Here is a 72,089-nt window from a genome sequence, read left to right as displayed (position 1 = left end):
GGAAAATCCACCTGCAAAGTATAGTGACCGAGAGTGATTTTCTTCACCATTTTCGAAAGAATATGAATCGACACAGGATTTCAGAGAGATTTAGTGAGAGAAATGCAAAGAAAGCTAGGGTTCTTAGGGATTTTGAAGGATTGAAAACTTTCAAATTAATGCAGTAATGTCCTTATATAGATGAAAGAGGGAAATACAGAATAACCGTCTATTTTAGGGGTATGGCCCATTAATAAATGTTAGACGTCCTTTTTCAAGAAGTCATCATTAAAAATGAGAGTATATCAGTCATTTTCTCTAACTTGAAAGACACGTGTCTTCATGTTATTAAGAGATGACTATTTGATGTTTTGAGCGGGAAAAACAGATAGCTCTCAACGTGGGACAGCTGTCCTTGATCAGTCTAATCGGCACGTAGTTAGACGTTTTTCTTACTCCACAAATTCATATAACACAACGTCTATTAGATGGATGAGTCTATTAGACGCATATGTCTAATTCTGTGTTTATAAAAATCCGTCTAATGTTTATTAGATGTGTACGTCTAATTCCGCATAAACACCACGTGTTAGACGTGTGTTTATTAAACGTGAGCATCCTTTTGCTCATGACGTAAAAACATCTAACGTCTATTAGACGTGTCCGTCTAATCGCGTAGGTATAACACCTCAAAATATAGACTTAGATGTATAGATTATAAGCAAAAATACGTCTAAGTACATACTGTTTCTTTTAGACACCCTTGTCTAATTAGACCGATAAAGGATATTCGTCTAGAGAGTATCTTTACTTCCAAAGAAATTTTTCCCTCTCATTATGAATATAGACATTTAGAGTTTAATAAACAATTTTTGTGGTCCAAAGATCAAAAACATTTTTCACAAATAAACACATTTATTCTTCCAGAATGGCGGATGCCATTGTTGATCTTCCAAGTTGTGTACTCAGAAGAGTACTCTTCTAGCTTCCTTCCTAAGATCCTCCTGCATCACCTCTGTCTCCTGAGTTCCTTCTTCATCTTCTCTAGCCATGAAGCAAGCCACGTCTTCTTCGTCACTTTCACTGGATGAAAAGTACGAGCCACAACTGCTTCCTCTATTCTTTCCGTCACCAGCCATAAGAGCCTTAAGCTCTTTTCCATCATCTTTGGCATCTTCACGCTTTGGCTTCCGGAATTCCGATGCATAATGACCTTTAATAACACAATTAAAACAAGTAACATTAGCTTTAGATTTTCTATTATCATTAGAATTTGAAGAGTTTGAGTTAGAGTTGCTTTTCTTCATGAAGTCGCCAAACTTCTTCACAAAGAGAGACATGGCATCGCTGCTCAACTGTTGAGCTGTCATCTTCACGTCCGGAGCAGTTGGTGGCTCTTCAGCAGTCACCAGCGCATTGGCAATGATAACGGACGTGGGTTAATCTTCTTCCATCCTACAGTTCAGCTCGAACTCATAGGCCTTGAGGTCAGCAAAGAGATCAAAGAGAGAGATCTTGTTAAGATCTTTGAATTCTCTCATCGCCATAGTCTTTATGTCCCATTCTCTTGGAAGAGCACGCATGACCTTGATAGCAAGCTCCCTATTGCTATAGGTCTTGCCTAGGATGGACAGAGAGGAGACGATCTTGCTGAATCTGGTGTCGCAATCGTTCATTGTTTCACCAGGACACATTTTGAAGTTGTCGAACTGTTGAGTGACAACCATGATCTTGTTTTCCTTGGTTTGCTCGTTGCCCTCACACAATTGAGTGAGTCTGTCCCAGACCTCTTTGGTAGTGTCACATTCGATGATGTAGTTGAACATACTGTCATCGAGAGATCTGTACAGAACATCAAGAGCCATGTTGTTGAGGTTGTTCTGCCTCTTTTCATCAGCGGTCCAGTCAACCTTCTCCTAATCAATCTTGATAGGACCTTCTGTGACAACGCTCCACATGTCATCATGAAGAGAAGAGAGATGAGCAAGAACTCTTTTCTTCCAAACAATGTAGTTTTCACGAGAAAAGGTTGGAATGGCTGTAGCACTGGCATCTTTGGGTATGTTTGACATATTTCAGGAAAGGCTTGAGAATAGAAACAGGCTTTGTACCAATTGATACGATCAACTTTATCGATAGAGACTGGGCTCTGGCTAAGGATGAAGGCTTATGAAAAATGGTTTGAAAGAAATCCTGTTAGGGATTTAATTCGCTTTCTATTCTACGCAAACTTGTGTAAACACTTGAAACAGATTCAAGGCGGAATTGTTTGCTTGGGTTTGAAGCACAAGATGAAATATGAAAAGATGACAGAAATGAAGAACACAACAGTTTGTTTATGGATGTTCGGATAAACTCTCATACGTCACCCCTTCTTCCAACCACCGGAAAGATTCACTATAATATGGTTCGAATCAAATACAGTTTACACACACACTTAGCTCACTATTGAACATAACACTTTCTGTTCAATTACAAGATGAAGAATATCACTCAGCTAAAGGTGTTTTGATTCTAGCTCTCTCTCTCGATTCACACACAGTACAATCAGAAAGAAGCTTCACAGAATAAGTTCAGTAAGCAAGATGATTGAGTAGTTTCTCTCTCTGCAAAATCAGATTGCTTGTTAGTTCGACTTGTTAATGTAGATTGTCCGTTGTCCTTGAGATTTATTAAATACTGAGCAGGAGCTAACGGTCGAATCTTCAAGAATGATATGTGGCACTCTTCCATTGGAAAGCCTCCATTGTACAAAGCAGGTTCTGAGCACAAGGATCGTGGCCGTACATCACTAGTAGTGCGCCGAATATTCCATCAGGGATGTACCTGCAAAACAAGTAAATGTGAGGAAAATTCTCTTACGTGGCATTCCTTGATTGGATGCATATAGCTGTTGTACTAATCTTCACTAGAAAGTGGAGCAAAAGTAGAGTACAGCTATAGCACGTGGGTAGGTGAAATGCTAGATTCAAGCGTACTGCTTAAACTGAGCATTAGACGTATTTCAGTTAGACGGATTGTGAAAATTAGTCTAATGAAATAAGTCATCTCCTTCTAATAGAAAAACGTCTATTAGACTGCCTGGTCTAATAGAATTAGACTCGCGTCTAATTATCCAATAACCATTAGACTGCACGTCTAACTCCACTAAATTAGACTGCACGTCTAATTCCGGTTCTACCTCAAACTTGTCTGAAGGAGTTAGACGCACGTCTAACTTTCACTTAATTAGACTACACGTCTAATTATCCAATAACCATTAGACTGCACGTCTAACTCCACTGAGTTAGACTGCACGTCTAATTCCGGTTCTACCTCAGACTTGTCTGAAGGAGTTAGACGCATGTCTAACTTTCACTTAATTAGACTACACGTCTAATTATTCAATAACCATTAGACTGCACGTCTAACTCCATTGAGTTAGACTGCACGTCTAATTCCGGTTCTACCTCAGACTTGTCTGAAGGAGTTAGACGCACGTTTAACTTTCACATTCTATTAGATTGCACGTCTAACTCCACTGAGTTAGACTGCACGTCTAATTCCGCATAAATTAGACTACCCGTCTAATTACAAATATATTAGACTACACGTCTAACTCCGATGAGTTAGACTGTACGTCTAATTCCGAATATCAATTAGACTACCCATCTACTTACAAACATATTAGACTTACGTCTAATTCTGTGCATTCATTAGACTACACGTCTAACTCCGATGAGTTAGACTGTACGTCTAATTCCGTGCATTCATTAGACTACACGTCTAACTACGATGAGTTAGACTGTACGTCTAATTCTATGCATTAGACTTACGTCTAATTCCATGTATTTATTAGACTTACGTCTAATTACACGTCTATTAGACTACACGTCTAACTCCGATGAGTTAGACTGTAAGTCTAATTTTATGCAATAAAAGTCAAAATCCGTCTAATGACCCTCATTAGATCCAAGTATTATGACATATTATTTCAATACACCTGTATCAAAACTCATAAGTTATTTCATCATCAAAATCTCAGTGGTTAAATTATTTCAGCACTTAGTCAAAATAATTTGACCCAAGTAAACAGTGAGCTAAGTGTGTTATTTTCAACAGTGAGCTAAGTGTGCAAACTGTATTTGATTCGAATCATATTATAGTGAATCCTTCCGGTAGTTGGAAGAAGGGGTGACGTAGGAGAGTTTGCTCCGAACATCAATAAACAAACTTTTGTGTTGTTCTTTTCTGTCATTTTCTCATTTTCATCTTAAGCTTCAAACCTAAGTAAACATTTCCGCACTTGATTTTGTTTCAAATGTTTACAAGGGTTTGCGTAGAATAGAAAGTGAATTAAATCCCTAACAAGATTTCTTTCAAACCGTTTTTCATAAGCCTTCATCAATCGTCAGACCCCCGTTTCTATTGATTATGCCGATCCTATCACGGTCAGACTGCTATAATTGACCGTGCCGGTGTTGCTGATGAGGCAGATAAGTCGGTCGAAATTAATGAAGAAGAAATCTTGGCCGAACAACCACCGGTGCATGAGAGTGATCATACCGGGAGAGGCTCAATCTTTCCGGTCAATGAGAAAATTATATCAACCGGAACCGAGCAAAATCTGATTCTTGAGGAGGCGACTAACAATGTAATTCCGGAAGTTGAAATTCCGGACTCTCACATGGCCAATGATGAAGTTGATAATGTTATAGACAATGTCCTCAAGATAATTGAAGACAGGGCGTATAATCTAGCCGATTCTTACTATGAATGGGCGAGACTAAGGACATAAGTTAATTTAAGGACATGCTACTAGAATGTCCTGAAGCAGACAAGTGGTCGACGATGCTATCTTTGGAAGCAATGGTACTTAATCTCGCTAAAACATCCTCTGTATCAATTGCCATGACAAGACCGAAGTGGGTCGAGGCAAATGCCAAGTTAAACATATTGACCTCGACCATTGCCAACATACACCGGAGATATCGTGTTCTAGGAGATGTAACCGAAGTGGAAAAAATTGGGCTGGAAAAATTGAGAACGGTTAAAATAGAACTCCTAACCGAAATCTCAAAGTATGAAAATGCAACACATGAGAATGCTGCAATGTTTACTCAACAACTCCAAGCCATTGAAAATGACAGACCTAATACGGTTGTACGTGAAAACGCCGATGCGGCTCGAAATATTCAACAGGGACTAATTCTTGAGGAGGCAAATGAAAATAAAAAGTCAACTTTCTTCCAATTGCCAAAAAGACAAGGGCTCAAATGAACAAACGAAAAAGGGATCAAGTAGCAGCGGTAATAGCTCGTACCGAACAAGAAAATGTTCAACCGGCTGTTAATCCTACCGTTGGATCAGAAAATCCGATTCCTGACGAAGAAGACGCTCAACCTTTGAATCCAAGAAAGCGCCGGTCTATAGTCTCAACCACACCGATCTCGGCAGTTCCTCTTCAATCTATTCGTTCTAACGCTCGGTTAGACAAAGGAACTCATGCAGACTCGGTTGATAATTTCGTTTAGAGTCAAAGAACTCATGCCTTCAATATTCCTATCACATCGATCAGACCCCAACGGTCGAGTGGATTATCTAGTCAACCAGCAAGCGGTTCCTGAACAAATGCAGATCCAACTACACCAGAAATGGAAATCTTAAATCGCTACTGCACCGAACAGAATGAAGGTGGACACTAAAACTTTAAACTTTTATATATACATATGACTTATGAATACTTTGGGAAGTTATGAATTATTTTGTAAATTTTCAATTATTCGGTTTAAGTTTCAAATTACAGGGTTTGGATACTTTTAACTTAAAAATATTAAAAAGGGAGAAATTGTTAAACATACAAAATTTTGCTCAAAACTCTATCTTCAAATCAAACTGTTTTCTAACCGGCCAAAACAAATAAGTTCTTTAAACCGTCCAACGATTACAGAGTTTTGAATGTTTAACTTAAAAAATCAAAAAGGGAGAAATTGTTAGCTAAATTAGATAGTTAATTAATAAGTAATTAACTATCTAAGGAACTTAATTAAATTCAACTTTGTGTACAGGTACAAAGAGCGGTCATATTTTTGGCCGGTCAAATTTATATCTCTAAAGCAGCACAATCCGGAATCAACTTAATTAACTTATCTTATCAGTAGATTGGTCCGGCTTAAACTTCAGAATCGGTGAACCTGTTATCAAAAATCGGTTTTCCTCTCCTCAGCGGTATGATCAATCAACCGACTCTCTAGCAACAAACCGATATATATTCGGTTGATTCAAACTTCCGGATAATCATAAGCCAAAGTACATCTCCAACGGGCAGATTTAAATCAAGACAAAATCAATGATATGGAAATGTTGGCAATTGACAGTTCGGTGCGAACATATATTCTTTGGGAATGTGCAAAGGAATATCTTTAAAGGATCAGAATGTGTCATTTCCCTTATGATACATGTCTGTTGTTAGTCTAAAGGCAGCAGGTAATTGTCAGATGTACAGTTACCTAGGTTGGTATAAAGCTCAAAGCAACTTTCATGGAGCAAGTAACCGTCAAGAGTACAACTGTCAAGAGTACAGTTGTGAGTGAACAGTTACCTAGTTTGGGCCGGAGAATTAACTTAATTAACTTATCTTATCAGTAGACCAGTCCGGCTTAAACTTCAGAATCGGTGAACCTGTTATCAGAAATCGGTTTTTCTCTCTTTAGTGGTAGGATCAATCAACCGACTCTCTAGTAACAAACCGATATGTGTTCGGTATAGTTAAACTTCCGGATAATCATAAGCCAAAGTACATCTCCAACGGGCAGATTTATATTAAGACAAAATCAAAGATATGGAAATGTTAGCAATTGATAGTTCGATGCGAACAGATATTCTTTGGGAATGTGCAGAGGAAGATCTTCAAAGGATCAGAATGTTTCATTTCCCTTCTGATACAAGTCTGTTGTTAGTCTGCAGGCAATAGGTAATTGTCATATTTACAGTTACCTATGTTGATATAAAGCTCAGAAGCAGCTTTCAAGGAGCAGGTAACTGTCAAGAGTACAAACGTCAAGAGTACAGTTGTCAAGTAAACAATTACCTTGTTTGGGTCGGCGCTGCATTATACCTTGGGAAGCTTCAACCACATTAAATGATATGCGACAACTTTTGACCAATTGCACCAACCGCATTAAATGCAAATCAGAAAGAGAAATATGATCGTTGATATATTTCCAATATAAAAGGAGGAAGCTGAAGAGCTGAAGGATCAATTGATCTAACTTTGAAAAACAACCTCGTCAACAACCTTTGATCGAACCTTTCAAAGAAACTTTAATTATGAGATCTTTATCTTTCAAAAGAATAGCAATCATTAAGTTGTATTTGTGAATCAAGTGTATTACAATTATGTGTGAGAGTTGTAAAGTGAATATCGAGTAGTAAATATGTCTCGATCGTGTGTTGTATTGTGTTTACATATTCCTAGTGAATATCCTTCTCATTATTTTAGAAGAAGAGGTGACGTAGAAGTTTTATCCCCGAACATCAATAAAATTCTTATCTTGTATTCTTTATCATTTCCGATCATTTTATTATCTGAACCGATTTCTTTTTACTTCAACCGATCCTTCTTCATTTTTCTCTTTATCCAATTTGTGTGTGTTACTTCAGGCTGAAACAAGCTCCTTCCGCTCTTAAACCCGGATCAAGAGCTTGTAATAGACTGTGTAGTGTTGAAACCGGTGTTAATTCCTAACCGTTGAGAGTGTGTAAGCGTTCTTCTTTAGCCGGACCCCGGTCCCCTATCGGCGATCCCGATCCCAACAAGTGACGTAGGAGTTTTATCTCCGAATATCCATAAAACTCCCTATGTTCTTTACTTTCTTCCATTTACCTTCCATCGGTTCAAAGCTTCAAATCCGACTAACACTTCCGCACTTGAATCCATTTCAAGAATTCGAAGGATTTGTGAAGAATAGTAACATATATAAATCCCTCATAGGATTATTATCAAATCGTTTATCATGAGTTGTTATTAATAGTCAGACCCTAGTCTCTATTGTTAACACCTATCCTATTAGAAGATATGAGTAAAATTACAAGCACAAGGAGTGTGGGAAGTCGTGATGCTCGAAGATGTCGACAAATGGATGGATAGAATGGCTCTCGCCACCATCTATCAAGCACTCCCTAAGAACGTCCTTCTCATGGTGGATGAGAAGGATTCTGCCAAGCTAGCGTGGGAGACGCTAAAGACAATGCATGTTGTAGTGGAGAGAGTCAAAGAGGTAAAAGTGCAAACCTTGAAGACACAATTTGAGGCGATTCGTATGAAGAATGGGGAATCGGTGGATGATTTCTCCATGAAATTGACATCCATGGTGACTGGTATCCGCTCGTTAGGAGAGAAGGTGAAGGAGAACTTCGTCGTCAAGAAGTTCCTTAGAGCCTTACCACAAACATACATGCAGATCGTTACAACGATCGAGCAATTCGGTGACCTCAAGAATATGATTGTCGAGGAGATCATCGGTCGTCTCAAAGTCCACGAGGAGAGACTTCACGGATACGAAGACCAAGAGAAGGAGCATCTATTGCTCACGCATGATGAATGGATGTCACGAATGAAGAAAAATGGAGAAGCCGGTTTTTCTTCTAGATCGTCGAGTCGTAGCGACAATGGTGGAGATAACCGAGGTCGTGGAAAAGCTTGAGGTGGAGGTCGTGGAGAAAGCTCATTTCGACGAGAAGACACCAAGCCCCGCAAAGACAAGAGCACATTGAAGTGTTACGCTTGTCAAAAGTATGGGCACTACGCGTCTGAGTGCCTTAACCAAATGCCCAACGATGAAGCAAACCTCACTAGCTCCCATGATGAGGAGCCAACATTAATGTTTGCCAAGGAAGTGATGAACACTTTGCCCAAAGATGAGGAAACAAATCTCAAAGAGCTCGAGCAAGAATCGTCCAAAGAGGAACCATATGTGGTGGTGCTCAATGAAGAGAAAGTCATGGCGAACCTCCTCGCAAGTGGCGATGAGTATAATTACACCGACGTGTGGTACCTTGACGATGGAGCAAACAATCATATGACAGGTCATCAAGAGAAGTTCAATGAACTCGACGAGAAAATCATTGGAAATGTGAAGTTTGGAGACGGCTCACTCGTCGAGATCATGGGTCGAGGATCCATCTTGTTCGAATGCAAGAACGAAGATCAACGTATAATGACTGAGGTATATTTTATTCCAAAATTGAAAAGTAATATTATAAGTCTCGGTTAGATGACAGAAAAAGGCAACACGATTATCTTTAGCTAGATCGCTCCTAAAGATGTTCGACCAAAATGGTGTTCTATTGATGAAGGTGGAGAAATAAAAAAATCGGTTATACAAGATATCTCTTGAGACGAGATAACCCGTTTCTCTATTAACATCGCTAGTATACCTAGATTGGTTATGGCACGCGAGACTTCGGCACGTAAAATTTTATGCGCTCAAGATGATGGGGGAGAAGGAGATGACTATAGGTCTCCCAAGATCACACACCCCAACCAAGTATATGAGAGTTGCATGATTGCAAAGAAAACAAGGCTACCATTTCCCGCCCAAGCAAACTTACGTGCCGAGCATCCCCCAGAACTTGTGCACGCGGATCTTTGTGGTCCGATCACCCATCCATCACTCGCCGGTAACAAGTATTTTCTTCTACTTGTTGATGATTATAATCGTTGGATGTGGGTGTACATGATTAGGGAAAAAGGAGAAGCTTTTTGAAGCATTCGAGAGGTTCAAGAGGCTCGTTGCGTACAAGTCCGAGCACAAACTGAAAACTTTGCGTACTGATCGAGGTGGAGAGTTCACATCACATAAATTTGTGGAGTACTGCAATGAGGAAGGAGTTGAACGTCACCTCACGGCACCATACACTCCACAAAAAAACGGCGTGGTGGAAAGAAGAAATCGTATTGTGATGGGTGTTGCTAGGAGCTTACTCAAGAGCATGAATGTATCGACAAACCTCTGGGGAGAGGTAGTACGACATGCAGTTTATCTTTTGAACTGTTTGCCGATAAATGTGCTAGGAACTTGCACTCCTTACCAGGCAAGGACCGGTAAGCGACCTCATCTAGACCACTTGAGAGTATTTGGGTGTACTGGACATGCTAAGACAGCGGGACCACATCTTAAGAAGCTTGATGATCGAAGTCAAGCCATGGTGTACCTTGGTATCAAAGACGGAAGCAAGGCGCACAAGTTTCTTGATCTAGCTTGTGGGAAAATCTGTGTGAGCAGAGATGCTGTATTCGAAAAAGAAGTGGGAGTGGTGCAACGACGACAACGAGCTCATACAAAATTTCTTAGAGTTCATAATCCTAAGAGATGACGACAGCCTAGAGGAGTAGAAAACACAACAGGTACACCGAACTCCCATTGTGATCAAGAGAGCTCGAGTGAGTCCACAACCAAAGCTAGCCCCATCAAACTCCGTTCCCTCGCCGATGTCTATGCGGAGGTACCACTAGTAGAGATGGATCTTGATGAATTGTTGTTGCTCACCACCGACGAGCAGACAACATATCACGAGGCTGTAGTTGAAGAGCCGTGGAATGAGGCCATGAACAAAGAGCTCGAGTCTATTATGAAGAACAAGACATGGGAGCTCATCAATTTACCATTCGGTCACAAGACCATGGGGTTAAAGTGGGTTTTCAAGTTGAAAAGAGACAGTGAAGGCAACATCCTCAAGCAAAAAGAGAGATTGGTAGCAAAAGGCTATGTGCAGAAGCAAGGCATTGACTTTGAGGAGACATTTGCATCGGTGGCGCAACTTGACACATTTTGGCTAATTCTTTCCATCGCAGCTCACCATGGATGGGAGATTCACCACTTGGATGTCAAACTAGCATTTCTCAATGGTGACATCGAAGAAGAAGTCTATGTTGCCCAACCTAAAGGCTTCATCATCAAGAATAAATAGCACAAGGTGTACAAGTTATACAAGGCTCTTTACGGACTACGTCAAGCACCAAGGGCGTGGAACACTTGCCTCAACAAGAGAATGATGATTATCGGTTTCGTGAAGTGTTCTCAAGAGAAGGCTGTGTACACGAAAAACCATGGAGAAGAAGTACTCATTGTTGACGTATACGTCGACGACTTGATTGTGACAGGATCAAGCATCAAGGGTGTTGAGGAGTTCAAAAAACAGATGATGAAGGAGTTCGAGATGAGTGATCTCGGGCTACTCTCGTACTATCTTGGTATCGATGTAGATCAGAAGAAATATAGCATCGAGGTGAAGCATGAAGCTTATGCAAAGAAAGTGTTGAAATAGTTTGCAATGGAGGATTGTAACTCGAGCAAGTACCCTATGGAAGCAAAGTTGCAGCTCGTAAAGGATGTGGAAGGAGGCATAGTGGATCTGAAGGAGTATAGGCGTATCATTGGGTGTCTTAGGTACTTGACGCACATTCGAACCAATATCTCCTATGCAGTTGGCATAGTGAGGCGATACATGGAGAAGCCTACCACTCTACACCAACAGGCAATAAAAAACATTCTTCGTTACGTGAAGAGAACGAATAGTTATGGGATTTAGTTAAGAAGATGACGAAAACTTGAAGAACTCGTTGGTTTTACTGACAACGATCTAGCCGGTGACACAGACAACAGAAAAAGTACTAGAGGGATGGTGTTTATCTCAACGGAAATCTGATCACCTAGCAATCTCAAAAGCAGCGAACTATTGGTTTTTCTTCATGTGAGACGGAGTTTATGGCAGCTACTGCAACGTCGTACCAAGGACTTTGACTGAGAAACTTGTGGAGCGAGATGTTCGGATGCGAGCCGAGGCTGATAACCCTCTATGTCGACAACAAGTCCGCAATATCATTAATGAAGAACCCGGTGTTTCATGGATATTGTAAACACATCGACACTTGGTTCTACTTCACCCGTGAATGCGTCGAGAATTAACAGATCGTTGTAGAGTTCGTAGGCACTATAGAGAAACGTGCAGACATTCTCACTAAGGCACTAGCAACAGTCAAATTTGCAGAGATGCGAGAGTTACTCGGCGTGAAGAATCTCGAACCAAATCAAGCTTACATGGGAGATTGTAAGTTTAAGTATTGATTGTTAGAAAATTGAAAGTTGTAGGCCTTTATTGTCTTTTATACAATTAGAGTTTATTTAATTATTAATGGGCTTGGACCTATATGTATAAGTAATTTAGGGTTTTTAGGCTAATTACTCCTATATAACGGTTGTTTGTAAATGTTGAATATACAACACATAAGATTTTCAAGACTTTTTCATTTTTAACAAACATCTATTTTCCAGAGTTTCATATCTTCATAATTGTTCTTAGAAAGATTCAATAGTCAAAGACAACATACATTTTTACATTATACATTATCTCTCTATTGTTTCAATTTGATTTTTAATCATTTCTAATTGTTCACATATTCGTATCTCACATGAAGTCCCATTAAAAACTAAAATAATTTCAATTCTTTGACATCTTGCATCTTCTGTTTTTAAACAAAATAACTATTATTGTTTAGAATCCATCATTGATATTTACACATGCGAAGAGGTTTTCGGCCCATAAATTTATCCCAAAATAGTAGACTTTATAATAATATTATTCAAGATCTAAATCACCTTGTTGAAAAAAGTTAATGTCCTTTTTGTAAGCCATATCCTCTTGGTCCGTTATTGCCTTCATATTGAGAATTGACTTCACGCCATAAATCGAGGCTTGTTTTTTTATATTTAAACCTCCTTGCAATTTTTGGTTCAATCGCATTCATAATCCATGCTCTTATAAGAGCACCAATGATCCCTCATTGATCACCTTCGTCCTTCTCCTTTGACTACGGTCTATAAAAGACCAATCTTGATTTTGGAATCAAAAGAATGTTTCTTTTACAGTAAGAATAGTCGTCGTGATGTTAAGACCATGTTGATCAGCCGAATGAATAATAAGTGGAACATTATTGTACTTCCTTTTAGTTAACATATGATTCACGACTAGAATTTGTGTTTGAATTGGAATTTTGGCTGGATTTGTTGGAATCAAAATATGAACAGTAAGAAACGAAGTTAAGTGTGTAGGAATCGTATTAGGATAAGATTGGGGTTAGAGCTTACTAGCGAATCTGATGAACTAAGCGCCATTTCTAGAAAGATCCTCAAATTAATCTGTTAGATATTCTTGTCTTGAAATTACAGAAAATATTTAAATACGATATTACAACAATAATGAACTATAATATACAGAAAATGAAATCACCAATTTAGAGGTTTGATTCGAGGCATGTGTTAAAAATATTTCCCTTAAAACAGTTCCAATGTCTGCCTTTGTGCTAGACTTTATTGTAGATGACTATCTCTATGGTACACTGAATCTAGTAGTGATTCAGTACTAGAAATTACTACACATCGAACTTAATAAAGTACCTGAATCGATCACCGGGTTTCATTAGAAATGCAACGAGTCAAAAATTCAAAGAACACTCATATGAGTGAAAAACTTGGAAAATACTTAGTTGAGTGAAAAACTCGAAGACACTCAAGAAAACAAAGAAAAACCGTTTTGAATTCTAAAAAGATAATAAAATGAGTGAAGAAGATATATGATGATGTAATATTGTACCTCTAAGATTGGTTTGGGATAGAATGCCTATTTATATTGTTTAAATAATAAATAAATTGTTAAATAAATCACCAATAGATCCTACGGTTGACATTGTTTGCCTATTTTTTTGTCTCAATATTTCTTCTTAATTAAGGGTACTTGTTTGCCAAAACTAATTAAGAGATTTTTTTGCAATACTCACATCCCATAGTTTTTCAATTGTTAATAATAATATTAAATTATCAAAACAATTGAAAATAATAAACTCATGTAAGTTACACTTGAAATTAACAATATTTTATTAATTTGGTCATGAAGGTGTTTTAAATCAATTAATTTAAATTAATTAATTCAAATTATACATTTGGATCAAATTTCACACTTAAATTCACGTTTGAATTTCATGTGAATTTCATTTGATTTATTACCCACATTCTAATTTCTATTGATTAAAGGAATTTATATAATTATTTTAAAAATTCCAATAATCCCATATTGAATTGAAACTAATTTCATTAATTAAATGAAAATAAGAATTTGGATAAAAAAATTAAATCTAAATAAAGATATATTATAACAAACTTAAAAGTGAATTTTAGTTAAATATAATGCAATAGTCTAGGAATGACAGTCGTTGGATAAATTATAACCCGTTGGATTGATAAATGATTTTATTGTGATTGTTATCCAACTATATATATTCCCTCATGTTCAGGCTCTTCACATATCTCTTATTTATCTCTTTAGAACTCAAACAATATTTTATTTGTTTCTTGAGTGTTCTTTCAGTTCTTTATTCAATTGAGTGTTCTTCGAGTTCTCCACTCATTATATTTCTATTTAAACCCGACGATCGATTTAATTACTTTGTTTAGTTCGCTACGTAGTGATTTTAGTGCTGAATCACTACTATTCGTTGTACTCTAAGAGACAATCATCTACGATAACTTCCAACAAAAGAGGAAATGGTGGAACTATTTTAAGGGAAATGTGATAAACACATACCTTGAATCAACACTCTTATTCTATGATATCGTTCTTCATATATATTGTATTTTATTTCATTTGTTTGTAACATTATATGTATATATATTTTATGTTATTCAAGACAAAATATGTAACAATCTTAAAACAGTTTCGTGTGTTAAGTTATTTAGTATCTTGTGTCGTCGAAAACCTTTATCTTTAAATTTCAGAAATATGGGTGGTGATGTTGCAAAAGAGATGATGAATATTGCTTCAAGGATAAAGTTGATTCGGAATCCTTCAAAAGTGGTCATTCTTTTTGGTTGAATAACGCTAATGATTTTATATATATATATATATATATATATATATATATATATATATATATATATATATATATATATATATATATATATATATATATATATATATATATATATGAAATTTAATAAAAAAAATAAACTGAAAGAATCAGTTTTGACTTCTATAAATTAATAAGTCATTTATGTTTAGTAATTGTTTATGACAAAAATGAATTGGTACAATTTTAATTAAAAATTAACCATTTAATAGATACATATATACATGTATGTGTATTATAATTCTCCATGAACACATATTAAGTTGTTACTTGATTTATTTGCTTTTTTAAGTTGAATAAGAAAACAAATATGAGTTGTTATCCGTTACGTTTCTAGATTGTAATCAACTATTTTGGAGAAGTTGAAGCTGAAACACATTAAACTACAATTAATATAGGGGATTCAAAGAGGAATATAACATATATTCCAAAGAAAATATTGACATTGTTTGATCATAGCCAGACCAATTGTTAATTGTATTGTGAAATAAACTAATTAAGCATGTATGCTGAATTGATTTAGTTTGCTTGAAATTAAAGGCCATAAAGACATGTTTAAATTGATAAAAATATGTGGTAAACATGCTACATCATTGGATATAAACGTGCAACAGAAAATAAATGTCAAGTGACTTCGACCAAAGATGTTTGAAATATTATAATTTCTTTGTAGAAATTATAAGATATGATGATGAATATTTATTTGATTAAATATTTTATTTTTTTATATAGAAATAATATGTTGAAACAAATATTTTAATTGATTCAATATTATAGTTTCTTATATATAAATTATGTGAAGAATAGTTTATATATGTAGTCATTATAATTTATTATATTATGTATTATTGATTTATTCAATTAAATATTCTCAATAATAGTTATCTTATTAATTTAATGATAAGTATAATAAAAAAAAATTGTGTGGTAATCTCTTAATTAAAAAAAACATTAGATTTAATTCACATAGATGTGTGTATTAAAATGTACTAACACAAATATGGGGGTAATATTTTTACTGATAATAACACAAAGTATTATTATTCATATTATGATAAATAAAATGATTTTCTATTGTTAAACAAATATGTTCTCTATAAAAGATAAAGTTGCGTAATTTAACGTAACAAGAAAATGTCTTGGTTATATTTCTTAGTTGGTTCTTAATTTCATATTTCAAATTTGAGGATTTGAAATCAAGAAACGCATCTTTTTTAAACATTATTTCCATAAAAACCGAAGAACAGATATTTTCAAAACAGATTTTATGAAATAAATAAGGAAACTTGACTTGTAAAGTTTTTATATGACTTGTAACAAGGTCTACAATAATAGTATGAAAATTTTAATCATATTTTAATTTTAACTGAAAAATCAATGAATGTGACAATTGTGTATATCATGAAGACAATGAAAGTGGTTATTTCAGTACATGTCTTTATACGATCTTTTATCATTTAAAATTACGATAAAAGTGATTAAATTCACTAAGGATGTGAATTGCACTAAACGAGATAATATGAAAGACTTTAAATCTATAAATAAATAAGTTTACACTTAAAATTGCAATTATATGCGTGGAAATGTTCTAACAAAATTACGATTATAGATTAAATGATATAATCTATATTCATAATATTTTTAACACGTGTCAAAAAAATTATTTTGTGAAATACTTAATCTTTTACACGAATGCATAATAGTTCAAACACACTTTTGTATACTAGTTAGCCAAGTAAATAATATTTTTCACAAAAGAATACTTAAATGATAAATATGTATGAATGAATGATCATGCTCATTAGAATATATTCCAAGATTGTCTAAAAACATATTTCTAGTTATTGTGATAGTAATATAAAATTGGACAAATTTAGAGTAAATGACAAGTCTAGCATACACGTCTTAAACATAATATTATTAGATTATTGTAATCACTAAAAATCAACACTCCAATTTATAATATTAAAATAATTAATTTTAAATACATAAAGTCAAAATAATTAACCTCATGACCAAAAACTTATTTAAAACAATTAATTAGGATTAATTAATGTGTTAATTAATCAAATTAGTTAAGGATTAGGGCCAAAATTAAAAAAAAAATACTTGGAATAAATGTTGTACCCATAATGTCTCAAAATAATTTTAAAAAAATTAAAGGACAAAAATAAATAATTTACACTGAATTTTATATCCAAATCATTTAAAAGAATTATTTATTTAAATCCTAAAAATATAAAAAATAAATTTGGTAAAACATTTTCCATATTTATTTTAATATTTTGTATATTTAAAAAAGATCAAATTCAAAGCCAAAAGAGTGAAAGAAAAATCAATTTCAAATAAACTATTAAGGTTTTAAATAAAAAAATGTATATATATAATCGGGTGTAGCCGAAACTAAAAGAAAAAGCTACAGTTGCAACCGGAAATGTTGAATTTGCATTGGATTTTCATCCAACGCCCAGGAGCGTTCCACCTAGCCGATTGTAGCCGAGGAAGCGCACGCACGCGGAGCATCCAATCAAGAGACGTCCGTTAGCTAGAATGGTAACAGACCGCCCAAGACGCCAATGGTGTCAAGACGGAACACCAAAAATAGACGAAACGACGTCGTTTTGGCTCCGGTTGACTTCTTCATCGCAACGCCGTGAGGATAAACATGAAGAACACAAATTGATTTTGGCTTTTTAAAACTCATATGTTTGTTGATGGGTTTGACCCATTCAAAAGCCAAAATGAACACGCTAAGTTCGTGATCATTCCCCTTATGCTTGTAGGCCTCATCACGACCTACTCAGGCAAGTGGAGGGAAGAACAACCAAAATACCATTAATGGATTTTGGCTGATTCAAGCCACTAGGCTTACTGAATCGACTTAGGAGTAGTATAAATAACATCCCCCAAGTTATTCCGGAGAGAACCAACTAACACATCTCCCTTAAATCGAAGAGATTCGAAATTCGCCATTAAAGCTTCAAAGCTTTGGATTTTTTAAAATTTATTTTTAAGGCTTGGAAGCTCGGATCTGTGCATCTAGAAAGTTTCTATAAGGATCAAAGAGTGTTCTTCAATCTTTGGTAATGTTATAATCATCCTCTAATTCAAATTTATATTTTGAAATTGAAATTTTTATATTTCAAACTATAATAGCTTGTAGGCTTGATGTTTATGTGATTTGATGACTGAATATTGATCCTAAGATCATTAAGAAATTATCTGAATAGGATAAAACCGATCAATCGATCTAATAAACAAAAACCCAATTAAAATTTTCAAAATAAAAAAAAACTTGTTTATTGTTCTAGGGTTAAATTCAATAGAATCACATCCTATAAAGCTTCCTAACATGATTGTAATGATGTTGGGAAGCGTTTTGGGTCATGTTTGATCCATCCCGATCATTTTTGATTAAAAACAAAATTTTCAAATAAAACGAAATTTTGATGTTTTTGAATTGGTCAAAATGAATAGTTAGTGTTCTTGTTTTGGTACCAATCAAATATATAAGATATAAGGAAGTTATTGCATAACTCCTTCACTTTATAAAAACTTTAAAAATCAAAAACCCAATTTTTGATCATAACTTGTTTTGAACAAATTAATCATCCAGATCGATTGATATATTTAGATGATGATCAATCTATTCTTAGGAGCTTTGTAAAGCTACACAAGCTCTTGGATCAAAAAAATGGAGCTAAAAAACTATTTTTTAAATGTTGTTCTTGGTGTTCTTAGACCATGTTTTGTAGGACCGAGGACCTCGAATCCTCGGTCTTGTCCAAAAGGCAGGACCAACAAAATCAACCTAGGACCAAGACCAATGATCGATGTTCTTGAGTTAGGACTGAGTCCTAGGACTGGTGTTCTTGAGCTAGGACTGAGAAATTTGATCAAGGAATTTCACTTAGGACCGAGAAATCTGACTTGGGATCTAGAGTTCCAACCTTAGAACCGAGTTTCCCAAACCCAAGACCGAGGATCTTAGCCTAGAGCTAGCCCACACCGAGAGGTTTTTGCACCTTGACCGAGAAACCTAGTCCTAGGCCAGTCCAAGACCGGTAGGTTTTTCACTACTGGACTGGTAATTTCAGTCAAGGATTGAGTGTTCTTGGCACCCTATCCTAGGGAATCCCGTCCTCTAACTGAGTATCCCGAACCCCGTTTAAGAGCTTCCTTGGCCTAGATCGAGTCTCTCCGGTCCCCGACCGATAAAAACGAACATAGCCATTAGGATTCCTATCCTAGGCCCGTTTGGTTCCACTTTCCAAAATTCAAAATTATTTTTGTAATTTTGGAACCCCAACCCATTTTTAAATTATCCTGAGAGGTTAGAAAATAGTTTCAAAATATCTTTGAGATGTTTCTCAAATAATTATTTTGACTCCATTTAGTGTTTATTTCTAAACCCTAACATCCTTAAAAATGACTAATATTCTTTAGGTATTTCCACCATAGTTACCAAACGTAACATGTACCAACAATTAAATATTATTTTTTCAATATTTTAAATAACGCTAAAACCTAGAAACATGATTAGGACCGGAAGAATAATTGGTTAAAAAACTCAAAACGTTTTACATCCGATTTTCAAAAGCCAAGTTTATAAAGTAGAGACTGTCTTCGGACGAGTATGAATGATGAAGCGCGAAAGTCATTTCTCGAGTATCACCAAACTTCGAACCAACACAAAACTCTAGTATAAGACACATTTGTACACGTGCACATTTTTATTAGTTTTCTAGAAATCAATTGACGACTCTGTTTTCAAATAAATAATATTTGCTTGAGTTAATCATATTTGATTAAGAGAAATTAAATTGTTATTTAATTAAAACAATTCCCCATATTATTCAAATTTGAACAAAATTTAATCGTTTTTACACGATTACTTTTTAGAAGCGGTCAAATATTATCAAAATCTTTTAAAATAATGTTTTAATTTAAAATGATGCATGGTCCGCAAACCGAGGTTGGATTTATCGAGAAGCTCAAATTTCATATTTCCACGTGCTATTACACGTATTGAGCTATGGGATTCTCGGGAGGCATAGGCACGTCAACCGAGGTTAAATTCGTTGAGCCATCGAGCTGCCCTAGGCATGCCAACCGAGGTTAAACCCGCTGAGCCATCGAGCTTCCCCAAGGTCCCGTATTGCCACTTACCCCAAAAGGGCACGTACTAAGTTGTGGGACATCTAGTGTGTGTGTGGGGGGTGGGGGGTTATAGCTTTTTGGCGACTTTGCTTTGGATTAAATGTTTAACTTTAAAAATATAAACTTGACTTTTAAAACGTTTGTATCACGTATTCACACTTAATACGTTTGTCTAGTAAGGTACAACACCTTACAAGACACTTACGTACAAAGATTATCAATGTGGAATGACAACTTATTACAAACTAAGTGATATTACGAGAGGAAAAACTAGGTAATCGGGATCGATAGAATACATGCATTGTGGAGGTTGGGGTAAATTCCCAATTGAGTTAATATTCCCTGGTTTATGGCAGGGGTTTACCCCTTCCACTATTGGTGAATGAGACTCTCTTATCAATTCTACCCTTAGAATAAAATTCTGGATACTCAAACCAAGTTGATTGTTTTTCGTGCCCAGACAACCAAAAGACATTGTCACTACAACCCCTTATATGACTACTATATATGTATTATGTGTATGCATATATAGTCTAAGTGAGAATTTTGAACATGTTCCTTCCTTTCAATACTAATGCATGTTTAACAATATTCAATTTTCCGATCATAGACGATGTCCATACTAACGGAAGTGGAGCTACTCCCATGGGTCGAAAGCTTCCACAAAAACTAGTGGAAGCATGCGATTTACGGACTAACCACCATCATGAAGTTTATACATTTCAAAATAAACCTTAACTTCATGATGCAAATGCAAAGAAGATGGGTCCACACACAGGATATGATTTATTATATGGGAGAGAGGACCATGTCCCAACCATAGAGAAATTCCGAGCTATCTTGATGATTGACAACAAAAATGTTCTACAACTCAACCCACGTGTAGAAACAATGTCTATAAGGAAGCTCTTACAAGAGGAATATACAACATTCAATGCAATCCACAAAAACAATGTCATTAACTTCCCAAAATAGACAAAAATGGAAATTAGGAACGGACAAGTTCATCTAACCATGGGATCCTCTCTGATAACAATGACAGACATGTTGGTCCATTTCTTCATGGCTTCAACAGATGATAAGCCATCTTCCAAAATCTTAGAAGTAGCATACCACATGCGTAAGAGAAACAAAGACCCCTCGGGTATCATTTTGGCTTAAAATTTAATGGGTTTGAACAAATTATTCTTAACCTCTTCTGTGAGAAAAATATTCTCACCTCTAGTCCTTTACATCTAGTTGCTTGACAAGCTTGGATGCTTGCTACCAGTATGTCCCAGAGAAGTATTATCTCCCTCTATTCAATATCAAAGGATGAGAAAAGCTTCGACTGTACCACTCGTAAAAAGTGACGATGAAGTCAGGGATTTGCTCCCATGGTACCCCATTAAGAGAATGACATACATGATGGACGACATACCCATGATCATGCTTATGGGCCTGGAACATTTTACTACACTCAAGACTTCTATAAATAGTTTAGTCTTGATTTTATGCCTCCATATATGAGAAACGCATCACTATAGACAGGTCAATCAATCACAAGGCCTATATGAGGTACCTCGAGAAATGGCACAATGCCTCTCAAATGTGTATTTCGAAAGAGAGAAAGAACTACCTGACTATCATTCTCAAAGAATACAAAAGTTCCAAGAAAGGCGAAGAGGAAGAAGTTTCTAGTGTAGGAAAAGGGTACAATAGAACTATTAGTCTGTGTTGGGTCAAATTAGTTTGACTAACGTTATTTTAATGATGTATTAGTAAAACTTTGATGAAAATGAAGCTAAGCCGTCTAATTGTTTTTGTGCAGGTGCATCAAAAATATGATAAATTAGACATGAACTGAAACTGGCTAATTAGACGTAATATGTAGTTAGACGTGCAGTCTAATTCCATTAGACTTGGTGGTCTAATGGAGCATGTCTAATACCCCGCTTCAGCAGTTGTTTAAAGTTAGCATATGTCTACCCACAATCAACTAGTTGTACGCTACTCCTGCTCCACTCATCTGTGTAGACCGGTACGCCAGCTATTTGTATCCAATGAATGAACGCCACGTATGCGAATATTCCTCCCACTACTTATTCAGTAAAGGACAGTTCTAGAAGAATATTCGGTGCACTACCAGTTTGGTACGGCCACGATCATTGTGCATAGAGTCTGTTGTACTCTTGTACTATGGAGGCTTTCCAATGGGCGCTTGCCACGTGTCCATCTAGAAGATTCGACTGTTGGTGTCCTGACTCTATATATAGATCATCAAGGACAACAGTCAATACAACACAAGGAGCTAAGAGTGAGAAGTTTTTAGCAAGTTTGTATCAGTCTTACTTGCTATCAATCTTATACTCTTGCACTTTCTGATCTGTACATCTTCAAGTTCAAGAGAGAATCAAAATATGTCTAGATAAGTGATATTCTTAAATATATTGTAAGTTGAATAGAGTCTATTCTGTTCAACAGTTAGCTAGCCAGTAAACTATATTTGATTCAAAGAAGTATAGTAAATCCTTCTGGTGGTTGGAAGAAGGGGTCACATAGGAGAGTTTGCTCCGAATATCCATAAAAAACTTGTTGTGTATTTTACATTTTGTCTTTCCTTATCTGATTGGTTCATAGATTCAAACCTAAGCAAACGTTTCCGCACTTGAATCGCTTCAAGAGTTTGCAAAGTTTGTGAAGAATAGAAAGTGATATTAATCTCTAACAAGATTTCTATCAAACTGTTTTCCAGAAGTTGTCATCAATAGTTAGACCCCCGTCTCTATTGATTACACTGATCCTATCAATTTGTATCAGAGCCCTGTTTCTATTCTCAAGCTATCACCAAGAATGTCGATCATATCCAAAGATTCCAGTGCTACCGCAATCCCTACGTTCTCAAAAGAATACTATATTGTGTGGAAGAAAAGAGTCCATTCTCACCTTTTCTCTCTTCATGATGACATGTGGAGTGTTATCACAGATGGTCCCATCAAGATCGAAAAGGAGAAATCCGAATGGACTAGCGAAGATAAGAGGAGAAACAACCTCAACAACATGGCATTGTACGTTCTGTACAGATATTTTGATGATATCATGTTCAACTACATAATCGAGTGTGAAACTGCCAAGGAGATTTGTGACAGACTCACCCAACTGTGTTAGGGAAATAAGCAAACCAAAGAGAACAAAATTATGTTTGCCACTCAGCAGTTCGACAGCTTTAAAATGCGTCCTAGAGAAACAATGACTGAGTTTGACACAAGGTTCAGCAACCACCCTATCCATTCTTGGCAAGACCTACAACAACAAGGAGATTTCCATCAAGGTCATGCAAGTTTTACCAAGGGAGTGGGACATAAAGACGATGGAAATAAGGGAATCCAAATTCCTCAATAAGATCAGGCTCTTCGATCTGTTTGCTGATCTCAAGGCCTATAAGTTCGAGTGGAACTCAAGGATTGAAGAAGATCAACTGTCATCCACCATCATTACCAAAACCTTGGTGACTGCAGAAGAGCCACTTGTTTCCCCTAATGTGAAGACAGTTTCCCAACAGTTTAGTAGCGATGATATGTCTCTCTTCGTGAAGAAGTTTGGCAACTTCATGAAGAAGAGCAATTCTAACTTAGGCTCCACAAATACTAATGAAAATAAGAAATCTAAATCTAATGTTAAGTGTTTTAACTGTGGTATTTTAGGTCATTACCAATCGGAATGTCGAAAGCCAAAACGCGATGAGAAGAAGAAGGACGAAGAAAAGGAGCTAAAGGCTCTCTTGGCAGGCGATAGGAAGAACAAAAGGAACTATAGTGATTCTGATTCATCATCCAGCGACAGTAATGATGACGAAGTTACTTGCTTCATGGCAAGAGAAGAAGAAGAAGCTCAAAAATCTGAGGTATTTGACTTCTTTTCTGAAAAATTTTCAAGGGAAGAATTGGTAGCTACACTAAATGACATGGTCATAGAGTACAGAAATCTATCAAAATCCTAGAATGAAATAAAATCTTCCTCTGAAATGTCTCAACCTATTTTATCTCAAACTCTAGAATCAAACATTATTGAAAATGGCAAGGTCGAGATCTCATCAGAGAATGAGATGCTCAAAGAACAGATACAAATTCTCTTTTCTGAAAACAAAAGGTTAAATTATATTGTTAGCGCTTGGACAAGGTCTGGAGAAGCTGTCAAATATCAGATTAGTCTGTTGAAACCAGTTGGATCTAAATCCGATCTAGGATTTGATAGCAATGACCCAAACCAGTCCTGTAAAAAGTTAAACTCAGCAACTGACAATCTTAAACCAATAAGTTTTGTCAAAGGGAGTCTAACTGACACTGAAACTGATCCAATCCATGAGGATTAGCTTTGAATGATGAAATAACTTATGTTTCGCCTACTGTTATCTAGCTGAAAATTAAGTTAGATGCATCTAGCATCCTATAAAGATAAGGGATCAGTGGCTAGCAGAAAGATGTCTGCTAAGTCAAAATCATACGCATTAATCACAAAACAAAATGGGAAATCCATAAAAATAACTCAAATATGGATTCCTAAGGGACTGATTGATCGAGGACCCAAGTGAATGTGGGTACCAAAGTTTGTAAATATTTTATTGTGTAGACGATACAGGGAAGCTGCAGGAAGGATGTTTAGAGCATACTCTTCTGAGTATATGCTCTAGAAGATCAACAATGGCTTTTTCCACTCCTAAGGACTAAGTGTTTTCAGTTTTAAAATATTTTTGGTCTTAAGGACCTCAAAATATTTATTTATTCTTTTTGTACATGCATAAATTGAGAGGGAAATTTATTGTATAAATAAAGATGCACACAAACTAAAGTTTTAATCAGTCTATTAGACGAGGTCGTCTAAAAGAAAAAGCAAGTACTTAGATGTATTCTTACTTACACACTCTGTGTCTCTAAGATAAATTGTCTTGGTTAAATAACATGCGCGGTTAGACGTTAAAGTCTAATAGACATTTAGAAGTTTATAAGACAAGAGCAATTGGATGCTCACGTTTAACCAAACACACGTCTAATACGTGTTGCTCATGCGTAATTAGACGTCGACATCTAATAGACGTTTAGATATCTATAAGACACGGTATTAGACGCCTGCGTCTAATAGAAGCGTAGATCATGTGGATTGTAGAAGTGAGAAAAACGTTTAACTATGTGTATTATTAGACTGATCAAGAATAGCTGTCCTCTATGCCGTGTCATCTAACTCTCCCGCTCAAACATTAAAATAGTCATTTTCAAACAATATGAAGACACATATCTTTAAAGTTAAAAGAGAATGACTAATATACCCCTAAATTTAATGATGACTCTGTGGGAAAAGACCTCTAACATTAATTAATGGGTCATACCTTTATGAAAAGTGACGGTTAAGCCATGCGACTCTTCGAAGTCTATTTAAGGACATATTGCATGCGATTGAAACATTTACGCTCGCAAACCTCTCAATAACCCTAGATTTCTCTAAACTTCTCTCTTAAGAACTTTGTTCATCTTGAGTCTGTTCATCTTCTCTCAAATGGCTAACAAAAAGATTACCCTTGGTCACTTCACTTTGTAGGTGGATTTCTCCTCGGTGTATGCTTTCGATCAATAGGAAGTGGTTGACATGTTCCGATCCTTGGAGTATTCCGGCCTCAGAAAGTATCTTGGCGGCCCGTTTATTTTCTATGAGAAGGAAGTTCGAGAGTTCTTCAAATCGGCAACCATGGTTGGTGATTCAATTTCTGCAACTATGAACAAAATGGTTATCTCATTTGATGAGGCGTCTTATGCGGAGTTCTTTGAACTTCCATCGGAGGGCCACACGTTCAATCTTCATCTTCTAGTGGAAACTATCAAGGAAATGAAGACTGCTTTTTCGGCCGACGGTTCGGAAATCAGGCTAAATGGAAGTAAGAAAGTTCTCAAACCCCATTTCATCCTTTTGAACGACATTGTTACGAAGGCTCTTCAAGGAAGAGCATGTTCCTTTCATCTCTATAGTCAGGATCGATTTGACTATATGACGGCTATCTCAAAGGGCATTCAAATCAATTGGGCTTCGACGCTCTTTTCTAATCTGTTTGGGTCGATTAATTCTAAGAACAAGGAGAGTGTGGGATTCGCTGCCCAACTCAGTTGAGTTCTGGAATATTTGGGGTTCCTATGGGAGAAGGAGAGGCTATTCATACTAGTCGTGTGTTTAACATCTTTGTCGTTGCCAATACCCTCACAAGAATGAATAACTCAAAGGAGTCCTTCTCTAGCACGTCTAGTCAACAGACGAGTCGCAAATCTGTCACTCGTTCCAAGCAACCAGAAGCCTGTATTCTCTCTACGGGGGATAAAAGAGCAAGAACTATTAACGAATCGGAGGCTAGCTCTAATAGCCAAAAGAGCTCTTTGAAGAAAGATTATGGGGTGGTCGATTCCAAAGCAAAGCAAAGCAAGGTCCCTCTTGACTTGCAGCCATCCCAATGTCTCCGCTTTCTCAATCCGCCAGCCAATTGAAAAAGCCGGCAAAAACCTCTATTTCAATAGGTGAAAAGTTAAAGGCGCCTAAGGAATCTAAATCATCCAAAGCTCCCTTGAAGGTAACTCCTCCTCCTTCTCTAGCCGAAGTGCCAAATTTTAGTGTTCTTATGTTGGAACAACTTGTATCTACTTTTGTTCCTGTATTGGAACATGCTGTTGGGCCAATTGTTGAGCCAGTTGGTCCAAATGTTGAAATTATTGATAGGATTCAGTCTCCTGTCCGCCCAAATAATCCTATAGCTGTTGAAGTTATTGTGTCTGTCGAAACAGAGTAGGGTGTTGTCCTACCTCTGTTGTTGTTGTAATGTCTGAATAGGCTCCTATTATGCCAAATGTTGAGTCACCGGTATTTAAAAGTGTTCAAGAAAAGTCAGTTGTCGCGGGAAAAGAAGTACAATCTAATGATTTATCAGGGCATTTTTCCAAGCCCTTAACTCCTCACGAAATCATAAGAGCCACCAAGGGAGCTGTTGGCATATCTATCGGTGAACCAAGGCCAATTCCTAAACCTGTTGAGGTTATTGGAAAGGGCAAGGCTATCGCAACCTAATTTAATGAGGAAGTTTTAGAAGCAACTTGCATTGTCAATCTAATGATGGATCAAGCCAATGCGAAAGCAGCTGCGAAAATTAACATCTTCGATACCTGGGTTATAAACATAATGACCAATAGATTTGATCAACTTATTAAAGGAAAAGGTGTCATCGAAAAGTGGTTGAGCTGGTCAACGTGGAGAAACGAGTCCTGAAATGGGCTAAAACCTATGAGGTTTATAAACCTCTCAAGAGGAAAGAATTGGTAGAAGCCAATATCAGAGGTCGAGCTCTTTTTCCTATGCTCGAAGCAAGAAAAGCAAATTTCAATCCGTTGGAAAGAAATTATGCTATAGAAGAAAAGGCCCTAAAGAGACTTGATCAAATCTTGCAAAACTATAGCTCAATTGTTCTCAAATTTGTTCACGATGCCAACTGTTTAGGGGTGAATCCATTTTATAATCCATCAGATGAAGACGAGCCGATGCAAATCTCTGAGGATAATAATTTGATTTTACCGGAAGAAGAGCATGCTGCTGCTCACTTCATTGAACTGGGAATTAGAAGCACTGGAAACCCTTGGTCTAGAGGCAGAAAAATCTCCAGAGAAAGAGATAGAGGCTGATCAGCCTAGTGAAGCACAATCTGAGGGGAACCCTCGAAAAAAGACGAATTTGATAAGAGTCCTTCAACTGAGGGGGGACAAGAAAACAATGATAATTCGTTAGAAGGTCTACTGTTATCACAATGCTTCACTCCCGGCTCACCATCTCCTCGATCCTCTCCTGAAATAACAGCTGCTAATATTTTTCAAAGATCAAGAAAAGTCGAGGGATGAATCTGAGGCAGATGAACTAGAGCACTCTATGTAGGCTCATACTCATGTAAGTCCCGTTAGAACTACTCCAGTCAGCCCTCCAGAGATGTCATCTACTGAAGAAAATCCTCGTGAAAGTGGAAAGTTGTTAGTATCTATGGCGGAAATGATGCATTCACTTTAAAAGAATATGTTGGACATGCAGTCTAGAATGTGAAAACTAGAGAAGGGTCATAACTCAAACAAGAAAGAATTCTCTTATTTTCTTACAACTCAGAAAGAATTGGAGAAGACCATGAAGAGAAACACTTATAAGATCAACATCGTCAACAATACGTATTCCAAATTTGAAAAGAACTTCTTCAAAAGACAGTCCGAAAGGTTTGAGGAAGAAAGGGAATTCAACCTGAATCTTCATCAAGAAATCATATCTGGAATGAATCTTGTTCAAGGTCAAATGGTTCGGATGACCAATTTCATGAATAGAGCTGACGTTGAACGTATGGAACAAGCTGAGTCCTTTGCAAGATCAATTCAAGCCATGGAAGATGTTGAAACTACCACTGAGAAAGAGAAAAACCTTATTGCCATTGATGTTGATAATATTAAAAAGGGGGAAGGAAGCTCAAGAGAAGGAGGCAGTAGAAGTAGTAGATTAAGAGGAGGTGCTTCGACAGGCACCAGATCAAAAAGAAAAGTCGTTGAGGAAGGAAGTTGCAGACCAACCAAAAGAGGTGGAGGTCGCGGTAGTGATCGAGGTGGTAGAAATGGTGGAAGGGGTCATTGGTCCTAATTCAATAACATTGGTCATTGGTCTCGATCCTAGGTCGATTTTGTTGGTCATAGGTTTTGGACCGGACCGAGGATTATCAGTCCTACCTCTCGGTGCTTGGTCCTAAAGGACTTGGCCCAAGTACACCAAGAACATCATTTTAAAAATTAATTTTTTTAGTTCTGATTATTTGATCTAAGAGTTTGGGTAGCTTCACAAAGCTCCTAGGAACAGATTGATCATCACCTCAATGTATCAATTGACCTGGATGATGATCAATTTATTCAAAATAGTTTATGATAAAAAATTGGATTTTTTTATTTTAAAGATGTTTTGAAGTGAAATGAGCTATGCAATAGCTTTCTTATATCACATATACTTGATTGGTACCAAAACAAGAATACCGGTGTTTGTTTTAACCAATTCAAGAACATCAAAATTTTGATTTTATTTGAAAATTTTGATCTTGATCAAACATGGTCGGGATGGATCAAACAAGATCCAAACAGTTTCCCAACATCATTACAATCATGTCAGGAAGCTTTCTAGATTGTGATTCGATCGAAATAACCCAAGAACATCAAACCCGTTTTTGATTTTTTTTTTTTTGGAATTAAAGGAGAACTAGTATGACACCCCACAACCATGGCTCCCTCTTAAACTCAAAAAATGAGACAACAGATTAATTATGTAGCCCGTAAACACACTTAACCATTTAACTAGGCGTAGAAATTACCGCTTGACTGGCTCGAACCCAAGAACTTAAGGTTAGTATCCATCTCTTATTGTCGCTAGACTAGAAGAGGGGATGCTGTTTTTTATTTTGAAACTTCAAATTTGGGTTTTTGTTTATTAGATCGATTGATCGATTCTAACCTATCTAGAAAGTTTCTAAATGATCATATGATCAATATTCAATCATAAAATCACATAAAAAGCAAGCCTACATGCTTTTGAAATTTGAAATATAAAAATTTCAAATTCAAACTATAAATATGAATTAGAGAATGATTGTAACTCTACCAAGGATTGGAGAGCACTCGTTGATCATTTTGGAAGCTTTCTATATGCATAGATCCGAGCTTCCAAGCCTTAAATAGAAATTCAAAAAATTCGAAGCTTTGAAGCTTTAATGGCGGATTTTGAATTTCTTCAATTTAAGGGAGATGTGTTGATTTGTTAGCTTCGGAATCACTTGAGGAGAGTTTTATACTCATCCTAAGTCGGTTCACGAAACCTAGTGGCCTGAATCAAGAAAAACAATTAATAGTTTTGGCTGTTCTTGGTTAGTAGTCGCTGGAATAGGCCGTGACAAGGCCTATTTTCGTAGGGGGAATGATCACGATCTCAGCGTGATCATTTTGGCTTTTGAATGAGTCAAAACAGTCCACTAATGACAGAGTTCCAAAAAACAAAGATCAACACGATTGTTGATCCTTATCCTCGCGGCGTCACGATGAAGAAGAAGATCAGAGCCAAAAACGACGTCGTTTCATCTATTTTTGGCATTTTGTTGGAGGTTCGTTAGTGACCAAGCGTTCCATCAGCGGCTGGAAGAACCAGCCGACGCTAACAATCTGTTTGCTGATCTCGTGTGTCCGGACGCGTGTCTCCTTGGCTACAACCGGCTACGCGGCCTTCTCTTGGGGATTGGATGCATTTCCAATATCCATCTAATGGACGTTGTTTCATCTGCACCGAATCCGTCTATTTTCGGCTACACCCAATTATAGACTTATATATATATTATTTAAAACCTTAAGAGTTTATTTGAAATTGATTTTTCTTTCACCCTTTTGGTTTTAAATTTGATATTTTTAAATACAGAAAATATTAAAATTAATATGGTAAATATTTTACCGGTTTATTATTATTATTATTTATTTTTATAATTTTAGGATTTAAATAAATAATTCTTTTAGGTGAATTGGATACAAAATTCACTCTAAATTATTTATTTTTATCCTTTAATTATTCTAAAATTATTTTGGGATATTATGGGTACAACATTTATACTAAATAATTTTATTTTTTTATTTTGGCCTTATTCCTTAATTAATTTGATTAATTAACACATTAATTAATCCCTAATTAATTGTTTTAAATATTTTTTTAGCCACGGAGTTAATTATTTTGATCTTATTTATTTAAAAATAATTCAAAATAATTATTTTAATATTATAAATTGGAGTGTAGATTCTTAGTGCTTACAGTTATGTTGAAAGTTGGAAACATACATATAATATTTTTAATTTTATTTTTAACCATTTTAAGTTTATGGGCGAGTTAACCCACAATCCGACCAAAGTATTAATTTAATTTTACATATATATCCAAATTAACCACACCTCTCGACCCGACAATTCAAACCCTTTGAAATTAAGCATTACTATATATAAATATAATTAGTTAATTAAAATTTTGAACTTGTATTGTTAAGAATGTTCCATGTTCATCAAATTTTGTATTGAATTGAAAATTTAAAGTCTTATTAACCTAGTTGGTTAAATGGTTGTACTTGTTTTATTATATTGCAAATTTGAAATATACATATAACATTTTTAACTTTTTTAACTTTTTTAAGTTTATGGGCGTGTTAACCCACAATCCAACCAAGTATCCATTTACTCTCACGTATATATTAAAATTAACTACAGCTCTCGACCAACCATCCAGACACTTTAAAATTATGCATTATTATTATTATTATTATTATTATTATTATTATTATTATTATTATTATTATATATTACAACCTTTTAAATTTGACATTAAATTCTATTAAAGTATTATTCATTATGACATTATTTCATGATATTTTTTTTTTATAAAATTAAATGTGTATTTTAATTTATTAAAATAAAATTTACAAATTTAATTATATAGTTATGTTATTCTCGCAACAATTTTCAAAAGAATATAAATGTGCAATCAGTATCGAATCATTTAACTTATGTGATTGATCCAATCAAGTTTTCATTTTTTGTTTTAATATTCAATGTCTAGAATTAAGTGCTTGATCAAATCTGTTGTAAAGAATTAGGTCCTAAATTTTTTTTTATGGTTTTTAAATTGATTTTAGTTGTAAAGATTTCTAACTTATATCAAAACTAAAGTTAACTTGAATTTTTTATTAGATAAAAAATGTATTACAATTCTAATTTGGAAAAATAATTCATGATTCATTTTAAATATTCTTAATATTAATATTTTAAAATTAATTGTTGAAGGGAATGGAGTAAAAGTAATTTATTATTTGAATAAAAAATTTACATTTGGTCAAATTTGATTTATATGTTGAGAAAGTAATAGTCTTGGTAAAATATCAAAAATAAATTTGATTACTTTGTTATTTCACCGACCTCCAAATGAGTTAAATATACAGCACATAGCATTGTCACGGGCGAAGAAAATTCTTAGTATAATAAACAGTACCTATATGCGACATAAATAGATGGTCCCATTTTATTTAAATCCAACAAAACAAACTCACATGCTCTTGTTTCCCAACAATAATAGTATAACAATTATTATTGATTATCCCAACTATTACCCAAATCCAACTACTTCATTCATTCATTCATGTAATACATTTTAATGCTCAATTTTTTTTTTTAGCATTTATTCGGACTAAACCCTATAACCGAGTTCACCAAATCATAACTCACACGTGTGCCCTGTTGCTGTATGTTACCTAATATCGATAAAGGTCGATCCGTTGGTGCAAACGCAAAGCAAAACTTCCCACCCGAGTTCACCGGCACCAAATAATTATCCGGTTTAAGTCTTAAAATCTTCCCCCCTTCGAAAACAAGCCAAACCGTAGGCACAATAACAGTCGGCGTCGATGAAAAATCGTAACATGTGTCGAAAATCGAAACCCCGTCAGCTGACGTCAAATTCTGAGTCAGCTGACGGAACGCATCCCGAACAGGGTTGTACGCTCCAACTTGAAGCCGAGTCACCGCGGTCCCACAATCTATAATAGTCCCTCCCCGACCCGTATTATCGATTTTAAAAACCGTCGGAGGAATTGTAACCGGCCTTGCCCCCACGCTAATTCCGGTTAACCCTATGTAAGTGTAGGTTCGGGTTTTAGGGTTTCGTATCAACGGGGCAAACACCGAGTCAACCGGGGTAACTGAGTTGAACTCGAGGGTCGATGAGCCCGACGAGTCGCGGTCAACTAAACAGTACGAAAACGACTTCGCTTTCAACTGCGAGGGTAACGAGAGAGTCCCGCCGCCCAGACCGATAATTCCGGCGGCGGATACAAACAAACCCTGATTATTATGACCACAACCAATCGGAACGTTCGGGATCGATGACTTCCCGAACAATAACGTTTCGGTGGCGAAGTTCCCGACCGTGAACGACCCATCTCCGTACGAAACCTGGTACAGGCACGAGTTGACTCTGCAAGCCGAGACCTGAAGAGCAAGACACTGGGTTGACCCGCATGAGAGTTGTCTATATGAAGATGAGTTTATCGGGTCGAATATCGGGTCAGTTTGTTGATAACAGTTCACACAGGATTTACACTGTAACCAGTTCACATCACTTCCGGTATCGATTACCATGTAGTAATCCCTCGGAGGGGTTCCGATGCCGATTCGACAAAAGTACTCGCCGCTGCCTAGTCTTACGCCGGAAGTTAGCGGCGTTTGGAAAGATTTTGGGTTGTTGAATTGGAGGGAGGAATAGATGGATTGGAGGCGGGTGGAGTCGCGGTTGAGACGGGAGAGAGTGAGGGCGGCATAATCTTTGTGGAGAGGTTTGTGGAGGGAGGAGCGAGGGTGAAGAGAGAGAGAGATGGTTGACAGGTTAAGAGATGACCGGCCATGTCTTTTGACAGTTCCTTGCTGTCGATCGGAATCGGAAGAGAGAACTAATTGGAGGGTTCGTTGTAGAGAAGATGAGACATCGAGGATGGAGGTGGTGGAATCTGATTGAGGACTGTTGTTAGCAAAGATGATAGGAGTGTGAATGTATAGAGATAGAGTGAGGAGAGCATAGAGAGTATGTAAGAACTTCATCTTTTCCATTTTTTTTATGGATTGAGAAAGAGAGTATTCCTTAAAGTAATGAGGCTATGGGCCATATATTTTGGTTTTCAAATTTATTATTATTATTATTTTGTAAATGAAGAAGACTTACTCTCCCGTATATTTAATTTTTAGATAATTATCCACTCCATCAAAATCAAAATGTATCTTCGGCCACCCATAATTGACGACGCATATTAAGCGTCGGTAAAAATCAAAAGTTAAAAAAATTTCTCAACCTTTAAATATATACCCAACCTTTATTAAATTTTTTCATATACCTACTTATTAATAACCTCTTATAATTTAGCTACTCAAAATTTTAATATTCTTTATATTTTACTTTTTAACTTTATAAATATTTTATTTTATTATTTTAATTTTAAAAAATTAAATTTAACTTAAAATTTTATTAAATTTAAAATTTAATTATTCATTTTTTATACCATAACTAACCCCTGTCTTTTATTTAATTATTATATAAAAAATAAAAAAAAGTAAATAATATAAACTAAAAATAAATAAAATATTACATTAAACCTATATTTGTTTAATATTTTAGTTATAAAATAATATGTTAAATCTATATTTATTTTAATAGGCTCATAACCCATTGGGCCTAGCCTATTTGTTTTCTTGCTTAACTTATTTATTCTTTTTCTCAACTTATAAACCTTACATATTCCAAGTTATAGAAATGAGAGTCTCTTCTCCAACTCTACTCTACCGCTTCGAACTCTCTAAGACTCCATCGCAAAACAACGGAACCGACTCTCCAAGTTAAGAATTCTCGTTGGTCAAGATTAAATATAGAGGAGAATCTAGAACTAGCTCTGTTAATGACAGAATCGATAAGGTGAAGGATAATTCAGATATTCAAAATCTTGAGTTGGAATCATTAAACCTAGTAGTAGGCCGATCCGAGCATCTACTTCATTCAATGGATGCGTTAGATATTTTGAGAGAAATTGATACTATAGTTATATTGAACGTGCCCATCTGAAATCAACTATTTAGACACATAAATTGTTAATTTGCAATAAAGCTGTTATAAATGTCAACATTTGCAACAAATCTAATTTCAAGGCTGGTTATTTAAATTTTGTGAAGGCTGTTGAAATTTAATAAGTCCATAAAATTTCCAAGCATTTTCTTCATATCATTTGTCCTTGTAGTGCATCACTATCACTAGATTACTATTTATATGGAAGATAATTTTGTCTTTTAATTGTGGATGTTATAAATGTCAACATCCACAACAAATCAAATTTAAAGTGTGGTTATTTTAAATATTTTGAAGGGGTTGAAAATTTGTCCTTGTAGTACAACACTTGCATGTAAAAGTGCATTACTATCCTTATATTAGTGTACTATCTGGATAATTATGTCTTTTAATTGTAGGCATGGTAAGAATCTTTGTACTAAACCAAGTTGCACCTATTCCAAAGAATGAAGTGGTCCATTTACTCTCTGTCAGGAGCAAATTTAGTAAAATTCTTGTTGGCAGTTGGGCTCGTGTCAAGAATGGGAAGTATATACGTGAACTTGCGCAGGTAATCTGTTTTCTATTTTTCAGCTAGGCTATTGATGATTTCCTTTTAGAGTTTCTGTCCTTATATATCTTCAAAGAATATTGGTTCTTGCACTGATTGGGAGCTTTAATTGTCTCAAATTTTCAATATTTATTTACAGGTTATACATGTGAATGAATCAAGGAAAAAAGCTATAGTAAATTTGATTCCAAGAATCGACTTACAGTTGATGTTTGAAAATTTTGTAAATATTCTATCTACTAACACCCTTACAAATTCATGCATTTTATCTTTACTTTTTGAAGAAGATTGTTGATATGGAAATACTTGCTTTCACTCCAAAAAATAGAAATATTTAATTTTGAAGCTAGTGATGTTGATATCTATCTTATCTATTTGTCGAGATTTCATTTTGATACTAAAAATGTTTCTAGGGTTAAAGATAAAAGGTTTCTTTTTAGAATCTTAATGATATTTAGAACACCACTTTATTGCTTGAACTTATTAGGTTCTATCTGAAATCATTGATTCTACTTGTATTCTTTCTTAAGCTGCTAATATTAAACTGATTTCTGTAAATATACTTTGATGCTTGAAACACTATTTGTATATGGGTTGAGGGCCAAGATTGTTACTTCTTAATTTGAGTATTCTAAGGGTTGTGTGTTAGTCCAAAAAATGATGACCAACTGTTACCAAATGAGTCATCTCATTTATGCTGACCAACAAAATGTGTTTTAGTCCACAACAAGAAGATTCTAATAATAAAGAATGGTTGTTTGAACTTTATGGTGACCATGGTGTACGACACATGTTTACCTCTCTTTATATGATTCACTAATTCTTGGTATTGTCTTTATGTATAGTTTTTTAATCATGTTCTTGTTTGCTTTTCAAATTATGTTTTTTTTCTTCTTAATATTCATTTATTTGCAGATTCCACTTACCTTTTACGATCTTAAAAATTCTCTCATTGGGACAAAGGTTTTTTGTGATTCTGTTAGGGTCTCCAAATTAAGGCCTCGGTCCTAGAATAATTCCAGCAACCTTTCTCGACACCCTTTCTCGGTCCTATTGTGCACGTGGGCCAGATTTCCGTTTGTTTTAATATTTTGTTTTGTTTTCCCTTTATGTTTTACAAACCGAATTCTGTTATTTTCTAAGAAGTTGTAACTGAATATTCTGTTGGGTTTTATTTGGGCTCCCAACTATGAAAAAGGCCCAATAGGGTTCAAGTTCACTTTTAATTCATTAAGGGTATTATAATATTTAAAGGGTTATGTTATAACCTAATTGCTCCAGTATTAAAAGAGCGGCAGCCGTCATTAAGAAGAAGAAGTCAAAAATTAAAAGAGAGGAAGAAAGAGAAATTCTTGTAGCAGACTTTCACCTACAGTCACGCAGGTTCATCAAACTCACGTCGGAGATTCAAACGGAGTTTTTTCTGGGGCTTAAAGGTTCTTCCTAATTTTAGTTTTTATTTGACTTGTTTGGGACCAAAAAAGTTGTATCTTTTTGGGTATGCCCTTTTATCTTTTTGCGGTATTAAAGGTTGTTATACCTTGATTGTATTCCCAACTCTGATTTTAGTGAAGCTTGAACTGGACGTAAAGTCCCGTGGTTTTTACTCCTTGTTTTAAGGAGGTTTTCCACGTAAAAATTTCGTGTGTGCATTGTGTTATTTATTTCCGCTTTTACTTGTGCTTTATTTGCTCCTAAGTTTTTCAATCAAGTAGGGAATAAAATATACGTTTTTCCCAACAAGTGGTATCAGAGCTTGGTTAGCTGTTTATGACTTGATTGAATTATGGAGATAAACACAAGTAGGATGATTTTGCTCAATGGTTCAAATTATCAAATTTGGAAAGGAAAGATGAAGGATTTGTTATTTGTTAAGGCTTTACACTTACCCGTTTTTGGTAGTGAGAAACCTGCATCCAAATCTGACGAGGAATGGAATTTTGAGCATGAACAGGTATGTGGTTTTATTCGTCAGTTTGTTGAAGAGAATGTTTACAACCACATCCAACATGAGACAAATGCACAATCTTTATGGAATAAACTTGAAAATTTATATGCTTCAAAGACTGGAAGTAATAAATTATTCTTGCTTCAGAAATTAATTCATTTAAGATATAATGATAGTGCTTCTATGGCTGATCATTTAAATGAGTTTCAAGGTGTTCTTGATCAGATGTCAGGCATGGGAATTAAGTTTGAAGATGATGTTCAAGGACTTTGGTTATTGACTACTCTACCCGATTCGTGGGAAACGTTTAAGGTTTCTCTTTGTAATTCTGTTGCTAATGGTGCAGTAACTCTACAGATGGCCAAAGGTGGCGTCATGAATGAGGAATTAAGAAGAAAATCTCAAGGGTCTTCGATAAATTCAAATGTGTTGGTTACTGAAAATAGGGGGAGACAGATGAACGTGGGTGGAAAAGACAATGCGAGACATAAGAGTCGAAGTAATTCCAAATCCAAGTACAAGTCAACTGAATGTTATTATTGCGGTAAAAGGGGGCACATTAAGAAAGACTACTTTAAGTTGAAACGCGAAATGAGCGGATCTAATCAAAATAAAGATGCTGGTGAAGATCGCGTGTCAATAGCGACTTCAAATGATCTTGTAACTGTCCACGATGAGAATACAATTAACCTTGTATGTAATGAGTCGAGTTGGGTGTTTGACACCGGAGCTTCCTTGCATGTTACGCCAAGGAAAGACTATTTTACGTCTTATACTTCAGGTGATTTTGGAGTATTGAAGATGGGTAATGACGGCTTAAGTAAGGTTATTGGTATTGGTGACGTTTGCTTGGATTCTGGTAATGGGTCAAAATTACTACTTAAGGATGTTCGACATGCTCCAGATATTAGGCTGAATTTGATATCAACTGGAAAACTTGATGATGATGGTTTCACGAATAGTTTTGGTTCTGGAAAATGGAAACTTTCTAAAGGTAACTTGATTATAGCTCGAGGAGAGAAATATTCTAATTTATATTTGATGCAAACTTCGATATGCAAGGATAGTGTGAATGTTGTACGGAGTAAAGATGCTTCTAAATTATGGCACAGAAGACTTGGTCACATCAGTGAAAAGGGATTGAATCTGTTGGTTAAGAAAAATGCTATTTCTGGTTTGAGTGAGACCGATATGGAGAAATGTTCTCATTGTGTTGCTGGAAAACAAACTAGAGTATCGTTCAAGCATAATCTTCCTTCAAGAAAGTCAAAAGTCTTAGAGCTGGTGTATTCAGACGTTTGTGGTCCTTTAAAGGTACGAACTATTAGTGGTGCTCTTTATTTTGTAACATTTATTGATGATCATTCCAGGAAGCTTTGGGTATATGTTTTAAAGTCTAAAGACGAGGTTTTAGACAAGTTCAAAGAGTTCCATGCTCTTGTTGAAAGAGAGACCGGGAAGAAGATCAAGTGCATTCGTAGTGATAATGGTGGTGAATATTGTGGTCCATTTGATGCCTATTGCAGACAACAAGGGATCAGACATCAGAAAACACCTCCAAAGACTCCTCAGTTGAATGGTCTTGCAGAAAGGATGAACAGAACAATTGTTGAGAGGATCAGATGTTTGCTTTCAGAAGCAAAGTTATCTCAAACGTTTTGGGGTGAAACATTACTCACTGTAGTACATGTTATTAATTTGAGTCCTACAGTTGCTTTGGACGGTGAAGTTCCAAATAAGGTATGGACTCGTAAAAATATTTCGTATGATCATTTACGAGTATTTGGATGCAGGTGCTCTGTTCATATTCCAAAGGATGAAAGATCAATGTTGGATGTAAAGAGTCGAGAATGCATTTTCTTGGGTTATGGCCAAGATGAATTTGGTTACAGATTATACGATCCAGTTGCAAAGAAGCTTGTCAGAAGTCGTGATGTCATCTTTTATGAAGATGAGACTATTGAAAACATTGATAAAGCTAAAAATAGTGAGTTGAAGGAAAAAGGTGATTGGATAGATTCAGATCCAGTTCAATTATCTGAATCACCTAATTCAACAGAAAATCAGTTGCAACAGGATGATTCTCAAGATGAACATGACGTTCAAGTGGAGAATATTAGTAACGAGCAGGAGGAATTATCTACAATTCCATCTAGAAGATCAACAAGAGATAGACAACCTTCTACGAAATATTCTATTAATGAATATGTTTTAGTGACCGATGGGGGAGAGCCAGAGTCATATGAAGAAGCTATGGATAGTGAATCCAAGCATAAATGGGTTGATGCTATGAAAGATGAGATGCAATCTCTAAATGATAATCATACTTTTGAGTTGGTAGAATTACCAAAAGGAAAGAAAGCTTTGAAGAACAGGTGGGTATACAGACTGAAGCAAGATGATCATACTTCAGCTCCACGATACAAAGCTCGTTTGGTTGTCAAAGGGTTTAGTCAAAGAAAGGGAATTGACTTTGACGAAATTTTCTCTCCTGTTGTTAAGATGACTTCAATCAGAACTATATTGAGTTTGGCAGCTAGTCTTGATTTGGAAGTTGAACAGATGGACGTGAAGACGGCCTTTCTTCACGGTGATTTAGAGGAAGAGATTTATATGGATCAACCTGATGGTTTTGAGGTCAAGGGTAAAGAGAATTGTGTTTGCAAGTTGAATAAGAGTTTGTATGGATTGAAGCAAGCTCCACGACAATGGTACAAGAAGTTTGAGTTATTTATGAAGCAGCACGGATATAAAAAGACTACTTCCGATCATTGTGTGTTTGTGCAAAAATTCTCTCTTTATGATTTTGTTATTCTGTTACTTTATGTTGATGACATGCTTATTGTTGGTCAAAGTGCTGCGAGAATTGATAGGTTGAAACAAGACCTAGGGAAATCCTTTGCAATGAAGGATCTTGGACAAGCAAAGCAGATTCTTGGAATTAGAATCAGTCGTGACAGAAAGATGAAAAGGTTATGGTTGTCTCAAGAAAAATATATTGAGAAAGTGTTACAAAGATTCAATATGGAGAATGCTAAAAGTGTCGGCACACCTTTAGCGGCTCATTTTAAATTGAGCTCCGAATATAGTCCTTCAAATGATGATGAGAAGGAATATATGAAGAATGTTCCCTATAGTTCAGCTGTTGGTAGTCTTATGTATGCTATGGTTAGCACGAGACCAGATTTAGCTTATGTTGTTGGTACTGTCAGCAGGTTTCTTTCAAATCCGGGTAAAGAACATTGGGAAGCGGTGAAATGGATATTGAGATATCTTAGAGGCACATCAAGTATGAAACTTTGCCTTGGAAATGAGAATCCAAATTTAGTTGGTTATACCGACTCCGATATGGCAGGTGATGCTGATTCAAGAAAATCCACTTCAGGCTATTTGATTAATTTTGGAGGGGGAGCTATTTCTTGGCAATCGAGACTACAGAAGTGTGTTGCATTGTCAACCGCGGAGGCTGAGCTTATTGCAGCTACGGAAGCTTGTAAGGAGCTGATTTGGGTTAAGAAGTTATTATTTGAACTTGATATTGTGCAAGAAAGGTATGTGCTTCTCTGCGATAGTCAAAGCGCTATTTATCTAGCGAAAAATTCAACATTTCATTCTAGATCTAAACATATTGATGTGAGGTATCATTGGATACGGGATGCGTTAGATGAAAAGTTGTTGATTTTAGAAAAGGTGCATACAGACGATAATGGCGCCGATATGATGACTAAGGCACTACCACTAAACAAGTTCAAGTTTTGTTGTTCAACCGCCGGGTTGACAACATCTTTCCCATAGTTGTGAGGGGGGAGTTTGTTGGGTTTTATTTGGGCTCCCAACTATGAAAAAGGCCCAATAGGGTTCAAGTTCACTTTTAATTCATTAAGGGTATTATAATATTTAAAGGGTTATGTTATAACCTAATTGCTCCAGTATTAAAAGAGCGGCAGCCGTCATTAAGAAGAAGAAGTCAAAAATTAAAAGAGAGGAAGAAAGAGAAATTCTTGTAGCAGACTTTCACCTACAGTCACGCAGGTTCATCAAACTCACGTCGGAGATTCAAACGGAGTTTTTTCTGGGGCTTAAAGGTTCTTCCTAATTTTAGTTTTTATTTGACTTGTTTGGGACCAAAAAAGTTGTATCTTTTTGGGTATGCCCTTTTATCTTTTTGCGGTATTAAAGGTTGTTATACCTTGATTGTATTCCCAACTCTGATTTTAGTGAAGCTTGAACTGGACGTAAAGTCCCGTGGTTTTTACTCCTTGTTTTAAGGAGGTTTTCCACGTAAAAATTTCGTGTGTGCATTGTGTTATTTATTTCCGCTTTTACTTGTGCTTTATTTGCTCCTAAGTTTTTCAATCAAGTAGGGAATAAAATATACGTTTTTCCCAACATATTCTAGGGCAAGACATCACATATATAAGGCTGATCCCTCTTCCCCAAGGACCCATGAATGGAATAATGAAGATATGAACTTCACCCCCATTTGTCTATTATTATTTATTTTGGACTGTTTGGTATAGACCAACAGTATTTCTCTTCTCACTCTTGGTTCTTCTATCCCTTCATCCCAAATTCTCTATTAAAAACCTTCCGCTACCCTTTGATTATAGAATTTCCACCCGGTCATAGAGATCAAGAACCCATAAACACACCTTACAAAACAAGTCGTAACATATTCTCAATTTTGTATTGAGATCAATGTTGGTCGAATACCTGACTGTGCGGCTAATGTGACTTGTTTATATACTAAGGTTTATAGAGATGGAAGTTATAGTCTTGGCTATTTTGTGAAAGATCTTGTTCAATATGATGGTGTATCAGGAGATTTGCAAACTATGACAGCAAACCAAAGTTTTATATTTGGGTATGCTCATACTTATATCCATGTTTTTATTCATGCTACTATGCTACAGATGTGGTAGATGTCCCTTCTTGAAAAGATCTTTGCTCACATACATACGAATGTGTTACGGTTTATTTGTAACTTAGAGTTTATGGGTTCTTGATTTCAAGAATCGAGTTCTTGATCTCTAGGACCGGATGGGAAATATATAAACAAAGGGCAGCGAAGGGGTTTTGTAGTGGAGAATTTGAGATGATGGGAAAAGAAAAATCAAGGGTGAGAAAAGTATACTGCTGGTCTATACCAAATAGTCCAAAACAAAGGTTTAAAACCTAAAATAAAATAGGGGTGAAGAACTTTCACAAGAGAATTCAAATATTCATTTTCATAGGTCCTTGGGGAAGAAGGACCAGCCTTATATAGGTGTTGTCTTGCCCCCACAATATTCAGAATTATTGTTGTAACAACATAACAAAATTCAGTTTGTAAAATAACAGAAAATGAAAACAAAACGGAATAAATAAAAACAGAAATCTAGCCCAAGTGTACATTAGGACCGTGTAGGGTGCTAGAATTATTTTTGAACCGTAGCATTGATACGATAAAGCTTTCTAATCTCATTGTTTTATCAATAATAAATATGAAAAATGGACTTGTCGAAACAAATCAGAATACAAAATTTAATGGTGATGTGTATGTTTTATGGGTTTGAACCAAATGATTTTCTATTGGGTGATCAAATATGTTACAATCGTAACTATTACTCTTAAGGATAGTAATGATTGGCTGATATCTAAAGTATTGATAACTTGAGTTGTAGTAATATTTGAGGTTTTGTTTTTCTCCTGTGTTAATACTACATAGTGTGTTTACATTGCTTTTTGACTTATTTTGATGTTCATGCTAGATGTGGTGCGAGTCAATCTGACAATCTAGATTCGTCTGAACATGCTCTTGATGGAATAGTTGGTTTTGGAAAATCAAACTCTTCCTTTATATCCCAACTTGCTACTTCTGGGACAGTGAAAAAGATTTTCGCACATTATTTGGATGGTGTGAATGCTGGAGGTATTTTTGCAATTGGGCATGTTGTGCAGCCAAAGGTCAACACGACTCATTTATTACCAAACAAGTATGTACTATGTAGTATCATGTTATCATCTATCTGAATTTCATAAACATCTCTTGCATTTTAACTTTAGTTTTGATATTGATGACCATTGATTAACTAGCTGTGACATAAATTTTAGGCCTCATTACAATGTCAATATGACAGCAGTTCAAGTTGGGTCTGAATTTTTTAATCTAACAACAAATGTATCACATGTTGGAGACTATAAAGAGACAATAATTGATAGTGGTATAACTTTAGCTTACTTCCCAGATGCTATATATCATGCATTAGTAAAGAAGGTGAGCTAATCCATTGATCCAAATGTTGTTTCATTAGACTCATTAAATCTTGGTTTTACTTGACATTCTTTTGGTTTCTATCAGATTCTCTAGAAGCCTGATATAAAGTTACAAACCCTTCATGAGTAGCATACATGCTTTCAGCACCCTGGAAGGTATGTAGCTCCTCGTGAGAAAGTTGGTATCGTTTACGCATTTATGTGCTTAAAAATAAATATTGTTTTATTAAAGTTAGTTTTCTTTGGCCAAATTCTCTGAATACTTTTGTAAGGATGATGCTACTTAATAATATCCTCATAGCTGTTTGTTTTATTTGTTTTTCAGAATTCAGTTGAAGCTTGGTCATTCTCTTATTTAAGGTTTTGTTGAAACTTATTTACATATCCAATATCAGGCTAAAGATAGCTATTACATTTTACATGTCTTGTCCATAGATAGCCATACACTATTTATGGTTATTGTTTTATACTTATTGTAGTGCGGATGATGATTTTTTTGCTGTCACCTTTCATTTTAAAAATTCAGTCCTCTTGAAAGTGTATCCTAATGAGTATCTCTTCCTCTTTGTAAGTATCATCTCTTATTCAGACTGCTCACTAACATGATTATTATGCTTTTGTGGCTACTTTGCAAACCAGATGTTGTTACATTGTAATCCTAATATAGTTGTGTGAAGTTAAGGCTTTCTGGTTTTTCTGTACTGCATAGTTTATGTTGTGTGGTCTAGTAGTGGAATTACTGAAGAATCAACTCATGCACCTTTTATTGAAGATTGGATGGCAGGAGTGGGTACATCAGAAGATGGAGAAAGATGGGGTGATGGTGGGATATCCACAGAAAGGTGATCTTATTTCTTAAGTTAGTTAGGTCTTTGGTTAATGTGAAATTGCTTTTCTCATTCTTTTTTATTGAATAACTCTTTGAAAATAAGATTTTACTTAGTGGGTTCCAATTATTAATTGACCATCTCTTTGCCTTTTTCTACATTTTATTTGTTGGTTGTACCAACATTTTCAGAGGGTTCTCATAGTTGTGCATAGTCAAATGTCTGTTAGCATTTAATTCCTTATGTTTCCGCCACAAATTTCTAGCCCAGATTAATAATGATTGAATCTTGTTTGTTAAGTATTTTTTGGTTGTGTACTCATTTGACATGAAAATGGCCTTTGTTACAGTCGAAATCATTGAACCATTTGTCAGCATTTGTGGTATCATTAGTGGTGCAAAAAGGTATGCATGTCATTTTGTTTGTCACTTTGTTTTTTTAATAGAAGTGTTGAAACTATTGCCAATGTTTGTTGTTTATTCATTTGATTTGAAAATGAGAATTATGAATACATTAATAGATGTTGAGAAAAGCAAGTTGAAGGAATTGTTGATGCATTAATAGAAGCTGAGACAACTATATCGACACTCAAATTGCTACGGATACCAAATTGCTAAGGATACCAAATTGCCTAAGGATACCAAATCGCCAAAGGATAGATGAAAATGTGATTAGTAAAGTTATTTCCATCTTAATGAAACTATTTATTTGAAATTTAATGTATTTTATTTAAATAAATAGAATTAGAGGTAATAACATTAATTAATGTTCTTTTCATTTAAATATTTAATTTTTTTTATTATCTTTGAGAATATTGTTTTTATTCAATAATTTAATTTATAAAAAAATAAATATTAAAATATCATTTTAAAAGAATTGTTAAAATAATAGTTTAAAATAAAGTGGACTTTGGTGACGTTTGAATTATTCTTACCAACGCTTAAATAAGCGTCGTTAAACGTTTTCTTTTCGGCAACGCTTAAATTAGTAGTACCGACGCTTAAATAAGCGTTGTTAAAACTTGCGGCCACCCTGCTTTCGGTGACGCAAGTATAAGTGTCGGTAACGTTTTTAAAAGTTGGCAGAGATCTTTTTAATCGTCGTCGTTAGTCTTTTTTGTTATAGTGATCATATTTACTTACTAATTTCCCGGAAGAATAGTAAGAGTGTTAAAGTGCATGTCATATATTTTTTCTTATGCAAGTTCTGATTGCTAGCAACCAATCCATGCAACAAATACTTCCATTCAAGTAAAATCTTGTTTTGAATATATATTTAACCATTTAACTTAATTATTTTATTATAAAATAATATAAAAATATTATTTTATTATATAATCATGAGCAACTCGACATGAAAACTAACGAAGTCTAGAAGAAGAACAATACAAAAAAGTTAGAAAATCATGCCTATAAAAGGAAAATCTACTTGGGCAATACACAAACAAAAGTGGAGATACTGAATTCTCCATTTGAATTTAAATTGCCTATTGAAGTATAGGAAAACTATATAAATGATTGAGAAAATGTAGCTGTAGGAAACTACATAGGGAAAATTAGAGTATCTTTCTCAATTACTAAAGATGCATTGTTGAAGCAATGGAAAGAAAAAGGGCTAGAGAAGAATTTAGAAAATGTTCATGATCTATATTTCTTTAAATTCAAGAAGGGATCTAATTTGGAGGAAATTTTAGGAAATGGACATACATATATAAGATCCAACTACATTAAGTTGGAAAAATGGTCTGAAGACTTGAACCTATTGAATAAGCCAAAAGAAACTGCACAAATATGGTTCAAGCTCTAGAATATACTTGTACATGTGTACAATTCTGAAACCCTTAGTTATTTTGCAAATTATTGGGTAGACCATTATACATTGACTCAATTATTAAAGGAAGAGAGCACCTATCATTTGCTAGAATTAGCATTGAGGTGCATCCTAGAAGCACATTGTCGAAAAGTATGACAGTAATAGACAAAAAATGAAAATTTACTATCATGAAAATCACTTATGAGTGGAGGCCAAACATATGAAAATTACTTTCTGCAATATCTTCCAACATGCAAGCCCAAAATGTAATTTGATTAAGGAAGAAGATTAAAAAATTCATAAAGGCCATAAATTAAAGATGCAGGAAAATAAAATAGAGGTGCCTACAATCAAAGAGCAAAATGTGGTTAAAGAACAAGAAACAAAAAATAAAAAAAAATTATGTACAAGAAGAAAGCAGTACGAAGAAGGAGGTGGAACCTCAACCTAATCATGTTGAAGATATAGTTGAAGAATCGCAATGAAATCAAGTTGAAATGGTTGTTAATGAAAATATAGAGGAAGATACGAAGACTAATCAAGAGGAAGAAGAAAATTACAAGGTTGATACAGAGGAATTCAAAGTTGTTAAGGATTCCAAAGCTAAAGCTGAAGCTAAAGAAAATGAAGACAATGATCTAAAAATTCAAGTTTAGAACAACATTGTGAAAACTTCAAAAATTCTGAAAAATAATTATTTCTATCAAATCAGAACGGGTCATATAAAGAAAGAAATTAAAATGAGAATAATTAGTATTTATCAATCTCTTCAGTTTATCCCCCTTTCATTGCAAGAGGAAGGGGAAGAGAAGGACAAAAGGAAGACTAAGACAACCTGTTTGATACAACAGGATGGTATGGAAATAAAAATCCTGATTGGAATAGTTAGGATTTGATATATATTATAATATTTGTTTGTAATCGATCTCTGTTTATATGTTTGATTGTCAAGAGGAATGGGAAGAGAATGACAAAAGGAAGACTAAGACAACTTGTTTGATACAACAGGTTGGTATGAAAATAAAAATCCTGATTTGAATAATTAGGATTTGATATATATTGTAATCTTTGTTTATAATCTCTGTTTTGTATGTTTGATTCCTAGTTCCTTAAGGTCGTTTGATTGTTATCTTTTAATCATAGTTAAATTTTTTTTAGTTTTAATTTTTTACCCTCCCATTTTGAGATTTTAATGAAATAATTTTAATATTTTTTAAAAAATAATTTAACATTAAATATATATATATATTTTTATATATATATATATATATATTATTATTATTATTAAAGTATATAATTATTTTCTTATATTATGATTTATGAATTTATTATAATAAATATATATCATAAATTATTATTTAAAAAATGTAATTTAACTAATATATTACAATTAAAATTTTAAATAATATCAGAAAGGATTGTTTAAATATATTTGATTTGAAATTATTATTAATTTTAACAAATAAAATATACAGAAATTAAAATTATTAATCCTATTTAATTAATTTTTTTATAATAAAATAATTAAATTAAAAGGTTAAATATATATTAAAAATAAGACTAGCAACGTAGAAATCTAAAATTGTTTTTGCATGTAGGCTTGTTTGGAAACGGAATAATTCCCCTAGTTATGCTTTCAAACAAGGATCTTTCTTGAAACTCTTGATATTACTTTGTGGCTTGGCTGATGGCATGGCATGGCACGGCTCTATCTTGGCTTATGGGTCTGCTTTTACAAATTCCTGCTCCATTCTATTCCACCCTATCAAAACGCGATTTTGATAATATAATTATCATCCCTCAATTTATATAAAACTTTGAAATATTTTAAAATTAAAAAATATAAAAAAACTATTTTACCTTTATATAAATTATTATTTAATCTTTTATCTTAGTAATTTATATTATTAATTATATTAAAAATAATAATATATAATTATCATATAAATGTAATTTTAAAAGAATTAATAAAACTAAAGATCTCCAAAAGCCAAGTGGGCTAACTATATTTTTTAAATAAAAACATATATATATAAAGTATATTAAAACTCTACCCTGGGCTAGAGCCCACCGGAGCCCGCTACGTGGCTCCGCCATTGCTCTTGAGCCCTCTTCTTCTCTAAGCTTTTTTTCGATCAGAATCTCAAAACAGTACCAAATCTACGGGCAGTCCCGAATCCCCGAATCCACTATCGATCTCCTCATCCTTCTTTAAATTTCACTTGCAGGTATCTTTTCAAGTTCGTAAAAGCAATGGGATGAACAAACTTTTCACGCTAGGGTTTAAAACTTCAACAAATTTATTCTTCTGGAACTATCATATTCTATTGATTTTGAGAATATGACTCATATTCGAATTTATTCTTCTAGAAGTTATTTCATACATTTTTCCTATATGATTTGTTTCATGGACAACATTTTCGACTAATTAGGTTAACGTTATTTCCTCCTGTAACATCTTTCTTTTTTTCACTTTTCTGATGATGATGATTTGTTTATTATGAATCAATATAACTGGATCAAACGGTGGAGAGCAATAATAATCTATTTTGACCATTGGACCAAATCATGGCAGTTGAGAATGCTGCAATCAATGTTGTCCAGTCCAATCGGATCGAATGGGACGATCAAAATTTTCAAATGATTGTTAATCATAGGGACGAATCCAGAAACTGGGTTTAGGGTGGGTTTAAATTTAATTTTTTTAAATGAAATCAAAAAAATGAAGAAAAAAAATAATACATGAGAGGATGTAATTTACAAAAATAATCATACTAACAAGTAAAAAAGTATTATTATTATTATTTTTTGTAAATATTGGAACGGTGATATCATGATTTTAATTATTTTAAACAATAATTATTTATTTTAAAATAATATTTAGATATAAAATAAATAAACACAATACAAGAGATAAAAAATACCTATTAATTATAAAAACACTAAAATAATCATATCAAACAAATTCTAAAAAATAACAATCATTTAAATAATCATAATCAAACAAACTTTTAAAAAAAGAAATATCAATAATAATAATAATCTAATATCCTAGAGCTTGTTTGATAATAGGTTTTTCTTGAAATTTTTACCTAAATTTAATATTTTCTCATATTTTACTTCATATATTTAATTATCCCTTTGTTCATAAAATAATAAACTACATTTTATTTAATATATATTCTCTCGTATAATATATTTGAAGTGTAGAATGATGGATGAATTTTAAAAAACTGATTTTTTACAATTAAATCATATAATTATTTTATCAAACCCAACTAAAAATAATTTTTTAGTAAATAAATCAAACAAGCCCTCTCTTTCTATCCCATCACACTCAAATATCGATTATTTCTCCTTCTCTTTCCTTTCTTCCCTCAAACTTTAATTACTTTTTGCCGTAATTGATTATTGATAAGCTCAAGTGAGATCTTGGTTAGAATCTGGGGTGGGCTTAAGCCCACCTCAGCCCCTTAGTCCATCCGTCTCTAGTTAACCACAACAAACAGCAGCATCATATGGTTCCAACGCTGACGGTTTCAAGTTAGCCAAACATCAGGAATAACCGGAACATGTCTAAGATGGTTCCGACGACGTCGATGGTTTTAGGTCAGCCAAACATCGGGAATAACCAGAACAAGCCTCAGATGGTGCTACGGGAATAACAGAACAAGCCTCGGATGGCCTAGTTCACAACGTAATCAATTATTTCATACATTGTTCCCATATGTTTTCGGATGGCCTAGCCTCAGATGATGATTATGATCTTCTACAAATTGCACCACAATAAACATGCCATTTGTTCGGTTACAGATTTTCATTTTAGCCTTACAACCACATCTTGTTTCAGGCCGACTGTTCTTCACATAAACCGCTCATTTATCTTTTCCCCTCTTACCTTCAGAACTACAACAGAAGACCCTATCCAATATCTTACCCAAATTATCACTATGATTACTAGATCTTCTTATTCCAAAACCGACCCTCTTAGCATATGTCAAATAAAAATCATAGGCTTTCTCTTCAATCTCAAACTCCATTCCTAATTCTGGTATAAAATCTTTTATGCTTAATGAATTATTTTTATTCAAATCTATATCAAACAGAAAACAATATTAGCTTCCCTAGATTATAGAAAAATCTTATTATTATATTCTAACCTTCATTGATCGATAACATTAATATCATTTTCTGAACGATCTTCATTGGCTTCGAAATCGCCGACAACTAGTAGATTCACCTTCCATATATATTACTATATTCCTGGAAAAGAAAAACAATTGAGAGAGTTTTAGCTAAAATTTAAATCCAAAAATATGCTACAAACTTAAATTCATATTTTTAAATTATTAGACCATACATAAGCATGCTATTTATTTTAGCTAAATTATTTGAATGTGAAAATTACAAATGGTACAAATCACAATCATTTATACACAACAAATAAAAAAAATAAAAGCATAGATGAAGATCCAAGGTGAAGAGTTCTAAATGCATATATTTTCAATGATTGTACTATTCCAAATTCATTTTTGGGATTTAAGAAGTTCTTAGTTTAATTAGATCTAGTGGAGTGTACAAGAACATATAAATACAACATTTGTGGGTATAGTACCAAAAAATCAATGTTGTCTAAGTTAGTAATCTGGTAGAACATCAAATATTCTATAAACAATAAAGATAATCATCTTACCTGAACTTGAAGAAGAGGAATTCACCAATAATCACAAAAGAGAAGCATGCCCCCAAGAAGCTCTAAATAATTCACCAATAATCACCTGCCCTAATCACCTGAACCTGAATTGAGTAAGATTTGAAAATGTAGTTATGCAAATTCTATATAAGTAGAGAAAAAAGTTAATTTCTATCATAAGTTGTTTTATGGAACTGTAGTTATGCAAATTCAAACATTTTATTGTTCATAGGATATTGAACAGGCAGAATAAATTCCAGAAGAACAAATTCGAATACGATATTCTCAAAATCAATAGAATATGATAGTTTTAGAAGAATAATTTTGTTGAAGTTTTAAACCCTAGCGTGAAAACTTGTTCATCCCATTGCTTTTACGAACTTGAGAAGATACCTGCAAGTGAACTTGAGAAGATACCTGCAAGGTACCTCAAACCCTAGCGTGAAAAGCTTGTTCATCCCATTGCTTTTGCGAACTTGAGAAGATACATGCAAGTGAAATTTAAAGAAGGATGAGGAGATCGATAGTGGATTCGGGGCTGCCCGTGGATTCGATTCTGTTTTGGGATTCTGATCGAAGAAAAAAGCTTGGAGAAGAAGAGGGAGGGATGAAATACAAAAGTAAAAAGAAGTGAGAGAGGAAACGGAGTTATTACTTTGGTCAGTTAAGGGATGATAATTATATTATCAAAACGACGTTTTGATAGGATGGAACAGAATGGAGCAGGAATTTGTAACAGCAGATGTCAGCCCATCTTTCTCTAATAATATATGAAAAATAATAAACTCAATAAAAAAATAAAAATAAAGTAAATTTACGAATCAACGTGGCATGTTATTATGTGGATAGGAGTAAGAAAATTTTAAAAATATCCCAAAACGCTTATTTCGGGTCCCAAAATACACGTGAATAGGAGGGAAAAAATTAAAAATGTCTTGAAACGGTCATTTCGGGACAAAAAAATTGTCCCGAGATAAGTGATTTCGGGACGTGGGGACAACCTGGTAGGCCGCGTCGAATTCGTGAACTTGCTTTCGTTGATTTTTTCGTTCAATTTATCATTCCTCCTAATATATTTATTAATACGGTTTTATTTGATTTTGCTTTTTCTAAATAATGATGTATTTTAATTTAATTTTTTTTACCATTTTTTTAAACATTTTATTGTCTTAATTTAACTTCATTTACAATTTCTTTTTGTTTCATACTATTTAATATATTCAATTTGAATTTGAATTTTATTTATTAAAAAATAAAATTTAAATTTTATCTCACGTGTTTACTCATGAGTCCGATATTTTCAAGACAAAATATTCATGATAATGGAAAAATGAGTTTAGTTAAAGATTTTTTATCGTCCAAATTGTGACTAAAGAATCTAACATATTAATAATATTGTGATTATTATGTTATTATTAATTAGTATTAAAGTCTCAAACAAAATTTAAAATTATATTAAAAAATAAATTATTTTTATTGTTATTGAATTATAATAAAATATTATATTTTTAATTAAATAAATAAAAATAAAATTTTAAAATATAAACGATATAATAAATACAAATATCAACTCAACTAATAAATTAAAAATTAGATTTTTAGTTACATTTATCCATGCTAAATGTCGATTTCTCAACTCAAATCTATCTCAGACCTCAATACATTTCTATAACGGCTCAAAATAAATATTAACATGGCATGCAAACCTACCAAAATTTAAGATTTTTAATATTTTTCCTTTAGTGTAAATATGATATTCTATCCATTTAATTTTGAACCCTTTTGATTATTTTAATTCCTTAAAACAAAATTAATTAGGTTTTTTTATTAAACTTCAACACATTTTATTTGTTTTCTTTAAGCATGCTATTATAATTATTACAGAAATGTTCATTAATATCATACTTTTATTTTTTATTAAATATTGAAAAATGAATATTGAAATAACTAAACAAAAATATCTCAATTTTAAGTAATAAATATACAAATTAAGTTGATAAAAATATTGAAGCTTGAGAAAAATAATTAGGAACTATTGCATTTTATAATTGTACATTGCTGGCTTATTTTGTCGTCGTCCATGCTTCTTCTTATATACGAATATTCGACATTTTTTTGACGTGAAAGGATCTATTACTAATGAGTAGGTTTCTTATCTATTCGAATGTTTGTCTTTAAGGAAGATCTATGCGATCCGAAATTGGTTGGTCATATGAAATCACATCCTTTAATTTTCCAAATTTGGAACTTCCTTCACATTCAACCAAATTGGCTGATTCAAAAGCTAAAATGATCACCCTACTTCGGTGATCATTTCTCTTAAATGCATAGGGATGATTCATCCATATTTCATCAAGTTGGCTCAAGAACAATCAAAATGTCATTAATGGCTTTTGGCTGATTCGATCCACTTGAAGCTTCCACCGACATAAGGATGTTATAAATAGCCACCTTTATCATTCTAAAGGCAAGAGATAACATTTCAATCCATGAATCAAAGAAATTCAAAAATCCGCCATTTTTGGATTTTTCTAATTTTCTGTTTAAAGCTCTAAAACTTGAATCCAAGCATCCCAAAAGTTTCCCTAAGATCTAAAGAGTGTTCTCCAATCATTGGTAAGTTTCCCATCATTCTTTAATTCATACTTCTAATTTAAAATTAAAATTTTTATATATCAATTTTTATAAATTTGTATGTTGTCTGATTCTTAAATTTTATGGTTGAAAATCAATCTTATGATCACTTATGAGCTTTCTGTGAAAGCAAAAACCGATCAATCGGTCTTAATAAGAAAAAACTAAATTTGAATTTAAAAAAAATGGGTTTGTTGTTATTGGGTTATTTTTCTTGAATCATAACTTAGAAAGTTTCCCAACATGATTGTAATCATGTTGGACACCAGTTTGGATCATGTTTGATCCATCACGATCATATTTGATCAAAATCAATTTTTTCAAAAATAATTGAAATTTTTTTGTTCTTGATTTGGTCAAAATGAACAAAGAGTGTTCTTATTTTAGTACAAATCAATTATATGAGATATAAGAAAGCTATTGGATAACTCATTTCTCCTCAAAACAGTTTTAAAATCAAAAATTCAAATTTTTATCACAAATTGTATTGAATGATTTGATCATCATCCAGGTCGATTGATACCTTGAGATGATGATCAACATACTTCTAAGAACTTTGTGAAGTTACCCAAACCCTTGGATCAAAGAATCCAAGATAAAAAAAATTACAAAACATGCACTTTTGTGTTCTTGAGGACCGAGTGGTCCGACCTAGGACCGAGAAGTCTGATCGACAACCATCAGTCCGAACCGAGACCTAAGACTGAGAAAATTCGAACCCAAGACCGAGAAGTCCGACCGAGATATTTGATAGGACCGACGGGTCCGATCGATGTTCTTGAGCTAGGACTAAGAGTTTCGACTGAGGATTTTTATATCCTAGACCGAGAAGTCTAACCTAGGGCTGAGAAATCTTGACCCTGACCGAGAATTCCTAAATCTAGGACCGATGAGGTTAGCCTAAGGCTAGCCCAAGACCGATGGGTTTATACACCTAGACCGATTATCTTAGTCAAATATCGAGAGTCCTTAAAACCTAGATCGAGGGACTTCGGCACTCCGAACGAAGGTCTCAAGCCTCAACAGAGAGGCTCTTAGATTTAAATTGAGGATTTTTAGATCTCATCCGATAAAAACAAACCAAGGCCTATGACTCCGGGCTTAAGGCCTGACTGGTTTCATTTTTCAAAACCCAAAATTATTTTTGTAATTTTGGGACCTCTAAATATTTTCTAAAAATCCCAAGTGAATTGAAAATGATTTCAAAAATTTTTGGGGATGTTTTCACAAAAAAATTATTTTGACTAAAGCTTGTTTGGTATTTATTTCTAAACCCTAACACCCATAAAATGATTAATGTTCTTCAGGTATAATCCTCTATAGTTATCATCATCAATAAGTACCAGCATTTATATATTGTTGTTTCAATATTTTAAATAACGCTAAAAACTAAAAGTATGACTAGGACCGGAAGAATAATTGGTTAAAGCTCAAACGTTATATAATCGATTTTCAAAAGTCAACTTTATTAGTAGAGACCGTATTTTAAATGGGTACGGAGGATGAAGCGCTAAAGCCCTTTTCCGAGTATCACCGAACTACGAACTAAAAAAAATTATGGCAAATACGTTTGTATGTGTATGTCATCTATATATATATAATGATGCTTAATTTTTAAAGTGTCCGGATTGCCGGGTCGAGAGCTGTGGTTAATTTGAATACTTGGGTCGGATTGTGGGTTGACCCGTTTTTAAATTTAAAACGGTTAAAAATAAAATTAAAAATGCTAGAGGTATGTTTCGAACTCGCAACCTAACAAAACAAGTACAACTCTTTAACCAACTAGGCTACAAAGACTTTATATTTTAAATTCAACACCTAATTTGATAAATGCGGGACGTTTTAATATTAATATAAGTTCAACTTTTTAACTAACTAATCTATATATATATAATGATGTTTAATTTTTAAAGTGTCCGGATTGCTGGGTCGAGAGCTGTGGTTAATTTGGATACTTGGGTCGGATTGTGGGTTGACCCGTTTTTAAATTTAAAACGGTTAAAAATAAAATTAAAAATGCTAGAGGTATGTTTCGAACTCGCAACCTAACAAAACAAGTACAACTCTTTAACCAACTAGGCTACAAAGACTTTATATTTTAAATTCAACACCTAATTTGATAAACGCGAGACGTTTTAATATTAATATAAGTTCAACTTTTTAACTAACTAATCTATATATATATATATAATGATGCTTAATTTTTAAAGTGTCCGGATTGCCGGGTCGAGAGTTGTGGTTAATTTGGATACTTGGGTCGGATTGTGGGTTGACCCGTTTTTAAATTTAAAACGGTTAAAAATAAAATTGCTAGAGGTATGTTTCGAACTTGCAACCTAACAAAATAAATACAACTCTTTAACCAACTAGGTTAAAAAGACTTTATATTTTAAATTCAACACCAAATTTGTTAAACGCGGGACGTTTTAATATTAATATAAGTTCAAGTTTTTAACTAACTAATATATAATGATGTTGAGTAAATGGATAATTGGGTCGGATTGTGGGTTGACTCACCCATAAACTTAAAACGGTTAAAAATAAAATAAAAAATGTTATCCGTAATTTTTTTCACGGTTTTTATATTATTACTCGTGCAAATGCACGGGCTAAATGCTAGTTTTTATTAATTTTAAAAATCAATTGGCGACTTTATTTTCAAAATAAATAATATTTTAAATTAATTATGTTTAATTAAATTAAAAAAGCGGATTTTCTAAAAATCAAATTGTAATTTGATTAACGTAAATCACTAGATTATTTAAAATTGAACTCCGAATTAATTATTTTTAATTAATTTTAAAAACAGTCAGGAATCATTAAAAAATTTTAAAATAATGTTAAATTTATAAGAAAATTTTTGACACGCAAATCGAGGTTGAAATTCTCGAATTTCAAGATTTTCACGGAAGCCGGAACCTAAGGGTTTTTTCCGGGTTACAAATATTGTTCATTATTATAAATTGATTATATGTAAAAAAATGTTAATACAAAAATATATGATAAATACAAAAAAAAATTATAATATATACAATAACATATATTATTAATTTGGTGAGTAATTTATAAATTTTAAAACATTTATGTTTATTATTACATACGTTATCATGAGAGAAAATGATAAGAAACGAATTTTGGGTTTTAGTTTTGGGTTAGATTAGATCCGAGAAATTCATCTAGGTTATTTTTAGTGATGGTTGGAGATCAACTAAAATTATGGGTGAGCAAACAGATAAAACCAATCTATTTTATTTGATTCGTATTAAATTCAAACTAAATTTATTCAATCTATCATCCAAATTATTTTACTAATTAATATGGATCGGATATAGATTGAATTAAATACGGTTTGGACAATTCAAATTAAAAAAAAATATTTATATATTCGTAAATGTTAAATTGAAACTATTCAATAATTTTAAATTAATTAGATTATTTAAATCAAATACGAATTAAACTCATTCTGAATTTATTTCAAAAGGGAATAGTCAATATCAGTTTGGATTAGTCCGTCAAATGCTCACTTCTTGGATTAAGAAAATCTAATTACTTAATTTATTTTATTATTTAATATTTAATCTATTTAATTATAAAAAAATAATATTAAATTTTTATTGTTATAATTAATTTTATTTATTAAAAAAAAGAAACTTTTTGAACAAAAAATGTAAAAATAAGTAAAAAGTTTATTATATTGAGGTTAAATTTAATTTAAAGAATAATAAATTGGAAAATATTTTTTTATTTAGATTGTTTGGATAATTTGAATAATCATAATTCAATCCGAATTTAATCTTATTCAGACTCAATCCAATCCGATCTCAATTCGGATGAAATTAGTATTTAGGATTTGGATGGATTTCAGATTAATTCATTGCAGTTCACGCATAATGTTCCCTCTCTCATTTTCTCAATCATAATTATAATATTATATATTTTTTTTCTTTTATAAATTAAACCTTCTTTTATAATGAAAATAATAATAATTATTTATTTATTAAAATAAATTATTTTAATTATTTATATAATATCAAAAACTTATTTAAAATAAAAAATAATTAATAAAATAAAATTTTAATAATAATAATAATAACTAATAATAATATAATCATTTATATATAATTAATTTTAAATATAAATATTAATAACATTATAATAAATTAATTAAAATATAAAATATAAAAAAGTAAAAATAAATAACAATTATATATAAAAAATATTTACAAAGTTAAATATAAAATATTTTAATAAAACAATTATAGCATGTTATAATATATGTTATTAGGTATATTTAATTTCATCAATTATTAATATATAATATTTTAAAGACTTTAACTTATATTAGATATATAATTTTTTTATAAATAATTTTTTTGAATATTCAACAATTTTTTTATAAGTATTATTTTTTATAAATATATATATATATATATATATATATATATATATATATATATAATTAGTATGGTATGATATTAAATGTTTATATTTTATTAAATTATGACACATCTAATATTTTATATATTTTAAACAATTATGAAATAAAAATATAATATTTTATATTTTTAATTAAATAAAATATAATAAAAATATTTATAAATAATATTAATAATTTCTTCTTAATAATTCAAACATCATGAATGAGAATGGAAATATCCACACATTATCAATAAGGCCTTGTTCGAATTTGGGTTTTTAAATAACTCAATAAAATCAAATATCATTTCACTCATTCTCATTCATTAAATTAATTAATTTATTAACTAAAATTCCAAAATATTCTTTATTTTAAATTATTATTATTATTTATTTATATATATTAATATCATTTAAGTCTTTTTACTAAAAAAAAACATCATCATCTTTTCAAAATTATCACCAATAATTCTCTTTTTCTCTCTCCCAGTTATTTAAATAACATAGACCGAATAAGGCCTAAAAATGATTAATACTCTTAACCAAACACTATATTTCTATTAATAATACATATTCTCATTTCACAATTTAGGGGTGGCCAAAAAATCTGATCCGAAAGACCCGATCTGTTAATCCGATCCGAAAAAATATGTATCCGATGGATCAGATTGGATTCGGATATCGATCCGAAATTTTTACCGGATTTCCGGATCGGATACGGATCGGGCAAAAAAATCGGATACCCGAAGCCGATCCGGTGATTTTTAAAATTTATTAAATAAACAAACCCAAACAAAAATCTATCTCTTCCTTTCTTCTCTTTACAAACTCAAACAAAAATATAAAATCTCTCTCTTCTTTATGTTTTCTCCCATTTTCCTTTACAAACCCACAAACCCAAACAAAAATATGTCTCTTCCATTTGTCTTTTTCTCGTTTCCCTTTACATCTGTTTGTGAATCCGTTCTAAAATCGTTATTATTCATAACTGAGATCCTTAATAGAACAATTTTAATTTTCTAGCATATGAAAAAAATTAGAAATATAAAAAAATCGGATCAGCGGGTATCTAACTGACCAATCCGATCTGATTCGGTATTTTCGGATCGGATAGTAGTCGGATATCGGATCGGATACGGATCGCAACTTTAAAAAAAAATAGAGACAGATATCCGATCCGAAATACCGGATCAGATCCGATCCATAGGTTTGTCCACCCCTACATCTATTAATCTAATTTCTATTCACATTCCCTTATTTGAACCAAAAGCCCCTATGTTTATTTAGTTTTGTTATTTGAGTTTATCTACACACAAATATGATTAAAATTGATTTATTTATTATCACTATAATTTTTAAATTAATTATGGACTACTTCATTTATCCCGATTTATCCACCTGATCAATGACGAACAACATAAATTTAGACTACAAAGGAGCACACGAAAGCACATTGTTTTTGAAATTTCATTCAGTTGATGTTACATATAACATAATGCTATATTTGATGTGTGGGAGGAGCTTGGGGCTCTAACCGCGTTCCTTTTAAAGAATGAGTCGGCAACTCATAGACAGTGGCTTGGTTAAGGGAACCCATCGAAGTCGTAGCAAAAGAGAGTCTTCATATATTGTCACTTCTTATGGACCCAAACATGGGTGATTATCAATGACTAGGATGAAGATTGGGTGAAACTAAGTAGAGGTCTAAACCGAATGATGTTGAAGAATCAACAGATGAGTTGGGGTTAGGGGTGAAATGTCACTCGAACTCAAAGCTAGCTGGTTCTCCCCGAAATGCGTTGAGGTGCAATAGTTGACTGAACATCTAGTGGTGAAACACTGTTTCAGTGCGGTCGTCAGGGCCAGACCTATTTGGAGGCGAGATAGGCCATTATCTCGGGGCCCCGCCTACCAAGGGGGCAAATTTTTTAATATATATATATATATTATATTTAATATGATGCAAAAGTCTTGCCACGATTTTTACCTGCGTAACCTGACGGCGGCTGCCCTCAATCCCCATCTGGCCCATCTCATGGCCCCGAAGGTATCAAACAATTATAATCCTTCTTAATCTGATCATCTGATTCAAATCTTGTTTGATTATTCAATTTGTTGATCTTACAGGCTGAATAAAAAATTATTTTTTCTTATAGACTTATGTGATTTTGATGAAATATCTGAAATAGGTGAATCTTTAGTGCATTACTTGCGTTAATAGATTTTTTCTTTGTTATATTATCAATGAAGTTTTGGAATTTGTAAGATAGAACTCAAAATCAATATCATAGAAATTAATTTTAAAATATATTGAAAAGATGATTTTTTAGTTCTATAGTTCTATTACTCCATGATATGAATGAATGTATTGTTGACTTAGGTTGTGTTGATTAAATTAACTTTGTTTGAAAAGAGTAGATGAATTCAATCTTTATTTGATGAAATAGTAAATTGTGATAATTTCAGAATATGTAAACTACAAAAATTGGTTGTAGCTACTATAATATCTTGTGTAAAATGTCTTCTAAATATTTGTTTAGAGCTCAAAAGAGAAAATTGAAACAAAGGGAGGATGTATCAATTCAAAGTCAAGTCGGTGATATTAACAAATATTTTAGTAAAAATAACATAATAGAAAGAGAAGAATTAGGATATAGTTTTGTAATTGAAGAACAAAGTGACTATGAAGATGAAGAATTTGTTGAGGCTGTCAATTTGGGTGAATCGAATGAAAAATTGGAGAATGACTCTCAATATGAAAAATTAAATTTGATTGAGAATTTGGAGGATCGTAGACATTGAAATAACATTAGTAAAAATTTGAGAGATTACTTGAAACATATGAGTCCAAAAAGAGTGGATGTTTTTTTGTTTCCTAAGAATAGTAACAATAAGTATTTTGATTCATCGCATTATACACGGATAATAGTAAATGGACAAACATTTGATAGACTATGGCTTGTATATTCTATTTCATTAGATAGAATATTTTGCTTTTGTTGTAAGTTGTTCAAGACTAAACAAGTGATGAGTTAAATGGGGAATTTGGGGAATTTGAGTAATGACGGATACAAAGACTAACATAATATAAATAGAAGTCTTAAACATAATGAAGTTAGTAGGAACCATATAGATTGCATGTGTTGCTTGAGTTGAATTAGAAAAGAGGCTGAAAAAAAAATCAAACAATTGATGATAGTATGCAACTTCAAATCAACAAAGAAAGACAACATTGGTGGCAAGTGTTCACAAGAATAATCTCAATTGTGAAAACGGAATAATCTCAATTGTGAAAATGCTTGCCAAAAATACTTTGGCCTTCCGAAGAAATGATGAGAAACTTTATGTCAAAAACAATGAACTATGTTTGCAAATGATAAAAATGGTTGTTGAGTTTGATCTAGTGATGGAGGAACATGTTCGACGTTGTGAAGTAATGGAATCACAATATACATATGTAAATCTGTCAATTAAATTATACATATTTGATCATTATTTTTGTCTCTAAATCAGCTAAACGAGTGATGTTTATTTAGTTATTCAAATATTGCTAACTTTTGTCTTTTTATTGACGTGGTATATTGTTTCTAGTTTATATATATCGCATACTAAACTTTACGACAACAAAAGGGCCCATTTTTCATTTCTTGCCTTAGGTCTTATCGAACACAAGTACGACTCTACCGGTCTCGAGAGCGGTATCAAATCGAGGCAAATTCTGAATACTAGATAAAACCTCAAACTAATAGAGTGAGACGTTTTGGATAAGCTTCATCGTCGATAGGGAACCGTCATATCACTATATAAGGTCCCTAAATGACTGCTTAGTGTGTCATCCGGTTAAAAAAAATGGACAAAAGAATAGAGCGAATTAAAATTGATCTTTATTTAGGAGTTTGGGGATAGATTTTGTATTCCTCCACAAAACAAGTGGGCCCCACTACGAAATTCCAGTTTCTGATTTCATTTTGCCCTAATCGCCTGCACACCATTCCAATAATCCATTACTTCCGTCCCTTTATCTGTATGTAAAATTATAGCCTGATCGATTCGCCCCTCCTCTCTACAGTCTAATCGTATTTCGTTTCGTTTGATGTTTTCAAGAATTTGTTACCTTTAGATTGAAGATTCCGGAGATATCCGACATCGGTAAGTCACTCTTTCTTTGGCTGCTATTTTTATCCTTGTGTGCTTGCTTTGTGTAAATGAAAATCAAGATCTCCAAGGTTTATACTGTTTAGTATGATTGTATGTCCATCAATATCATGGATTATACCCATCGTCGTTCGATTCTTAGGTCTTTTTTTTTATCATGAAGGTTAAGCAATATGGATCCAATGGACATTGTTGGAAAGACAAAAGAAGACGCTTCACTTCCCAAAGGTTTCACGCAACTTTTCTCTTTATTTGTATGATTGTTTCTACCTAAATATCTTCTCTAATGCGTGAAATAAGTATGTGGTACAAGTCGACCATTTCTATGTTTCACAATATTTATGTGTGGATTTGTGTTTCGCAATTATTCAATGTAAGAAAAAAACATAAGTTTCTTGAAGCAATTAAAATGTTTAGACTTGTAAAATTTCTTTAATAAGTACATATCTTACAGCTACCATGACTAAGATTATCAAGGAGATGCTGCCGCCTGATGTTCGTGTAGCAAGAGATGCTCAAGATCTTCTAATTGAATGTTGTGTAGGTGAGCACTACTTATTACTTCATAGCTCTGTTTTAATCTCATCATTTGAATCAGTGTAGTATTTTGATCAATGATTTCTTGACTTCAATGGGTTTCTTTCCTTTCATTTCTAGGATTTAGGAATTAGCTCTATGTGCTTTTCATGTCTTAATTGTTATGATTCATAGGGAATAGGGCGATGTTATCATAGTTTATTACCATATATTTCTATGAAAAGAAATGAATGATTGAAATTTGGGTATCAATTACACCTAGGAAAGGGAAACATTTGTCCTCTAATAATTTACTCTTCAAGTTAAAGCCAAATTTTGCCCTTAGAGATTTTATTTTCTCCAGCATTCATGGATTAACCAGTAATGGTTGTGGGGGAATCTGAACGAAGTCTAAAGAAAATGATTCATGTTAATTTGCATGGATGCTCTCTGTTGTTGACTTCTCTTTTTATGCTTTTGTAGAGTTTATAAACCTCATATCATCAGAGTCCAATGAAGTCTGTAACAGAGATGATAGAAGAACAATCGCACCAGAGCATGTACTGAAGGCTTTAGAGGTAGCTGAAACATACTTACAGTTGGATTTTACATCTTTTCTTTTCACCTTTCATATAATGTTATAACTGAAAGCAATCCCGAAGAATTATATCCTCCTAACAACCATGAACAGAACGAACCTAATCTTGTAGAAACTGCAATAACTATCTAGCTTCATGCATTCTCTTAAAAGTTGCTTCCTTTGTTGCCAGGTTCTGGGCTTTGGGGATTACATTGAAGATGTTTATGCTGCCTATGAGCAACACAGGCTTGAAACAATGGTATATTCTATTTTAATACAGTTTCTAGCATGGGAATACTAGTATCATGTTTTTGACGATTTAGCTGGTCACTATGTGCCTATTATGATTCATTTCTACTACATGTTCCAAATTATTCTGTAGATGATGTAATCCTTTGTTTCAATTAGTATAGTAATTCTTTTTCTCAATCATAAATCAAATTACTTTTCTTAATTATGAAACTGATTATTTTATAGATCATTGTGATTTTGATGAAACATAGATTGTTCTGGATCCTAATCAACATGAGAAAATGGTATACTATATTTGGTTCCTTTGTTTGACGAATTCTCATCTGGATCCCAATTTAGATCCAGAAACAAAAAGTGTTTCCATATAGGTTGTTGCATTCCAATAGATTCTAATTAAAATGATATCCAACTAGAATTGTTAGTTTTGAGGCCTAAAAGATTAAGCTGATCACTTAGTACTGTTGGTTTTGTTGGAAAATGAAATTGCAGCAAGATACGCTAAAAAGTGGAAAATATAACAACGGTGCAGAAATGACAGAGGAAGAAGCATTGGCTGAGCAACAGAGGATGTTTGCAGAGGCACGAGCAAGAATGAACAGTGGTGTGGCAATCCCTAAACAATCAGTAGAAGCAGAAGCTGCTGTTGTCCCTCAACAACAAACAGATGATGCTGCCCTAGCGGTCCTAGCTGCCTCAAATGCTGCCCCAAATGTTGTAGAAGAAACAAAGGAAAGCTTGTTTTAGCTTATAACCAGCCCCGACTCTCATGCAACCTGTTGAATAATATGATTAGGCTAGGATCTAATTAGTCTACCTTAGACTGTTGTTTAATTAAATGCACATATTCCATTCTCTTACATGTGTAAATGAGAAAGCTGTTTGTTATTACCACTCAGCTATTGGTGTTTAATTTCTATCTTGCATTTGAATGATGGTGTTATTTTATATAATTGGTTTAAATGTCACATGTTGTTTTGGATAACTAACATTCTTTTGTGTTGCACATAAGATGAGGTGGGTGTTTTTTTTCTTTTCTTTTAAATGGTTTGGATGTGAAGAATAAAACCCATAATCTTGAAGATAAGAATGATTGTCTCTGATGCAAATGCATGTATTTATGCTAATACATGCATATAAATTACTTGAATATCTACTTCAACAAAATTTGTCTAAATTATCTGTGGTGATAGGGGTTGATTTATCCTTTCATATTTGATTCATTTGAATTTAAAAAAGGGTAATTGATTTGTTAAGTTATGAGCATTTATTTTTGTTAAATGAGCTGGATTTAAATCACAACCTTGGAATATGTTGGATTATTAGTTAATATTTTCTTGGATTATTATTTAGTATTTTTATTTTTCTTTAAATTAGCCGGAATAGCTATGCATTTATACAGATAAAAAAAATATAAACAAATTATTATTTATCTCTAAATATTTTAGATAAATTAATATTATTTAAATTTAATTAATTTAAAATTAGTTTTAATTTGTAAGAATTAATTTTAATTCAAAATTTAATGTTAATATATATTTTAAAATTCATTAAATATTAAAGTAAAAAAAGGTTGATTTTATGAGTTTGAAAAATACTTAAAAGAAATATATATTTATTCTCATCGATTTAGAGATTTTACTTAAAATTGAGTCATACAATTTGCTCTTACCTAAAGTAATGTTGGACATGTTTTACACTATTACCGATCTCTTATTCATTACTGCGACAGTTATACCACTATTTCGACAAACCAACCATCAATCACACAATCCACATCTAATATCGTGACTTTATACACTTTCACACACTTATTATCTCTCGTCAAATCAACCATCAATCTCAATCGACCTCTATTTAATCTGTGGAACCATCAAGAAGAGTGAGTTCAAAATAAGTAATGGGGACAAATGATGTCACTCTTATGCACGTATGTGTCCTAATCTTAATAGGCGTCCAATTTTCGATTAATTTTAAACGTGTTGTATTTCGATGTGAGATTAACATTAATAACTCAAAAGGGAAAATAACATAAGAAACGATTTAGTTTTGGTCCTTCATTATTTGTTTGCTCCTACGTTTCTAGCTCTGCCTGCTTTTGTATTATTTTCTCCATAAAATTCCCTAGATTGTTAGCCTTCTTGCTTTACTCGTAGATAGCACTTGAATCTCTAGTCTTTGCGACTAACGATATTATATCTACGTAATAAAGACTCAAAGACAACAACTCGTTATGTTTTACATTTTAATTTTCTCTTTTATTTTCAAAGGGATTTTAAAATGTACTTTTTGGACGCCTATCTCATCTATATGCATACATGTATTTTTTTTGGGAAAACAAATTAGTGCAATTCATTAAAAATAACCCAAAAGAGGGAAAAAAATACAAAAGTTTAAAATTAGATCTAGACAATTTCTAGATTTGACAATGAAACAATAATTGAATTACAAACAACAACAACAATCAATTAGCGCCTATAGCGTTTTTACTTTTATTCTACTTGTGACTTTCTCAAACGAAATATCTCATATATGGCAGAGCTTTCTATCATCTTGAATCCTTTCGATTTCTCTTCAGGATTGAATGAGTGCATTTCCATCTGAAGTTATATCTCTTCAAATATCTTCAGCGGTTCTACTTCTTCCATTGTGAGTTCTTGAATTTCTTTATTTCCAGATATTGTAGATTACTACTCCAAAGTAGCATTTCAACATACTTACATAGAAGAATCTTCATTTTTTTGCTTTATTCTTCATCCACTCTTGGATTTCTTCTCATATTCCTGTAAAGTTGATGATGTTCATATTTGCAGAATACCTCCTCCAGATTTGTATTACAAAAGAGCATTCCCCAAATAAATGATTTATGCTTTCCTCAACGCCCGAACATAAGACACAGTCGATATCAGGATTGTTTATGTATTTTCGAATTCTGTCTTTTATTGTCAACCTTTTCCTGTATACCAGCTAAATAATAAATTGGTGACGAGGAATAATCTTTGGAGACAATACCACATTATGCCAATCTACCTCCCGTTCTCTTGTTCTAACCATTTCCCATGCCTTTCCTATAATGAACTTCTCATTGCTTTCTGTTTTCTAGCATATTTCATCATTTCTTTCATTGAGTTGCTTCTGCCTCATTAGGTTTAGGATTCTATCACCTTCTGGAATATGCCTCAAAAGTGAATCACATTTATCTTCATAGACGTCTCTAAATGAGTACTTGGTGTATTCTCCTCTAACTCTGTTTCCTTGCATTTCTTCTTTGAATATAATGAGAATATTATCCAGCCAAGGATTATGCCAGAATAGTACCACTCTTCCATTTCCAATTGTGGTTTTCGTCATTTGAAAGACATTTTTTCTTGTTTTTAGGAACTTCTTCAATGACCATGCCATTCTTTCATTGATGCTTTGTGTCCAGATACTCTTCTCTTTTTTCATAAATCTTTTATGCACCCATTTGACCCACAGGGAGTCTGCTTTTTGCTCAAACTCCCATAAGCTCCTGATGGTGAGGGCTTTGTTCCATTCAACACAACTTTTTATTTCTTGTCCTCCTACTTCTATGGGAGTGCAAACATCCTCCCATTTGACTTTTTTTTGTCTCATTTGCCTTGTGTTCCCCATATGTAATCGCTCATGATTCTATCGAGTTCAACCATTACTTTCTTTGGGATGACTCTTTTAACGAGCTTGATTTTATCTGCATAAGACAGTTTTTTCGTAGCCCAACCCAAAACAAAATTTCTAACATTTTCTACCAGTTGTCTGAAGTGATTATATCAGAGTTGTTTTGAGGACATGGGTACTCCAAGGTATTTCACTAGTAGTTCACCTTCCTTGATTCCCATAATATTGAATATGTTTTCTTTCCTTTATCCATTAACCCTACCATAGAAAGTTTGACTTTTGTCATCATTGATGTATAAACCTGTAATACTCGAAAAGATTGTTAGAACTTCTTTGATTATACTAACAGATTCAACATCCGCATAAGGCACAAAAAATAGATCATCTGCAAAACATATATGGGTTATTGCTTCTTCTTTGCAGTACATGTGAAATTTGAAATAATGACTTCTCAGAAACATATTAAAAATGCAGTCAAGAATTTCCATTATTAAGACGAATAGGTAAGGAGATATAAGGTCTCCTTGCCTCACTTCCCTTTCACCCTTGAAAAAGCCTCCATGAATACCATTCACGTTCACAACCAAGTGAGGAATTGAAACACATTGCATAATCTAATCAATAAAAATAATTGGAAAACCTGTAGCAAGGAGGAATTCGTGGATTGATCCCCATCTGATCGATTCAAAAGATTTTCTAATGTAAATTTTGAAAGGCATGCATGGCGATATGTTTTTCTTGCCATATTCATTCAATAAGCTTCGCATGAGTAGGATGTTATGGGAAATAGAGCGTTTAGGAATAAATGTTGATTGTCCTAATCCTACAAGCTTATCAATAACTGTTTTCAAACGTTGCAAAATAATTTTTTGATAATAATCTTAGATAATACAGGTTTAGGATTCACAGACAGGTCAGATTCTTGGGACGGGACGCAAGACGGGTCGCCTATTTGAGCTTTCTTCCCTTCAACCTTTTCCTTCAATTTCTGTTGCCGTTTCTCCTTCCTCTATTTATCAATGGCATCTTAAACTTGGACATGCTTCATTAAATAAACTTCGGTCTCTTGTTGCTAAAGGTTTTCTGGGTCCTATTAAATTTGAGTCATTTGATTGTGTGCATTGTAAGTTTGGCAAACAACCAATACTTTTTTTTGAATAATCATTCTATTGCTGATAAACCTTTTTCGCTAGTTCATTCAGATATTTGGGGGCCTTCCCCTCTCCTATTGGTACATTTCATGGTTATCGATATTTTGTGATATTTGATGATGATTATTCACGTTTTACTTGGATTTATTTTTTGAAAAATCGTTCTGAACTTACCTCTACTTATTCAATTTTTGTGAAAATGATTCAAACACAATTCTCATGCCCTATTAAAACACTTCGTACAGATAATGCTCTAGAATACAATGATTCTACCTTTCTCAGTTCTTTTTCTACCTAGGGTACTGTTATTCAGTGCTCATGTCCTTACACCTCACAACAAAGTGGTAGGGATGAACGTAAACATAGACACATTCTAGATACTATTCGTTCCATGCTTCTTTCTGTTTCATGTCCAGATAGGTTTTGGGGGAAGCTGCACTTACTGTTGTCTATACAATCAACCGAATGTCATCTTCTGTACTTCAGGATGTCATTCCTTACAAAAAACTCTTTGGTCAGCCACCAGATTACTCCATTATTCGACCATTTGGTTGTGTCAGTTTTGTCCACATCCCCCACATGAACGAAATAAATTGGAGCCTCGAAATCGTATGTGTTGTTTTTTGTGATATGGGGTAAAGAATAAGGGCTATCGTTGTTGGGATCCTATGTTAAATCGGATTCGTGTTTCTCGTCTTGTCACCTTTTGGGAACATAAGATGTTCTCTTCTGAGTCCAAGTTTGCCACTCCTTTTCAGACTGATTCCCCATTTTTTATTTTAGATCCATCCGTTTCTTTTACAGGTCCTGAGATCACACACAATTCTATTAACACTATTGTTTCTCCCCCATCACCCCCAGCTGACCCACCTGACTCTCCTGAACAAGTACCAAATCCACCTACATATCTTGAACAAATACCTGAACAAATACCAGATCAAATACCTCAGGTCCCTTCTGCCACTGGTCGATATTCTACCCGGGTACGTTGTCTTCCTTATAATTTCCAAGATTACCATTGCTTTTCTTCCATTCTAGCTAACCATGAACCTATGACCTTTCGTGAGAAAAGTTGTGATCCATTGTGGCGTGAGGCTATGTTAGAGGAACTACAGGCTCTTGAAAAGACTAGGACTTGGGATCTCATTGATCTACCACCTAGAAAGAAATCTATTAGTTGCAAATGGATTTACAAGATCAAAACAAATTCTGATGGATCTGTTGAGCGCTACAAAGCTCATCTTGTGGCCAGGGGTTTCTTACAGGAGTATGGCATTGACTATGAAGAAACTTTTGCTCCCGTTGCCCGTTTGACTTTTGTTCGTTGTCTTTTGGCTATTGATGTTGCTCGTCGATGGTCTTTTCACCAGTTGGATGTAAATAATGCTTTTCTTCATGGAGATCTTTCTGAGGAGGTTTATATGAGTCCACCACCAGGTTCAGACATTCCAAGGAAGGTATGTAAGTTACGTCGTGCTCTTTATGGTCTGAAACAAGCACTACGAGCTTGGTTTTCCATTTTCATCTCAGCACTTATTTAGTAGAGGTTTACTGCCTCTCCCTATGACTCCGCTTTATTCATTCGTTGCTCTTCATCTAGGATTATCATTCTATTATTATATGTTGATGATATGGTGATCATTGGCGATGATGCCTCTAGTATATCTGATTTACAGACATATCTTCATCAACATTTTGATATGAAGAGTCTTGGTAAGCTGCATTATTTTCTAGGTTTTAAGATTTCCGACATAGTAGATGGTATCTACTTGTCTCATGAGAAGTATGCTTCTGACCTCATTTCCCGTGCTGGTTTGACTGATAGCAAAACTGCATCGACTCCACTTGAGACAGATTGTCGTCTTACTCCTCTCGATGGAACCCCTCTTAAAGACCCCACGCTTTATCGTTAGTTAGTGGGCTCCCTGATATATCTAACTGTTACTCGCCCTAACATAACTCATGCAGTTCACATAGTTAGTCAATTCATGACTAGTCCTCATATAGATCATCACTCTATTGTGTTACGTATTCTCCGTTATATTAAAGGCACTCTCTTACATGGTCTTGACTTCTCCGCTGATTCATCATTGGTACTCACTAGTTACTCAGATGATGATTGGGCAGGCGATCCCACTGACCGACGCTCCATCACTAGTTATTGTTTCTTCTTGGTTGATTCTCTTGTTTCATGGCGAAGCAAGAAACAGACTGTTGTGTCCCGTTCCAGCGCTGGGTCAGAGTATCGTGCGCTTGCTGATTCTACTTCAGAGCTTCTTTGGATTCGACGACTTCTCTCAGATATTGACGTTCCTCAACTGTCAGCCATCGATCTTCATTGTGATAGTCAAAGTGCTATTCACATTTCTCGGAATGATGTGTTTCATGAGTGCACTAAACACATCGAAATCGATTGTCACTTTGTACGACAATGTTAGTGCTGGTACTATACAATTACGGTACATGTCTACCGAACACCAGACTGCAGATGTTTTCACGAAGTCTCTCTTGCCGAGTCGTTTTTACATGTTATTGAGAAAACTCAAGTTGATATCTACTCTACCACCTTGAGCTTAAGGAGGGGTGTTAAAATATATTATGTGGCCCAGTCCATCTAAAGGTTTCGGCCTATCTATAAGTTGTCTTAACTTGGGCTCTAAGATAAATCTTAAAAAGATTAATGTTTAATTGTTAGTATGTGTTATAGAGAAAAAGATTGGATAAAAAATATAACTACAATTTTTTATCCAATCTTTTTCTCTATAACACATACTAACAATTAAACATTAATCTCTTTATGTTTGCAATATATACCAATAATTAAAATTAATAATTTTTCTTACCAAATTACAACATGTAGACACTCTTGACGAGTTTGTCAGTGACAAGCCTCCTATAACATATTTTTTTATGCCTTAGGGTTTGAAATGGAGTCATATATATGACATGAAAGAGTATGATTATATGATTATGCTAAATTGTGCATATTTTTATGGTTGATTTGGTTCAAATTTATATCATGGGTAAGCTGTAATTTAAAGAAAATGAGTCTAAAATTCAAAATAGGATGCATGTGTTAAGTATGGTAATTAACGTCTTTTAAGAACAATTTAGTTCAAATTTATATCATTTGTAAGTTGTAATTTAAAGAAAAATGAGTCTAAAATCAAAAATAGGATGTATGTGTCTAATTAAGTATGGTAATTAACGTATTTTTTGGACCAAATTAGTTCAAATTCATATCATTTGTAATTTGTAACTCCTTATATTTTAAAGAGATTAAAACGAAAACTATATTTTTTTGTGTCAATATAATTCTTGATTTTATTTTAGATGAATATCTTGTAATTAAAGGAAAAAAAGGCTCTATTCTTATAAAAACAATATTATGGCATGTTTACATGTTTTTAATTAATGAATAAGTTGATTAATAAATAAAACAAATATAATTTGAGTGATATAATATGTGCAAATTGATGATTATAATAAACTTTAAAATTTGAAAAACTTTTTGAATCAGATTTATATCTCTTATTTTCTTCTCACAAATTTGTATGGAGACAATTATACTTCACAAAACCTAATTGGAAATTCCATTATGCAAAAATATTATGAATGTATTAGTGTTTATTTTTAAGGTAAATATTTATATAATGTTTATTTTAATAAAAAAATTTACAAATAAATAAATTGTTTGGGGTTTTAATTAATTGGATTAATATAGTGATATTTTAAAATTTAAAATTTTATGATATTAAAATAAGAATATTTTTGATTGTTGAATTCGAATGTTTAGGTGATTGAAAATTTAAAATAAAATGTATTTGTTAGATTTTCTTATTAAAAAAAGTAAAAAATAAAAAATATATTCAAACTATATTGATATGTAT

At 33.5% G+C, this 72,089-nt stretch overlaps 2 protein-coding genes and 1 pseudogene across 2 annotated transcripts; 2 read left to right on the top strand and 1 right to left on the bottom strand.

Annotated features, from left to right (window-relative positions):
* Positions 1-32,169: 32,169 nt before the first annotated feature.
* Positions 32,170-33,812, bottom strand: LOC124919642 (protein ASPARTIC PROTEASE IN GUARD CELL 1-like). The gene has a single exon (XM_047459935.1). The coding sequence runs from the start codon at positions 33,772-33,774 to the stop codon at positions 32,344-32,346; it is 1,431 nt and encodes a 476-aa protein (XP_047315891.1). The 5' UTR covers positions 33,775-33,812; the 3' UTR covers positions 32,170-32,343.
* A 7,612-nt stretch (positions 33,813-41,424) lies between these two features.
* On the top strand, positions 41,425-47,951 carry LOC124941218 (annotated as a pseudogene).
* Positions 47,952-61,905: 13,954 nt separating this feature from the next.
* Positions 61,906-64,399, top strand: LOC124930687 (protein Dr1 homolog). Its single transcript, XM_047471061.1, has 6 exons — positions 61,906-62,061; positions 62,231-62,295; positions 62,522-62,611; positions 63,067-63,161; positions 63,354-63,422; positions 63,905-64,399. The coding sequence occupies exons 2-6, from the start codon at positions 62,241-62,243 to the stop codon at positions 64,157-64,159; spliced, it is 564 nt and encodes a 187-aa protein (XP_047327017.1). The 5' UTR covers positions 61,906-62,061; positions 62,231-62,240; the 3' UTR covers positions 64,160-64,399.
* The last annotated feature ends 7,690 nt before the right edge of the window (positions 64,400-72,089 follow it).

The sequence above is a fragment of the Impatiens glandulifera genome, chromosome 1 (genome assembly GCF_907164915.1).
Source record: "Impatiens glandulifera chromosome 1, dImpGla2.1, whole genome shotgun sequence".
Lineage (NCBI taxonomy): Eukaryota > Viridiplantae > Streptophyta > Magnoliopsida > Ericales > Balsaminaceae > Impatiens > Impatiens glandulifera.
The sequence above is the reverse complement of the archived record's forward strand: the minus strand, read 5'-3'. Positions and strand labels throughout refer to the sequence as shown.

Excerpts from the sequence above, each read along its gene's own strand:
- LOC124930687 (XM_047471061.1), top strand. The coding sequence starts at position 62,241 with ATGGATCCAATGGACATTGTTGGAAAGACAAAAGAAGACGCTTCACTT. Across the intron at positions 62,296-62,521 it reads AGACGCTTCACTTCCCAAAG|CTACCATGACTAAGATTATC; the intron begins GTTTCACGCAAC and ends CATATCTTACAG. Across the intron at positions 63,162-63,353 it reads ATGTACTGAAGGCTTTAGAG|GTTCTGGGCTTTGGGGATTA; the intron begins GTAGCTGAAACA and ends CTTTGTTGCCAG.
- LOC124919642 (XM_047459935.1), bottom strand. The coding sequence starts at position 33,774 with ATGGAAAAGATGAAGTTCTTACATACTCTCTATGCTCTCCTCACTCTA.